We start from the raw sequence: 68,989 nt of genomic DNA on the forward strand, positions 1-68,989 counted from the left end.
CAGAGGCAGGCCATCTCTGTGACTTCGAGGCCATCCTGGTCTACAGAGCAAGTTCCAGGGCAGTATCCAAAGCTACAGGGAAACCTTGTCCTGAAAAACGAAACAAAACAAAAACAAAAGGGTGCAGAACTCACTTCAAGAGGGGTTCCCACAACTCCCTTGGGTCACCAGTTCTACAAGATTCAGGGCTGGAATGACATCCTCGGAGTGGGGGTGGGATGTCATAAACCAGTCCCATGTAATTTTGTTTTCCCCTTGAACCTTTTTAGCCCTAGAAAATATCTATCTAGATTGACCACATTGCAAGCAGAAATACATACCGTCTCCCCCCACCCCCTCACAAATGAGGCCCAGACAAACGTAGGCAGGGCCAAGGTTATTTGTCGCCTTTCAAGGAGACCAAAGAACTGTACCTTGATGTCCCTGGAGCCCGCCCTAGTGAGCCGGGAGTCGTGGCCCGGCCCTTGCTGTGCTGCAGGCCGAGTCAGGCTTCAGAAGAAGCCCTCCCACACCATCCGTACCCGCTACCTCTCACGCGCGCAGCCCAGCCATCTTCCCTGGGCCTCCGCTCCCGCCAAAGCGCTCTTCGCCCTCTGATTGGCTCTCCCGGGAGCCGCCGTCCAATGGGGATGACGTCTTCGCGCACGTCGGGAGCGCCGGGCGGAGGAAGGAAGTCGTCGGAGCCCTCGACGCCTGGCCGCCCGGAGCGCGAGGATGGCAGCGCGAGGTGTGTAGCCCGGGCCGCGTGGCCTCAGGCCCTCGTCCGTCATCACTGCCCGGTGCATGTGGCTGCTGGTGACCCGGGGAGACTGCAGGACCCGTGTGGGCCGAGCCAGCGGTGGCCGTGGGGGGCAGCCCCGACCTCGGGCCTGCACTGGCTCCATGCTCCATTCCCAGAAACCCTCGCGCCCGAGATCCCTCTTCCGCGGAGTTGGGCCCCGGGGCCCAGGCGTGCGAGGCCATCTGCTTTGCAGGACCTTCTGTGACGCGGTTGCCTCCGCTTAACCCTCACTCCCTGGTTTCGGGATTGCGAGCCAGCGCCATCACTGAGACAGTGAGCCCACCTGCGCTGCTTTGCGCAACCTCCCTGCTAGAAACAACTGGAGCAGAGGAAACACAGGACAGCAGGACCGAATTTACTGCAGAACCGTTCCAGGTTGGGTCTGAGGACAAGGCTAGGTATTGGTACTTTGGAAAGCTTCCTTGTTCATCCACATTTCCTCTGGCTGGAGTGAGAATTAGTCTCACGCCCCCCTCCCCCGTTCCTCCAATCCCTTCTTGGTATAAGGCCTCACCTTTTATGTTTTGAGAACTGAGTTCACTAAATTGCCCATACTAGTCTGAAGCATATAATACTCCTGCTTGGCCTCCTGAATAATAGCTAGGATTACAGACGTGGGAACACCAAGCCCAGTTGATGCTTCTCTTTTCTTAATTTTCCTACTCGCTGTTTTCTTTCCTAATAGCTTTGACGTGAACTATTCAGACTCCTCAGTGCTACCTGAGAGAAAACTCCATAATCATACCAGAAAAAGAACACAGCCGTGCAGTAAGTGGGGCTGGGGTAATGGGCCTGGTGGGCGGGGACACAAACACACACACAAACACATATCTAGAAATTTAAGTCAGAATATCCATTTTGTTTGGGTGGGAAAGGAGGGTCAAATGCATACCTCTGTTTGCTCTGTTGTTAATCAGGCAGTTAACCAAGCTCACGAAGTCCATACATTTGCAAACTGACAAGATCATTCTGGTTCACTTTGATCAATCAATAGTGATTTTTTTTAATTTTTATTTATTATTATTTATTTATTTATTTTGGTTTTTTTCGAGACAGGGTTTCTCTGTAGCTTTGGTGCCTGTCCTGGAACTAGTTCTTGTAGGCCAGGCTGGCCTCAAAATCACAGAGATCCTCCTGCCTCTGCCTCCCGATTGCTGGGATTAAAGGCGTGGGCCACCACCTCCAGGCTTCAACAGGCCTTCCAAATCCTCTTTTCTTGATTGTGCACCCTCTGCTGGTTAGTGTGATAAGTGAGCTTAAAGAAAGGTGCACATGGCTTCCCAGAGTCAGTTTTATAGTCAGTATAGTCTTTCCAAGTGTGAAATCGAAAGTGTGCTGAGATGTGGTGCCCAGAGGGTTCACACTATAGGAGCAAATGAGAAAGGCTGAAGTATTGAATTTTCTTTTGAGTCCGAGTCTTTCTGTGCAGTCCAGGCTGGCCTCAAACTCAGTCCTCCCACCTTTTCTGCTCAGTTGTTTGAGTTACAAACACATACCACCATTGTCCACATTTGTTGTGTTCTGTTTTGTTGTGTTTGAGACAGGGTCTCACTAGCCTAGGCTGGCCTTGAACTCGTTATATTGGGAGGATGGGTGTCCTTGAATTCCTGATCTTACACTCTGCCTCCCAAGGACTGGACTACAGACACGCTCCACCATGTCTGGCTTGTTTAAAGGTTTTTAAAAGCCCTACATGATAAGTAGTGTTATTTCTGTTTCATGCATAGGAAAAGGGAGTCTCTGAGAAGTTAGGTCACCTGCGTGATGTTGTGCAGCTAGGCTAGTTAGGAGCAGAGCCAAGTGTCAAATGTAGACTTATCTCACAGCTTCTGCCTGAAACCACTGTTACAATAGTCTTTCTTGAGATTATCCTCAGCATACCTTCTCAGCTGATGTTTCTTCAACTTGTCGCTCAAATTTCTCCACCATTTCAAAGACAAAAAATAAATTAGGTTTAATTATACCTCTGAAATATATTATCTCACCCACAGGAATCTGAGCCGTGAAAACTTAGAAGATTTATTGACCAGATACAACATGTGCTCTCCTGCCAGTTCCAAAATCCTCTACAGGAATCCCCGGTTCCTCCGGGTAGCTTTTCTGCAGCTTCGTCACCAGCAGCAGAGCGGTGTGTTTTGCGATGCCCTTCTGCAGGCAGAGGGTAAGAAAATAAAGGAGGTTCAGCTGAAAATCACTGTTGAACAAGGTAAAATAGGTCCAAGGCCAGAGGTAAATAATAAACCCAGGAGAATGTTCTTGCCTATAAATATTGTAACTCTTTGGTGGAAATTGTTTTGTTTCCAGGATGATCAGTGTTGGGAGGAGATGGGGTGTTGGTGGTGTTGTTTTGTTAAGGTGGGGTCTCACTGTGCCGCTCTGTAGAACTCACTGTATAGACCAGGCTGGCCTCTGCCTCCCCAGGGCAGGGATTAAAGGCTTTCTTTCACCACCACACCTGGTTTAGGGTAAGTCTTGTTTTTGTTTTTGAGACAGGGACTCATTCAGCCTAGGCTTTCCTCAAACTCCATGTAGCTGAAAAGGGCCTGGGACTTCTAATTTTCCTGCCTCCTGAATGTACCACCATCCTAACATGATAAAGAGCTGAGGATCAGTCCTGGGTTTTTTTGTTGTTGTTTTTTTTTTTTTTTAAATATTTATTTATTTATTTATTTATTTATTATGTATACAATATTCTGTCTGTGTGTATGCCTGCAGGCCAGAAGAGGGCACTAGACCCCATTACAGATGGTTGTGAGCCACCATGTGGTTGCCGGGAATTGAACTCAGGACCTTTGGAAGAGCAGGCAATGCTCTTAACCTCTGAGCCATCTCTCCAGCCCTGTTGTTTTTGTTTTTTGCATGCTAGGCAGTCATTCTACCAAATGAGCTCTCCCCAGCCCCTCTAAAACTCTTCTTAGAAGGAAAATTGTGGGGACCGGAAAGCTAGCGATGGCTATGAGCACTGCTGCTCTTCCAGAGGACCCTAGTTCAGTTCCCAGCACCCACATTTCAGTTTATCACTGTCTGTCACTCACACATGTTGATGCACAGATATATACATGCATGTAAAGCACGTAAAATAATTAGGAAAATTTTAAACAGTTAAACTGTTACTATGCTTTTTCCTCCTACAATTAAACTAGAATGGGGAGAGAAAGAGAACTCATTAGCTAAGAACATCTGCTGATTTTTGTACCAGCTTACAACCAGTCATAACTCAGGGGATCCAATGCCCTGTCAGCAACAGAAATATGAATTTAAAACATAAAATTAGGGCCGGGCGGTGGTGGCGCATGCCTTTAATCCCAGCACTTGGGAGGCAGAGGCAGGTGGATCTCTGTGAGTTCGAGACCAGCCTGGTCTACAGGAGCTAGTTCCAGGACAGGCTCCAAAACCACAGAGAAACCCTGTCTCGAAAAACCAAAAAATAAAAAAATAAAAAAAATAAAAAATAAAAAAAACCATAAAATTAGGAAGTTAAAGGATCACCAATTCAAGGAGAGCCCAGGCTACAGAGTGAGTCATACTCATGCATGCTACTCCTGTATGTACTTAGGCTCGGTCACACACAAATACATGTTTATTTCGTGAGCTGGGAGGTGTTGCTGCAGTCCCTAGGTGAAGGTCAGTTTTCTCCTTTTATCCTCTGAGTTTAAGGGCTGAACTCAAATCTGTAGGCGTGGTCAGCTCCTAGCACTTTCCATGATAAGGCATCTTTTGAGACCCTGTCTCAAAACAAAAAACAAACATAATCTGTCAGTGGTGGCACACACCTGTAATCCCAACACTCCGGAGACAGAGGCTTGAAAATTTCTGAGTTCAAGGCTAGAGATAATTCCAGGACAGCCAGGGCTACTTACAGAGAAAAACAAAACCAAAAAAAAAAAAAAAAAAAAAAAAAAAACCCACAAAAACCCCAAACAAGCCGGGCAGTGGTGACGCACGCCTTTAATCCCAGCACTCGGGAGGCAGAGGCTGGCGTATCTCTGTGAGTTCGAGACCAGCCTGGTCTACAAGGCTAGTTCCAGGACAGGCTCCAAAACCACAGAGAAACCCTGTCTCGAAAAACCAAAAAAAAAAAAAAAAAAAAAAAAACAAAAAAAAAAAACCCAAACAACAAAAATAATACAAAGCTGGGGTGGGAGGTACTGACTGGAGAGATGGCTCATCAGTTAAAAGTACTTGTGTTTTGCAGAGAACCTTGGTTCCGTTCCCAGCATCCACATGGCAGCTTAGTGTTTATCCAGTTCCAAGAAAGCTAGTGCCCTCTTCTGGCCTCAGGCATCACTGAAAGCAAAACATTTATACAAATAAAATAAAAATATATAAAATTTTAAAAAGTTGGGGCTGGAAAGATGGCTCAGAAGTAAAGAGCGCTGGCTGCTTGCTCTTCCAGAGGTCCTGAATTCAATTCCCAGCAACCACACGGTGGCTTACAGCTGTCTGTAATGAGATATGGTGCATATGTATAGGCAGAAAACTATATATAAAATAAATATTTTTAAAAAAAGTCGGGCATATAACTCAGTTGACAGAGCCTTAGTATAGTTTCATGAAGCTCTAGGTTCAGTTCCCCAGAATAGATTACACCAGGCACAGCGGTGCATGCCTGTAGAAGCAGGATCAGAATAGATTACACCAGGCACAGCGGTGCATGCCTGTAGAAGCAGGATCAGAATAGATTACACCAGGCACAGCGGTGCATGCCTGTAGAAGCAGGATCAGAAGTTCAGCTCATACTTTACTTCAGAGGGAATTTTAAGCCAGCCTCGATCACATGATATTTGGCCTAAAAATAGCTAAGTAAGAAGGTAGCGAGATGGCTCATTGGCTAAAAGTACTAGGTGTGCAAGCATGAGGACCTGAGCTCAAATCCCTAAAACCCAAGACAAGTCTGTGCCTTGAATGCCCCATACAAGGAGATGGGAGGCCAAAGACAGAACCCTGGAATCTCAAATACAGCTGGTCTGGTGTAGAGAGCAGATAGAAACAAACAGATCCTGTGTCAAAGTAAGTGAAAAGTGAAGACAGATATCCCAGGGTGTCCCCTGACCTATATGTATATGCTATCACACACACATCCGTGCCCACAGACACACAAATAGGAGCTAGGGAGATGGCTCAGTTGGTAAAGTGCTTGTCTTTCAAGCATGAGAATCTAAGTTTGGCTTGTTGGCACCCATATAAAAAGCTGAGTGCCTTGATATGTTCCTGTAATTCCAATGCTAGGGATTTGGAAACAGAAGGACCCCTGGGGTCCGTTGGCTAACCAGTCTAGCCAAATTGGTGAGGTCCAGGTTCAATCAGAGACCCTGTCTTAAAGGATAAGGTAAACAATTGACTGAGGTCAACTTCTGGCTTCCAAGTACCCTAAATAAATATATATAAAGGAACTATAGGGGTTAGGGAGATTGCTCTATGGGTAATGAATTTAACATGTAAATGTGAAGACCTGAGTTTGAATCCTCAGACCCCAGGTAAAGCCAGTACAGCTCTGTGCACCTCCAGTCTCAGTGCTCCTTTGCCTAGGTGGCAGGCAGAGGCATGAAAATCCTTGAAAGCTTATAGACCAGCTAGCCTGGCCTTTTGAATAGCAAAGAGACCCTATGTCAATAAGGCGAAAGGTGGGGATGACACTTGAGGTTGTCCTTTTACTTCCACAAGCACACAGTCGCTTGAAGACATCACCCCTTCAGAGACACGTATGCACACGCCCAAAGGAGACGAGAGCCTGATGTAGTGGTGTACATCTTTAATCAGTATTGTCAAATGGCTCATGGATTTGAGCTAAGTCTGGGGTATAACCAGGCCTTGTCTGAAAATAAGCAAAGAAAAACAAATTGCAAGTTTTATGGGCATAGAAAATCTATAAAATGCACATAATAGCCTAATGGGATAGTTGCAAAAGTTTAAGATATGTCAAGCACTTAAGAATTTTTTTGTTTAGTTGGGTCTTTTGAAAACAAGATTTCTTGCTGGGCAGTGATAGCTCATGCCTTTAATCCCAGCATATGGGAGCAGAGGCAGACAGATCTGAGTCTGAGGCCAGCCTGGTCTACAGAGCGAGTTCCAGGAGAGTCAGGACTACACAGAGAAACCCTATCTTGAAAAATCAAAACGAGGGCTGGAGAGATGGCTCAGAAGTTAAGAGCACTGACTTCCAGATGTCGTGAGTTCAATTCCCAGCAACCACATGGTGGCTCATAACTATCTGTAATGAGATCTGGTGCCCTCTTCTGGTCTGCAGCATATATGTAGGGAAAATGTTGTAAATATAATTAATAAATAAAAATCTTTTAAAAAAAAGAAAAAAAAACAAAAGGAAAACAAAATTAATTTATCCTATGTAAACAGATTGCACCTTTGTTTTCTGGCCACTCAGACTCAAATAATCACACGTAAACTGTATTAATTACAACACTGTTTGGTCAATAGTTTATGTGTATTCTTACCCATTTCTTTTAATCTGTGTATCACTACGAAGCTATGGCCTACCTGTAAGGTTCCGGCATGTTTCCTTTGGCAGCTAAGTGGCAACTCCCTGACTCTCACCTCCTCCCTCTATATATCCCTGTTTGGATTTCCCACTTGGTTGTACTCTGCTAAGCCATTGGCTAAAACAGCTTTATTCATCAACCAATAAAAGCAACACATACACAGAAGGACCTCCCACTTCACTCCTATAGCTCATATTGGCCTTGAGAATGACTGTGAACTGCTGATGTTTCTACCTTCCAAGTTTTGAGGTTACAGGCATGCACCACTAAACCTCACTTAGATACGGTTTTTTGTTTGTTTGTTTGTTTTCTTGGTTTTTTGAGACAGGATTTCTCTATAGCTTTGGAGCCTGTCCTGGAACTAGCTCTTGTAGACCAGGCTGGTCTCGAATTCACAGAGATCCGCCTGTTTCTGCCTCCTGAGTGCTGGGATTAAAGGCGTGTGCCACCACTGCCTAGCCTAGAATATGGCTTTTTAAAGCCCTAAGCATCTACTATAGTTGGAGGCTGCTCATTCATTTCCTGTCCGCCCAGACCCAAAATAACCACACATAAACTGTATTATTACAACACTGCTTGGCCTATTAGCTCATGCTTTTTATTGGCTAGCTCTTATATCTTAAATTAGCCCATTTCTATTAATCTGTGTATCACCATATGGTTGTGGCCTATGGGTAAGGTCACATCCAGTGTTTGCCTCCTGCAGTGGCTACATGGCAACTCTGACTCCGCCTACTATCTATCTATCTATATATATATATATATATATATATATATATATATATATATATTTAGCCTGGCTATATTAAGCCATTGGCTGAAAGCAGTTTTTTTATTAACCAATGGCAATAAAACATATTCACAATATACAGAGGGGAATCCCACATCACCCTACATTATATGATACTGTTTTTTGTTTTCAAATTAGTGATTTTTGTTATTGGAACTAAAAACAGACCAAAGAAAAAGCATAACAAGTGTGTATTTCCCCCCCAGGTGAGGCTGTCCCAGCCCACTGCTGCATCCTGTCTGCCTGTAGTCCCTTCTTCACAGAACGTCTGGAGCGAGAAAGGCCAGTTCAGGGTCGGAAGGTGGTGCTGGAACTGGGAGGCCTAAAGATCAGGACACTTAGGAAGCTGGTGGATTTCCTGTATACTTCGGAGATGGAAGTATCTCAGGAAGAAGCCCAGGATGTGCTTTCTGCTGCCCGTCAGCTCCGAGTCTCCGAGCTGGAAACCCTTCAGCTGGAGGGTGGTAAGTTAGTAAAGGCTCCCCAGGGCCGAAGACTAAACAGAGAGTGCTTACAACCACCCAGTGCCGCACCAATCTCTGCCAGAGTGGTCACACCCAGCCCCCGCCCTCGAGCTCTACTACCTGCCCCCCAGACTCCTGGTCCTCTTGGAGCAGTGAGGTTGAAGTCCTCAGGGAAAGAAGAGGGGCCTCACAAAAAGAGCAGCTTAACAACTGTGGATAGCTTGCCAGAGACCCTTTTACTCAAGAAGAAGGCCAGGGTTTGCTCGACTCAAGAGAGAAGCTCGTCTCCATCAAGCCAGAGAGAAGGGCCTACGGAGAAGAGGGACCCTGCTCTAGGCCCTACGGCACATTGCCATCCTGCCTTGTACCCTTCTATGGATGAGCAGCTGTTGCCCCGCAAGATCAGGCTGAGTCGCTCAAAGCCATCAGCCCATGTCTGTACACCTGGGCCTTCTAGCGTTCTAAGTGGTCCCAGTTCAGTGCCCACAGCTCCTGGCCGGCGTCTCTGGAGGCAGAGAAATGTAAGTGGAGCAGCACAGGCTGTGGACAAGCAGAAGCCAGGGGACATCAGTCCTCTGGAGAGCACTCCAGACCCATCAGATGTTAGGAAGACAGGTGGCGCCAGGAAGCAGAGCCCCGAATTCCGAGCCCTTGCCTCCAGCTCTGTAGAGGAGGGGCAGGTTGGGAGAGTAAAGCTTAGGAAGATTGTCAATGGTACCTGCTGGGAGGTGGTGCAGGAGCCTCCCCTCAGAAACACCCGAGACAGCCCCCAGGTCCCAGGACCCTCGGGCGTAGAAGAGCCTTCAGGAACTCTGCTGGCCTCAGTCAGTGTGCAGGAAATACCTGCTGGATCCCAGCTGTGTCAGGACTCCCCAGAGAGCCCGGGGCTACAGGACATTTTGCTCTGTGCTAGCCACTCCCCAGACCACCCTGTGGTGAAGTCAGATTTTGGGTCCAGCCCGATGCTGATAGGGAAGGAGCCTGTGCTGAACCTCGACTGCAGCGAGCCCTACACGTTTGACACAGCCCTGCTGGGCCAGCCCTGTGAAGCTGAGCAGTACCGGATCACAAGCGCTGCGGCCACCAGTGAGCTGGAAGAGATTCTGGACTTCATGCTATGTGGCTCAGATGCTGAACCACCAGTAGGATCTCTGGAGAGTCCTGGGGCTGAAGGCTGCAGAACCCCAAGTTATCACCTGTCAGAAACAGGAAAGAATTGGATTGAAGGGGAAGAATGGTGTTTGCCAGACATAGAACTCTGGCCCAGAGACCTTACAGGATTGGAAAAGGAACTGGTTGGTGAAAACAAAGAGCCAGTTGAGCCGCTTAGCCCCTTTGTCATGCCCTCTGAGAACACAGAATCAGCTGAGCCCCTTAGCCCCCTTGTCATGCCCTCTGAGGTGAACAGAGAGGCACTTTCCCTGAGAAGCTCTTGGACTCCAGACCTTGAAGTTACCAGCTCCCAGCCACTGGATGGTCAGGGAGAAAAACTTCTCCACCTTGACTCCCCTGACTCTTCCCAAAGGTCTTACAGGGATCTCTCACTTCCATGCTCAAACTGGGTAGAGACAGGGCTGGATGAGGTATTGTATCCCGCGTCCAAGGCAGTCAGGGAAGTGTCTACTAACCCTGAACTGCGGGACCCATGTCCTGGCAGTTCTGAAGACGAAGAGATTGACGTGGTGAACTGGGCAGAGGAGGATAGGCTAGGGCCTGGTGTTCCCTCTGTCTGGCCTGACCCTTCCTCAGAGTCAGAAACAGAGATTGATATAGTAACATAGTGGACAGGTAGGGCGGGGCAGGACTCCTAGGAGGGTGACAACTGTTGATCAGCAAAAGGCTTTCTTGGGAGAAAAGCAAGCACATGTCCCCTCCTCAGCACTGATCTCCCTTCCCCAGGTTTGTGTGCCAGGCAGAAGTTAAATAAATAGCAATACCATGAATAGAAAATTATGAACCTGAGCTATTTCTTTGTAATCCATTTTTCAGTGACAAAATAATTGTGGTCCCCAACTCTAGTTAAGATATAGGAATAGTTAAGACTAGGCCTTTCACAGTTCAAGAGATCTGACAGTCACTGAAAATTCAGGGACAGTCTGTGTTCTACTTAAAGGATGTCTGCGAAGGAATGAAGCTATCTTACATAGAGCACCAGAATGAGTGGGATCTCAAATGCCCAGGCTGGCACTGAACTGCCTCAGCCCCTGTGGCTGGTGTCACAGTCGGCCATGAAGCCCAGCCACGGGGCTTACTCACTGCCAGAATGACAAGCCTAGCAAAACCCTCAATGGGCCTAGAAGATGTTCTCTCCATAAGCACTTCCAAGAAGTAGATTAAAAGTAGTTGCTTTAAAAACTTTACTTTGGGGGATGCAGAGATGGCTCGGTGGTTAAGAGCACTGTCTGCTCTTCCAGAAGTCCTGAGTTCAATTTCTGGCAACTAACTACATGGTGGCTCACAACCATCTGTAATGAGATCTGGTGCCCTCTTCTGGCCTGCAGGCATATATGCAGACAACACTGTATACATAATAAATAAATAAATTTTTATAGTTTTGTTTTGTTTTACAAAAAACAATCTGGTCTTGTAGGCCAGGTTAGCCATGAATTTTCAGTCTTCCTGTCAGTCTCCCAGGTGCTGAGATTGCAGGCATACAGCACCAAACACAGCAACATCCATGTTTTTTTAAAAGCATCTCACGTTTTAACATAGACCCTACAGTTCCCACACAGAAGTTACTTTACATTATGAAAAATACAAAGACCAACAACAAACAACCCATGAAGCCGGTTGTGCCGTCCTTTTAAGACTAAATTTAAATTTGACCCATGCTCGCAGACACTTTAATTTTAACTTTTATTAAACCAATCCAAATAACTTTTACAAGGGCTGCCTCACAACGGAACCATCATTTCTGGTGAGGAAGAAACTGTGGCTTCAGGTACATAGCTTAAGTTTGGCCATGCACTATCATAAATGCTTCAACATCTCCAGGGAATGAAGGCTGCAAATAGATAAGGGAACATGAGTAGGTTCCAGGAATCACAAGGACCAAGAGAGACATGCACAGTCCCAGCTATGGTTAGCCACACAAAAACCCAAAATCCAGAGTGCACTCAACATGCAAGTGCAGAAAACATGCCAAAGCACAGTATGAAGCACTAGGGACAAAATAAGTCCACGTAGCTAATAAGGGAGTTGGGGGGGGGGGGATGCTATCTTATCACACAGACTATTACAAAAACCAGAAAAGTGCATGTAAAGCTAAGTAACAGCAAAGATTCTGGAGAGACCTTATCTACAGAGACTGACATGTCGGGGCTGGAGAGATGGCTCAGTGGTTAAGAGCGCTCAGTGGTTAAGAGCATTGCCTGCTCTTCCAAATGTCCTGAGTTCAATTCCCAGCAACCACATGGTGGCTCACAACCATCTGTAATGAGGTCTGGTGCCAAAACCTCTTCTGGCCTGCAGACATACACACAGACAGAATATTGTATAAATAAATATTAAAAAAAAAAACCTGACATGTCACACTGTCGAACCAGTAACATTTGCAAGAGTCATGAAATTAAAATAGTCACCTGCCAGGCGGTGGTGGCGCACGCCTTTAATCTCAGCACTCGGGAGGCTGAGGCAGGCGGATCTCTGTGAGTTCGAGGCCAGCCTGGTCTACAAGAGCTAGTTCCAGGACAGGAACCAAAAGCTACGGAGAAACCATATCTCAAAAATCCAAAAAAAAAAAAAAAAAAGTCACCAAAGATGGGTGATTGCTCTGTGAGATAGCTGTAAGTGTTGAGACTTTCACAGTCTGCCCAATGTGCGTTCCTGCGTCGTGATGCAAACCTCAGCATGGGGGCTCCCTGCCCAACGATCTTAGGAAAGGTACTTCTTCAATTCTTTAACCACCTCTTGAGGCTCAGGAAATTTGAGCTTTCGTGGTGGGCCCTTCTTTATACCGGTCCAGAGTTCAGCACCTGAGAAGGATCGGATAAAGCTAAATCATGATGGCACCCACTACCCCATCCCCTCAGTCATAGGTGCTCGGGTTTCGTTTCCCGCCCCTAACCCCATCGCGGCCTCCACTCACGGCTGTTGTCCGCGCGCAGCAGCGTCACCTCGAAGCTGCCCCTCCGCGGCTTGGAGGGGTTCACCTGCACAGGCAGCTCTGGGGCCTCCAGCTGCAGAGCCTGGCTCAGGGCAGCAGCGTGGCGCCCGTAGACGCGTCAGCTCGTGCTGCGGACACAGGGATTGCAGACGGGGCCTGTGGTCCCAGCGGCCCGGGTCTACGCTTCCCGTCCGCCCCCTCCCCACGACTCCCCGGCCCCTCACCAGTGCTCAATGACCACCGCCGGGCCCTCCGCCAGTTTCTCGCGCTTGTCCACAGTCTCTGCCGGCGCGGCCTTCCGCTTTCTTCCGATAGGGGCCATGGTGGGGACCTCCGGCGGCAGATGCAATGTGGGGCTGGGGCGCTGGTAGGATAGGGTGGCGACGCAGACCCGAAGGACAAAGTTACAGCTCCAAATCCCAGCTTTCAAGTACAAGCCTCTCGGGGAAGGAAGCGCGGGTAAAGGCACCCACGTGACCTGAAGGCGGGACCTTCAAGCACGACCACGCTGCCATCAGAAGGGGGTGGGGGCGGTGCCGAGGACCGGATCAAACCACCCTGTGCTGCGTAGGGGACGTGCACGAGGGACTCAGGGAGAAAACAAAAAGCAAAAACAAAAAAAAAAAAAAAAAAAAAAGGCTTGGCGCCGGGTAGGGACTCTCTGTACCTAAACCGTCTACTCCAGAATCGGTGGACCAATTCCACGTGAAGTTTACACCGCATTTCCGTGCCATTTGTACAGACTACAGAAACTCGCTAACTTGAACCGAACTTGGAGATCCAAGTCCTCACGTGGTGAAACCAAAGGGTGTGGCCTTTTATGGAAGTGGACTTTGAACCCCAGCCCATTTACGACCCAGGCGCAGTAGCTGGCGCCTTTAGTCTCAGGTAACTCTCAGGTATTTAGGTGAATCAAGGGGATGGTGGTTCAGAGGTTAATCCCTCCAACAGATCAAGACCCTCACCCACAAACTTAAAAAAAAAAGTTAATTGGGCTCTAGAGCTGTGTTTGGCTTAGAGTACCTGAGTTCAATGTTCAATCTTAGGTTCAAAAAAGAGCAACAACAAAAATTGGAGCAGTCCCTTCGCAGCTGCCCACTTTCTAATAAAGGAGAAACACCAAGGCAATCAAAATAACAATCCCTTTATTAGGGAAAGCTGTGTGGACAGTAGGAGAAAACGGCTGCCCCAGCCCTGGCGCTTTCTTCTGGTCCCAAAACGCAAAAGAAACTCTCAAGCTTGCATTGTCCTTCCTCTCGGTTCCCAATACAGGCGGATCATTCAATTCTATTTCCAACGATGGAAATTCTGGTTGAAGGTTTTTCATCGGGATCAGAGACACTTAAAGATTAAATTACAACACACACCCCTTTTCGGTGTTCGGCCTTCATGGATGATCGTGCACCACATGCATACAGGGCCAGCCAAGGCTAGGAGGTGATGTTGGAGTCCCTGGACTACAGATGCGGACAGTCCAGGCCCCCATGCGACTGCTAGGCATCCTCCGGGAGAGCCAGTGCCCTTAACTACTGGGCCATCTCACCAATCCCTTAAGATTAACTGCTTTATGAATGCTTCAGATCAAACCAGAAAGGCCTAAAGGAAGAACGGCTCTTTGAGGAAGAATTCCTAGTGCTTAATACTCTGACATCTAATATTAGAGTTTAATTTAGTCGATGCTTTGCAGGCTCACTAGGAGGAATAATGAAACCACAGCCTGGTGATATCCAAGCGTTGAAAAGCAGTTTACACACTGATTCAACCTTGGAGGGAAACTTTTTCTACCTCTATGAGATCATCTCTCCCAGAAACACTTGGCCAGGGTAGAACAGTCCTTCATTGCTTCATGGTTCCCAAGAAGCTTCTTTAAAAACCAGAAGCAGGCACCCTGCCCCAACCCAGGCACAGTCAAACAAGAGAAAACAAACGGCCACAGCCTTAGGCAAGGATTGTGGTTACAGCTGGAATTGGGCCTCAAAGGTGCCGGAAGTCCAGAGGCAGCAAGAACAAAGCAGGGTCCTATTTGTCCTTCTTGTTTTCCCCATCTGGCACAGCAGCGGGAGCAGGGACCACAGGCTTCTCTTCCAACACACTGTCTCCACCCTTTGACAGCTTCTTGGCTCGTTGGTAGAGCTCGTTCAGATTGAATTCTCGAATCACATTCTCCTATGCGAAAGTGATGAATATCAGACACTAGGTAGGAAGGTAAAGTTCAGAGCTGGGGAGTAGGAAGTATTTAGCTAAACTAAGTATTTAGTCTAGACAACAGAGGGCAGAAATCTGCCCTAACTTTTCTTTGGCATTTATGTGTCTATTAGCCGTCAATTTTTATGCCAATATTGTATGTACACACATGCAACTGTGAAGCAAGCCCATGAGCCAGCTGTTACTGCCTCCAGTGTACTGATGAGGACCTCATTGCCTACAGATCACAGGCACCTCACAGAGCATGCCTTTATGGTTGTCCTCAGTATTAGCAGCAAGCAAGTAACAAACCTGCAGAGCGACTTACTAGGTGACATCCAGTAACTGATCAACACCCTCAAAACTGGTGGGCAAGGGCAGGATTAAACCCAGACTAACTACAGAGCCCATTCACAGCTGTATCCTTCTCCAAACCACTGCCCATTTTTTTTTTTATGTACCTCAGAAAAGGTCCATGAGACAGCTCGTCCTTTCTTGTCAATCTGTGGCCGCCGCATAACCTCCTTGCCACCTTGGAACAGGATCAGGGTGGGGAGTTGTTTGGTGAGGGGTGACGTGCTCACTTTGTACCTACAAGGCCAGAGAGGACTTTGTATATCACTTACATCACTCTAAGAAAGTCTCAGCTCCGACCCTCTTCCCAGGTATCTACATACCGTGTGCTAACATCGGTATAGCGTCCAACATCTACCTTCCCAAAATTGAGCCCTGGACAGTTGTACCTGCAAAAACATATACTATTTAACATGCTGAAAAATACTGGGATGGATCAAGGGAACTGGAAATGCAGATAACTAGGTAAGAAAGGGGGAAAGAACTGTGGATGTGCTAAATTAGAGGAAAGGAAGGCAGGCACCACGCTTCCATTTTTGACAGGCTTCACCCTGCATACTCACTTGAGGGAAAGGTCAGCATAGATGGGAGCAAATGACTGACAATCATTAGACCAATTGGCAAAGAACTCCACAATCCAAGTGACCCTCTTGTCCCGCTCCAGCTCCTCCTGCCACACAGAAGGAAGAGAGGCTAGGCTCAAACAGCTGGGCATGAGAAGGTTCAGACCTGTGGCTAACGCCTTACACTGGGCTTTCCCTTCCCCACAACAAACCAGTGCCCTGACAACCTTTCCAGGTTTGTTGTACCAAAGACTGAATCCAGTGCCTCACACATGTGAGGCACGTACTCTACCATAAGCGAAATGGCCATTTTTTTTAAATAACCTAAAAATTTTTTAATTACATTTCTTATGTGGGTATAGGCACACAGGCCACTGCCCACTTACAGTTTTCTCTTTCCAGACTGAAGACAGAGGTTTGGCAGCAAGGACCTTCTTTTTATCCACTGAACTTTTTCTTTTAAAAGTTTATCTATCTATCTATCCATCTATCTATCTATCTATCTATCTATCTATCTATCTACCATTGATCTATTGTCTATTATCTATCATTTATCTATCAATCATTCTATCTATCTATCTATCTATCTATCTATCTATCGAGGACAACTCTGGGGAGTGGGTTCCCTCCTCTACCTTTCCATCTATCTATTTACCTGCCTATCTATCTATCTATCTATCTATCTATCTATCTATCTATCGAGGACAACACTGGGGAGTGGGTTCCCTCCTCTACCTTTCCATCTATCTATTTACCTGCCTATCTATCTATCTATCTATCTATCTATCTATCATATATCTATCGAGGACAACTCTGGGGAGTGGGTTCCCTCCTCTACCTTTCCATCTATCTATTTACCTGCCTATCTATCTATCTATCTATCTATCATATATCTATCGAGGACAACTCTGGGGAGTGGGTTCCCTCCTCTACCTTTCCAAGGGTTCCAGGGACCCAGCTCAGGTTGTCAGGCTTATGTGGCAAACACTTTCACCTGATGAGCCAACTCACCTGCCTACCAGCCTTTCCTTTGAGACAGACTCTTACTATGTAGCTGGGGCTGCCCTGGCACTCACTAGAAGCCTGCACTGGCCTGAAACTGTAGCCATCCACTGGATGGGGAGGGGCATACACCTTTAACCCCAGCATCTGGGAGGCAGAACAAGGCGGATCTCTTCATTCGAGGCCAGTCTGCTCTATGGAGGGAGTTCCAGGACAGGCAACGCTATATAGAGAAATCTTGTCTAAAAAACAAAAACGAGGGGGCTGGAGAGATGGCTCAATGGTTAAGAGCATTGCCTGCTCTTCCAAAGGTCTTGAGTTCAATTCTCGGCAACCACATGGTGGCTCACAACCATCTGTAATGAGGTCTAGTGCCCTCTTCTGGCCTGCAGACATACATGCAGACAGAATATTGTATACATAATAAATAAATAAATATTAAAAAAAAAACAAAAACAAAAATGAGGAAACAAACAAGCAGGAAACAGTTCCTGCGGCAGCTCTGCCCCAGCCTCTCGGCTACCAGCGTATCAGACTTGCACCACCAAGCCCAGGTACTCACTGCTGTCCTCAAGCAACATCTTTATGAACAGCGAGCACAACCCACACAGCAGAAGCCAAAGCGACAGAAGCAGGATACTCACGTCAATGGTTTTATCGCTGAAGTACTTGATGTACTCAGGACCCATGTACAGGGGGGGCTTGCAGGTCATCAGGAACACTGAGCACAGAGTTAACATGCATGTCAGAGATAACATATGGGGTCTCTTACAGATTTGTAAACCCACTTAGTATGTCAGACACCAAAGAATACACATGTCTACAGAGATCACCAGCATATATTCTTCTTAAAGTACTGTCCAAGTAAATACTTACCGCATACATATAATTAAAAGCTACAAATATAATTCATTAGGTGTAAGATAAAGATTGGAACCTGGTTCTCAAAAATCAAGCCTTTATCAAAGATCTTTACTATTCCAAATTATTAATTATAGAACCTTAACATAATAAATGCAGTTTCTCACCTATGCAGAGTGTGAGGTACAGTAGACCCATTCGAATATCCAGGCGGAAGAAAAGGATCGCGTTGGCCACTTTACTAAACATGAAGATGTTACCTACATGCTGCTCCACGGTGACTGGGACAGAGAGACCAGAGTCAGGCTGGGCGCAGGGCTCCCACTCTTTGTCCCTCCTCCTGGGGCACTTACAAGTGGGAATGGGGTGAGAGGACACAGAAGTCCACGGTCAAACTAGCCCCAGGCAGGAAATGTGGAACTAGTTCATTAAATAAGGCTCCTCTCCTCTACCACTAGAAGGGAGCTTCTGCAGGGCCAGAGTCCTAACCCCCAGCAGTGCAAAGCAGGTCGGCTTACTGGATCTACGGTTCTTCATCATCACGATGGCACTGAGGAACATCAGAATCTCCACTTCTCTCTGGAAGACAATCAGTCACAGCCACGTGGTGAATGAGGCTGATGGGACAGAGGGCAGAATGCAAAATGCAAAGCAAGAAATCCAGCTTGGGCTGATAATAAAGAGATAACTGGAGCTGGCTGAGGTGTAGTGGGACCAACAAGTCAAAAGAGCCAGGTTCAGAGTCCACCCTTGGCAACTGCATGTGTCTTTGAGCGAATCCCTGACCTTTGGGTTTCCTCTTTTTCCTCCGTCCCCACTTCTGTCCTTGAGACTTGCTCTCACTATCTTGCCCAGGCAATTCTACCTGAGCCTCTAAGGCACCAGGATTGTCGTGGCACATCACCACCAGAGCCACAGCACCCGTGTGGAGGTTAGACAACATGCCAGACTCACTTCTTCCATCTTCTCACTGTGTTGTCCAGGGCAGTTTCAAACTCACTATGCTCCTCCCCCCTCAGCCTCTCAAGGGCTGGATTCTTTTATCATTTGGTTTTGAGAAAGGATCTTGCTATATAGTTTAGGTTATATGTTTTTAATTTTGTTTTGTTTTCGAGAATGTTTTATAGGTCAGGGTGGCGCCCAGCCCCCTATGTTGGTCTACTTCAGACTTGTAATCTCCTTGGCCCCGCCTTCCAGATGCTGACAGTACAGATGTGCACTACCAGTGAATCTCAAACTTTTATTGTTTTGCATCTTCAGGATACACAGAGTGAGCCCACAGGAAGTACTGCACACATGTGAACCCTGCATTCTGGAGGGTAGAGCAGGAGAAAAGCCTAAAACCCAAACCTGTCTTAGTTGACGTCAGTTCCAGGCCAGTAAGGACTACAGGCACAGCTCCACTTTTGCGGGCATAGCCTGGCTCCTTTAATCTTTCAGGAGTCTACTCACGCCAAACTGGGACTCATAGTTCATTAAGAAAGTTTCACAGCTGGCCAGTATCGAGAGTTTGATGTGTGTTTGTTTTTAAAGAATTATCTTCATTTTACGTGAATTAGTGGTTTACTTGAATGTATCTAAGTGCACTGCGTGTCTAGTGCTCACAGACCAGAGGTGAGTGCTAGAACTGGATTACAGAGAGCTGCGACCTGACAAGTCGGTGTGAGGAACCTCTAGAAGAGTAGCCAGTGCTCTAAATCACTCAGCCATCTATCAAGCCCCAAGAGTTAAGGTCTTCTTGTGTTTTGTTTTCCAGACAGGATTTCGCTGTAGCTTTAGAGTCTGTCCTGGAGCTCTGTAAACCAGATTGTCCTTGAACTTATAGAGGTCCACCTGTCTCTGCTCCCTGAGTGCCAGGATTAAAGGCATGTGCCACCAGCACCCAGCCAAGTTGAGGTCTTCTTAAAACTATTTCAAAAGCAGGGTGGTATGTTCGGGTATGTGCAAATGAATGTAGGTGCCTGAAAAAGACTTCTAAACCTGGAGTTACAGGCAGCCATGAGACTCCTGATGTGGGCACTGGGAACCCAATTTGGATTATCAGAAGTGTATGTGAGGTTTGTTGTAGTGACGTTTGTTGTAGTGATATTTCATTTGTATTGTGATAAAGAAAGCTTGCCTAAAGATCAGAAAGTAAAACAGCGGCATTGATCAGCCTTACAGACCAGGCAGTGGTGACACACACCTTTAATTTTAGCCTGAGAGAGGGATATAAGACAGCTCTCAGATGCGGTCTCCTTCTAGATTCCCTGGAGGCAGGATCGCCATTTCCGACTGAGGTAGAGCTAAGAGTGGCTGGCTGTTTTGCTTTTCTGACCTTCAGGTTGAACTCCAGCTTCTGTCTCTGGGTTTTTATTAATTGTGCTACAGTTTGTTTTTGGTTTTTTGAGACAAAGTTTCACTGAGTAGCCCTGGCTGTCCTGGAACTCACTCCGTAGACCAGGCTGGCCTCAAATTCACAGAGATCCACCTGTTTCTGCCTCCCAAGTGCTGGCATTAAAGACTTGCGCCACCACCACCCAGTTTCATAAGGCGATTCTTAAGAGGCACCTGGCAGTGTTACAACTTATAAGGTACAAAGGAAAGTAGGGTTTTGGTGTGGTGTCATTTTGAGACAAGGTCTCACCATGTAGTCTGACCTGGAATGTGTGATACAGACCAGAAGAGCCTACATCAATTTCACAGAGATCCACCTGCCTCTGTCTCCAGAGTGCTAGGACCAACGGGGTACAACACAAATCCTGGCAAAAGTATGGTATCTTTAATGTAAACAAAGTTAATAATCTTGTTTGAGAGTCCCAGAAGTGTCTGAAGAAAGAAACGTGGCTTACCCAAGGTTATAGTAAAACCTTCCGGCCTTGAGTCTGGGTCACTGCCATTGTAACATAAATATTTGTACAGGAAAGGAATATTAGCTCTATGTCCACTACCTTCACAGCAATGTTAATTGTTCTGAAATTATTGCCCCCCTCCCTGCCTCGTGTTTTTGTAGCCTTCCCTGTTTCTCCACCCCCCTGAAGATGATAGGGTGTGCAGTTACAGTGTCTGGGCAGTCCTGCGGTTGCTTTTCCACCTGAGTCATTTTGAGTTAGCGACCTAAGTGGGCCGGCCTATAAGAATTGAACGGGGTAAGGCAGCACTTTCTGAGCACTGTGTGACCTTGGGAAAGTTGTCTAACTACACTGAGATCAATTTGCCAAACAGACAGACAGATGACAGATAGATAGATAAATAGATAGATGGATAGATATAGACAGATAGATGGATGGATAGATGACAGACACATGATAGATACATGATAGATATAGGTAGATGGATGGATAGATAGATGGATAGATAGACAGACAGACAGACAGATAGATAGATGATAGACAGAAAGATAGAAAAACGGTATTTCTACTACTGGTCTGTCTTCCTCGCCGGCGCCCCGGGAAGCCTGGCAACCCTGTAGAACACCGTTCCTGTGTGGAGGAAACCCTGGATTCTGTTTCTCCATCTTAAGCCAGGAGGTTCCCGAAATGTCCTCCCACACTTTCCCGTGCACCCGCCGGCGCGGGGATGGTCAAGGTCGGGAGCTACCGAGGCAGGGGGCGCTCACCCAGTCAAAGTCACACGGGTTGCCATCCTCGCGCTGCGTGGGGAGACCGCTGCAGATCGGCGGCAGTTTCCTCACGAGGAGGAACGCGGCGGACAGCAGCGCGGACAGCAGGCAATAGGGCCGAGCCAGCCATCGAGAAAGCCGCGGCACCGAGTACACCAGGGCGATCAGAGGCGCGAGGACAGCCATCTTCCCAGCCGGGTCCCTCGCCGGCTCCGTCCCGCCCCCGGCTCGTCCCTCCGCCGCCCCTCGACAGCGAGGCTTCTATTGGGCGGGAGAGCAGAGGCAACGCCTCCGGACCCGGATGTAGATGTCTTATTGGGCGCTGCGATTAACCAGAAAGTGAGTTGGGTAGTCTATTGGTCCGTAGGGTTGTCGCTTTTCCACCTGAGTCATTTTATTGGCTATAAGACTGAGACCCACCTCCCGAACCGTCTCTTAAAGCGACGGAAGTGGTAGCCGGAAGTCGGTAGGCGTGGCCTATTGTATCCAATGACGGGAAGCCCTTAGAGGACGAGGATGGGACCCTGCGAGAGCGCTGTCCAATAAACGTCGCTGATGCCGGATCCCGGGTAATCCGGGAGCCGAGGGTGCCATGGAGAACTTCACGGCACTGTTCGGAGCTCAAGCCGACCCCCCACCGCCCCCGAGCGCCCTGGGCTTCGGGCCCGGGAAGCCGCCCCCGCCGCCTCCGCCTCCTCCGGGAGGGGGTCCAGGCGCGGCCCCGCCGCCGCCCGCGAGCTCGGCCCCCGCGGGCGCAGACAAGTCGGCTGCTGGGAGCGGCCCCTTCTACCTGATGCGGGAGTTGCCGGGTGAGGGGCTCGCCTTCGTGGGGTGGGTTTGGGCGCTGTCCGCCGTCCGTGACTCGGTCACAGCCTGAGCCGTTGTTTGGAACTCGGGAGACGTGTGTAGCAATGTGTAGTATTTATTGTAGCCCTTTTAGATAGGTATCGTCTGTATTCTTATTTGTATTGTATTTTGTAATTGACAAACTGCAATTGACTGTGCTTTAGTGACAGGTGTCTTGCAGAAGTTTTATTTTAGTTGTGACTGTTTTGTTTCGTTTTGTTTTGTTGAGACAGAGTCTCACTGTGTGGCTCAGGCTTGCCTGGAATTCACTGTAGTCCTGACTGGTCGGTCTTGAACTCAATGAGATCCACCTCACTCTGTACCACCAGGCCCACCTTCCTCCAGTAGTTTATCTTTTGCATTATCTGTTCTGATTGTACCTGTTTCTGTAAATCAGTTGACAAATACTGAATTTCCATTAGAGACAAATGCTGGGAGGGATGAGTGTGAGAAGTGGAGATTGGTAAACTTAGTCTTTAGGTAGCTTCTTTTTTTGAGATTTAAAATATATGGTTTAAGGATTGTGCTTGTATTCTTGTTAGTGTCAGTCTTATTACTTTGTAGTTACGCTTCACACATCTTAGGTTTTCAAAATGTGCTGTTAGCCAAAATGACATCAAGAATAAGATGTCAGCCAGGCCAGAGGTAGTGCACACCTCTAATCCCAGCATTCGGGAGGCAGAGGTAGACAGATCTCTAAGTTCGAGGCCAGTCTGGTCTACAGAGTTACAGGACAGCCAGGGCTGTTAACACAGACAAACCTTGTCTCAAAAAAACCTTAAAGGCCGGGCGGTGGTGGCGCACGCCTTTAATCCCAGCACTCGGGAGGCAGAGGCAGGCGGATCTCTGTGAGTTCGCGGCCAGCCTGGTCTACAAGAGCTAGTTCCAGGACAGGAACCAAAAGCTACGGAGAAACCCTGTCTCGAAAAATAAAAAAAAAAAAAACCTTAAAAAGGAAAAACGAAGGAAGGAGAGAGAGAGAGATATTAATTTTGCATGGAAGAATAGTGGTTGATGAGGCTCCAAAGCTAAGTTGGAATAAAACTATGAATTGGAAGGCTGGAGATGTACCTCAGCTGGTAGAGTTTATGCTTAGGAGTTCTGGGGACCAGGCATGGTGGTACAAGTCTATAATCTCAGCGCTTTGGGAGGTGTAGGCGGGAAGATCAGGAGTCCAAGGGCATCCTTGGCTCCATCAGAAGTTCAAGGCCAGTCTTAGCTACAGGGGAGTTGGAGAGGGCTCCAAGGTTATGAGGTTCCCAGAACCCTCGCGGGGAGCCTCACAGTTCTCCTTTGCTCCTGCTCCTGGGAATCCAGCACCCTCTGCTGGGCCTCCACAGGTGCTCAAATGGTATGTGGAATACATTCACACAGCACAGACACATATACACACAGATATGGTAAAAATAAATCTTTTAGTCTGAGTTCATATTTTTAATTCCAGCACTTGGGAGGCAGAAGCAGGGTGGATCTCTCCGAGTTTGAGGCCAACTTGGTCTACATAGTGAATTACAAGTCATCCAAAACAAGAGAGGCTCTGTCTCAAAAAAAAAAAAAAAAAATTAATGAATAAATTTTTAAAAAGCTGGAGCTGGCTCAGTGGTTAGGAGCCCATGTTCTTGCATGTGCTCACAGGCTCATCACTTCCATAGGCATCAAGCATGCATGTGGCAAACAGGCATGCATGCAGGAAAATACTCATACATACAATATAAAGTAAATCTTAAATTGGGCAGTGGTGGCTCATGCCTTTAATCCCAGCACTCAGGAGGCAGAGGCGGGGCCAGCCTGGTCTACAAGAGCTAGCTAGTTCCAGGACAGGCTCCAAAGCTACAGAGAAACCCTGTCTCAGAAAAACAAAAAATAAAATAAGAAATAAAGTAAATCTTTAGAAAAATCAATTAAAAAATAGTATTAGGCTCAAGTACCACGATTTGTTTGTTTGTTTTTCAAAGTAGGGTTTTTCTGTGTAGCTATGGCTGTTCTTGAACTTGTTTTGTAAACCAGACTCGCCTGCCTATGCCTCCGAGTACTGAAATTAAAATTAAAAGCATGCACCACCATGTATTATGGGCATTTAAGTAGCAGTTTCCTTCTCGGGCTCCCAGGACTGAGACTCAGCCAAGGCCTTCCACATTGCTACACAAGCACTCTACCACTGTTTTAAATTTTGTTTTAACTAAGAAGTATTGTTTTCATCAGGCAGTGGTGGCGCGCAAGGCTTTAATCCCAGCACTGAGAGGAGGGGGTGGGGGTAGAGGCAGGCGGAGCTCTGTGCGTTCAAGACCAACCTGGTTTGACATTCCAAGACTAGCTCCAACGCTACAGAGAAGCCCTGTCTCAAAATAACAACAAAAAATATTGTTTTCTACACTTACAGAATGTATTACAGAATGTTAGGTCCAATAACTGGAAGAGGCCATAGTGATGTGAGCAGGATTTAGAATTTCAAGGAGAGAAAAAAAATGAATCTGCATAGGATTGACATTTCAGGATTTGTTTTCAGGAGCCATGGCTTCTGAAAGAAGTTTATAAGTCATTTTCAGAGAACTAGCAGTTTAAATAGAAGTTAAACTCATGTATGTATTTTTTTAGTTTATTTTATATGTATGAATGTTTTTCTTCATGTGTGTATGTGACATGTGTGGTCTGGTACCCATGGAAGTCAGAGAAGGCATCAGATTCCCTGGAACTGGAATGACATACAAATGCCTGTCGGCTGTGTGGGTGCGGGGCGTGCAATCTGAGTCATGTGCTGAGCCAGCTAGCCAGCCCCTGATACTTACTTCCTTAATTCCCCCTTTGATGCAGTCTAGTGTCACCCGGGATGGCCTCAAACTAGTGTAGCCAAGGATAAGCATCAGCTCCTGAGCTTCCTACCCCTCTTCCTGGATGCTGGGTTTACTGGTGTGTGCCACATTGATCAGTTTGTTTAGAGATTATGAAAAGCACTAAGTTCCTTCTCATCTGAAAGGAGACACCCTGGCAAGCAGAAGGCAGTGCCAGTTGTGAGAGGCAATTTCCAGCAACCACATGGTGGCTTACAACCATCTATAATGAGATCTGGTTCACTCTTCTGGCCTGCAAGCATACATGCAAACAGAACACTGTATACATAATAAATAAATCTTTAAAAAAGCAGTGAAACACAAAGCTATTATCCCATTACATAGATAAAAGGAAAGAGCAACAAAGAGGACAGCTAGTATTAGAATTCTGGTTGCTCATATTTTCATTGAGTAGCCCTTCCTAAGTAATACTTGGTATCATGAAGAATAAATGTATTGGTCACAAGATAGTCACAGCCACAAAATCTGTTTTCCTATGGTGACTAGTCTTCCTATTAAAGCTGGGTTCCATCTCTATCCTACTTAGCTCCATTTGTTCCATTCCTCTAGCCCACAGTTTAATATTTGTGTTTATTGTATGTTCCCGAGTTGGGGGTGTTTGAGACAGGATCACTACACAGCCCAAGCTGGCCTTGAATGGAGCTGTCTTGCCTCAGCCTCCTGAGTGCTGGCATTCCAGGCTTATGGGTGTGCGCCACTGCATCTGACTATTAAGTTTTTATAGCCTTAGTGTCTATTATCTAAAATGTTTCGAGTTTTTCAGAATATTTGCATAGATTTTACTAGTTACACATCCCAAATCCAGAAATGTGAAGTCTGGAATGCTCCAAAATCTGAAATTCTAAGTGTTGAAATTCTAAAATTGTGTTTTGAATAATAGCCTCCATAGGCTCATATATTTTAATGTTTAGTCACCAAGGAGTGCAACTCCTTGAATAGATTAGAAGGGTTAGGAGATATGGCCTTGTTGAAGTCTGTCACTGGGGGTGACATGCCAGGTCTAGACTCTTTCTGCCTGCCCATCAGTAGGAAGCTCTCAGCTCCTCCAGCACTATGTTGCCGTTGTCCTGCCCACCATGATAATGAATTAAGCCTTGAAACTGTAAGCAAGACCCCAATTAAGTGCTTTCTCAGTTTTAAGAGTTGCCATGATCATGTCTCTTCATAGCAATACAACAGTGACTAAGACAATAGTTTTTGTTTTTTAATAGATTCCTCATTAGTATTAAAATATAGTCCTAAATGGGGCTGGAGAGATGGCTCAACAATTAGGAGTATGGGTTGCCCTTGTAAAAGACCCAGGTTCAGTTCCTAGGGCAGTTCATAACCATCTGTACTTCTAGGAGATCTAACCCCTCTTCTGATCTCTGCAGGCACCACACACACACATGGTACACATGTATACATATAGGCAAAATAAACATATACATAAAGTAAACCTAAAAACTGTTTTTTCCTTCAGTTCCTTTGTTGGACCCTAGAGTCTAATCACCGAGGAGGAGCCCCCCCCCAGAGACCGTCTCTCACACCACAGCTGATGTAAAAGCATGAGGATTTTATTAATTCTGTCATGACAGGGTCTTCCAGCATTTGGGAGGCTAGAAAGACCCCATATGGCTGGTACAGGTTACTGTTAAAGGGAAAAACCACAGAAGGAAGGGGTGTGTGGGGGGGTTGTTCTTTAACTATTACGATTGGCTTATTCAAAAGGGCTATTACCAATAATTGGCTGGAGAGTGGTTGCCAGATCAGATGAGGTAAGAGGGAACATCTGAGGGTCACTTTGCCCCTTTCCCAGGGACTGAGTCAAAACATCAGTGACTTGAGTCAACACCTAAGGGTTATCTTGCCCCCTGTTCAATAACTGAGTTCTATTTGGAGAACATTCACAAGAACTCAGGGAGATGATGGAAAGTTCCCAAAATTTCAGTACATGTGTGGGCAATTGTTAGGTCCTTGGTTCCCAGGGGGAAGGGGGAGCATTACTGCTGAGACTGAGAGGGCTCAGAATTGTCAGAAATGGCTTCAGAATTGTCTTCAAGTTTTATACCTTCTGAGTTAGTGGCAACAAAAAACCAAACAAACCAAACCCTATCATCTGCTTTTGGTATATAAGTTCATTATTGCTGTTTTCTAGGCAGCACAGAGCTGACGGGCAGCACCAATTTAATCACACACTACAACCTGGAACAGGCCTATAATAAGTTCTGTGGGAAGAAGGTGAAGGAGAAGCTAAGTAACTTCCTGCCTGACCTGCCAGGGATGATCGACCTCCCTGGCTCCCATGACAACAGCAGCCTCCGCTCCCTCATCGAGAAACCTCCTATTCTTAGTAGCTCCTTTAATCCAATCACAGGGACCATGCTGTCTGGTTTCCGCCTCCATACTGGCCCGGTGAGTCCCTTCTTGGGGAGGCCTAAAAGGCACAGCGGAAGTTTTCTGCCCAGTTTCCTCTATTCACCTGGATTCTCTCGTCCCCTCAGTTGCCAGAGCAGTGCCGTCTGATGCACATCCAGCCCCCCAAGAAGAAGAACAAGCACAAGCATAAACAGAGCCGCACCCAGGATCCTGTCCCCCCAGGTAAGAAGCACTTAGTTCCTCGGGATGCCCAGATTTCCCCAAGAAGCTCATGTCTTGACATTTCTTGGACAAGCAGTGACTTAGCAGCTGCTCTACCAGCACCTCTATATCCTTTCTGAACTCAGGAAAAAAAGCTGTGCCCCTTGGTACTGGGTTTCCTGCAGCCTTAAGAGTTCCCAGCAATAGATCTTATGCTCAACAGGCTCTTAATGTCTCCTACAGAAACGCCATCTGATTCAGATCACAAAAAGAAGAAAAAGAAAAAAGAAGAGGATCCTGAACGGAAAAGGAAAAAGAAAGAAAAGAAGAAGAAGAAGGTAGAGGGCTAATCTTAGCGCCTGTTGAGTTTTCCATGTAGCCATTTTTGTTTTGTGTTTAATTTACATATACAGGTGTTTCCTTACACAAGTACAGTGCCCCACAGAGACCAGGAGAGGGCAGCCTTGGAGCTGGAGTCATCATCCTGTGGGGGTGCTGGGAACTGAACTTGGGTTTTCCACAAGACAGTACATGCTCATAACTGGAGCCATCTCTCCAGCTTCCTTGTCAGCCTTCTTAAATTGAACCCTTTGCCTCAAGCTGGACCCAAGATTGAAAACCCAGGGCAAACATTTGTTTTTTCCAGTACTGGCCAAGGCTAGTTCTCTTGTTCTTTTTCTCTTTGAGGCAGTGCCCTACACACTGAGCCAGATCTAGTCTTTTAAAATTATTGCAATCCTCCTACCTGTCTCCTAAGCAGTTGCAAGAGGTTACAAGTCTATGCTAAGCAGGCTTATCTTGTATTAAGGTTTTTTTGTTGTTTTTGGTTTTTGTTTTTTCAAGACAGGGTTTCTCTGTAGTTTTGGAACCTGTCCTGGAACTAGCTCTTGTAGACCAGGCTGGCCTTGAACTCACAGAGATCCGCCTGCCTCTGCGTCCACACCTTTAATCTTTAAGGTTTTTTTTGTTGTTTTAAGACAGCCTTGAGATATAGGCTTGGTTAGCTGGCCTGGAACTCATTATATAGAGCAGTCTGGCTTCTCAGAGAGATATGCTTGCCTCTGGCTCTCTCCAAAGCCCTGGGATTAAAGGCATGCAGTATGTCCAGCCAGGTCTGTCTTTGCATTTCTAAATGTTCTTCCCCCTTTCCTGTCTCCTCCAGAACCGACATAGTCCAGATCACCCCGGTATGGGCAGCTCCCAGGCCAGCAGCAGCAGCAGCCTCCGCTAACAGGACCACTGAACTCTGCCAAGGATGGCTTTCATGTTATATTGAATCTGCTGACAAAAACTGTCTTCCAGGCGCTTGGGCACTGCCTTGGGGTATCAACAGCTAGACAGAAGCCAGCTCCTGCTGCGCTTATGACGAATACACTTTTTAAAAGGGCTGTGCTTTTTTAAGGCTCAGTCCAGTTGGCTTTTTTCATGGACATCCTTCTCACAAGAAGCGCTTTTTTTTTCTCCTCCCCTTCTTTTGTGCAATTTAGTTTTAGGACTTCATCTGCTAGGGTTTTTTGGTTTTTTTTCTTTTTTAAAAACGGCGTGTTTACCAGACTAGCTAGTATGGCTACCTTTTAAGAGGCAAGTGCCATTTTGTATGAGTCAGAGTTTAAGAAAAGGCACTGCTAAGATAGAAATCTTGCCATCACATTATTTCCTTAGGCTGGGAAATCAAGATGAGAAAAGAGAACATGGTTGGAAAGCAACACTGATTGCTAGTATTTTGTCCATAATGTTCAGAGCCAACCAAGTGCCTGGTTGATTTTCAGCCCTTCAGGAAAGCTGGCCCAAATAAGGCGTATGCCTGTGCTGATACACAACAGGGAACTACAAAGAAACACCCAGAATCACCAGTATATTTTAGCAGGGAAAAAAATCCTGGTGTTTGTTTCATTATGCTCCCACTCTTTTTCCTGGGTACCGGCTCAAGCCTTGTGTGTGCTAGGTGAACCTCTGGCAAGAAGTATAATGCCTCTCTATTCTTTAGTCTTAAAAAATGGATTTGGTTGTTTGGGAAAAACAAAGTTTTGGGTTGTGGTTTTTGAGACAGTGTCTCGCTTTGTAACCCGGCAGGCTATAAAGACCTCAAACTTAGGAGACCTACCTGCCTTTACTTCCCAAGTTCTGGGATCAAAGGCATACACCGTCATGTCTAGCTTTTTATTTTCTTAAAAAATATAATTTATTAGCCAGGCAGTGGTTGTACATGCCTTTAATCCCAGCACTCGAGAGGCAGGTGAATCTCTGTGAGTTCAAGGCCAGCCAGCCTGGTCTACATGCGCTACTTCCAGGACAGGCTCCAAAGCTACAGAGAAACCCTGTCTCGGGAGAGGAAAAATAATAATAATTTATTTACTTTTACGAGTATTGGTGTTTCGTGTGCATGTATCTCTGTGTGAGAGTATCAGACAATTGTGAGCTGCCAACCTGGGTCCTCTGGAAGAGAGGAGTCAGTGCTTTTATGGCTGAGCCATCTCTCCAACCCATTTGACTCTCTAGAGTAAATGAAGAAATGACACAAGAGTTCTAATATTTCAAAAAAGAGGAAGTTTTTGTTATGAAAAGCTAGGTTAATTTGTTAGCCAGAACAAAAGCAGACCAGAGAATGGGGCTTCTCTTTTGACTTCCCACAAGATCATTCACCTTGCCTTAGCCAGATAAAACACAAGTCAGGGGGAGCTGGTTAGATCAGGATTTATTTTATTCCTTGTTGGTTTAAAATGGCTAATCAGAATAAAAAAATTATAGGGTCTCTGTATAGAGGCTGGGCTCTTCCCTGTTAAAGGTTAGACCCCAGCTACCCCCTCTACCCAGCACCATATTGAGGTGGGCAAAGGAGTAAACCCCAGGGGACAATCGGAGGGGCCTAGGCCTGCCACTCCTTCTCTCTATCCCATTTTTGGCATATGATGAAAAATATTGCTTTTTGGATTCTTCTCTTCTGGCCTTGGGTTTGAAGATCATTTTAACTAAGTTATAGGGAAGCATTGAATGGGCTCACTAAGCCAACCACAATCCCTGTCTCCCAAGAATGGGGGGGGAGGGAGATTGCCTGATGTTTTTGTAAACTAGGCCAAGCTCTTTTCCTGATCTCCCACCACCGTCGTGGAACTGTGACCCCTTTCCTGGGGAAACTAGATGTCAGTGAGCCTAGGAAACTCTGCAAGTTCTTTTTTCTGACCCAAGAACCCCAGACTTAACTGAGGGTTCTTTCCCAATCACTTAGCACCAGCAGAGGGTGCTATTTCCTTAGTTGATAACTGGGACAAAAGAGAGGGAACCATGGGGAAAAAAAAGACTGTACTGTCTCTTTTCCTGCTGGTCTAAGGAAAGGGAAGAATAAAATCCCCCTCCTTATATATATATATATATCTATATATCCCTCCCTTGTTTTCCCATCCCAGGATAGATATATAATTTCTTTGATATTTATAATATATATATATGTACACACACACCTGGTAACGGAGAAGAGGAAAAAAATAGAATCCGTAACAACAATAAAAAAAATTATTTCTGGTTTAAAAATGATCTGGTTCCCTCCAGGGCGAGCAATTGCACAAATGTCCACTGAGTCTGGTCCAGGGATCAAAGGGAAGGAAGGTCTTAAAAGATCAAAAGGGGGAGGGGGTGCCACCCCTGTCTCAGGGCCCCAACTCTCCTCAACCCCATGGCATTTTGTAAAACAAGCCTCATCCTCTTGGAATCGGTGGTTTAAAAATGTCCATGCAAAGTAGGGGAGCCCCTTGAGGGAAGGAAGGTGGCCACCTGAGGCCCTTTGGTGTAGGTGCAGAGGTGTGGGGGAGGGAAGGCGCCAAGATTCACACAGAAATCTCATAAGTGGTACCACCCACCCCTGACACCTTCTTGACTCCTCCCCTTGTGGGACTACTGAGAGTTGGCTGGCCTGGGCCAGGGGAAGCTGAGCCTAAACTCTTGGGCTGCCCATTGGATTTGATGTAGGTGGTCTTGAGCTGTACTTCATCTCTGGGGGAAAAAAGAAGAAACAGACGTCAGGAAAAGATGCACAATGCATATACAATACAATCATACACAAAAAGGGTCTAATATGGAGGGGGAATCTTTTCTATGTATCTCCTTCCCTAAACAATCCAGTCCTTTGACTTTATTGACATGCTTAAAGTAAGATGGATTCTCTTTTTTCCCCATTTATTTCTAACCTCAGTTCTCATATACTTATTCTGGCAATTAACTCTCAGGAAGATAGTATTAAGGGAATATTATCAACCTTCAGTCTCTAAAGAGTTGTCCATAAGGCTATGAAATTATGAAAGAGTTCTCAGGGTCCCCAGGCTCCACCTATACTAGAATCATGTACAACCAGACTGACATCGCATGAGGGAAGAAAAGACATACTTACTTGGGTGTCAGTAATGGCTGCAATGCCACTTCCTCTGTCTCAGAGACACCAGATGGGGCTTTTTGGCTGCTATAAGACATTGATCGGCCTGGGTAGGGGGCAGTTGGGCCTGGTTCAGGGGACCCTACTCCCCGGCCCCTTAGCCCATCTGGTTTGCCAAAACGGGGGACAGCTGGGCGTCCCAGTGGAGTCTTGCTCAAGGGTGACCTCTTTGAATCATCTGAAGAGGAACTAGTACGAGGGGCATGGCCTGAGCCTGGTGTTGACTGAATGCCTGAGTCTCCCAAGCCTGGCTCTTCCTCACGGCCTGCAAGTGGAGGTGACTGTCGTAGCAGCTTCTCTCGTTCCTGGAGGGAGGCCACGATGTGGCGAGACAGATTGTCATATCGGACTGGCGAGGGCTCTCGGTGTGGTGGGCCGGTTGGCACCAAACGTGGGTGCCTCTCGGCTTCCCGCTGCTGGGCCAGCCGGGCTGACAGGAAGGGAGAGGTGTAGCCTAAAGGTGGGTCTGGCTCAGGCCCTGCCTGTACTGACTCAAAATCAGGGCTGTCTGAAGGAGTGAGCAGACTGTCATAGGAAAGACTTCCATTGCGTGTCTGATTGGCCAGGCTCTTATAGGAGGTGGAAGTGGTACCCTCTGAACGAATGGACTGCAGCTGGCCCAGCTCAAAGCCCGTGCCCTGGGCTGACTTGAGGCTGGAGGATCGTGAGCCACTGGACAGCGGATCAAAATGAAAGCTTTTTCCAAAAGTGGGAGACCGGAAGCTCTCTGGCTCCAAGCTGGGCTCTGAGCGGTAGCTGGGATGGCGGCTACTATCTGCAATTGAGGTTGGTTCCTTCAAGCTGTCTCCACGACTCAACTGTAGAAAAAGAGTAAAATAGTCTTAGCGTTCCTTTTGACACCCCCCTGAGCCCAAAGAGACACTGAAGAAGAGAATTACGTGCCAGCGGCACACTTCAAACATGGACGTCATAAGGCTGGGAACAAATGCCTCATTTTAAGATGTTGGAAATGAGGCTTATAGAGACTAAGTAACTTGGTTTCTAAAATCAGATTTGACACTAGAGTTTTTGTTTTTTTATTTTTTAAATACAAGTGCTCTGTCTGCAGGCCAGAAGAGGGCACCAGATCTCATTACTGATGATTGTGGGCTACCATGTGGTTGCTGGGAATTGAACTCAGGACCTCTGGAAGAGCAACCAGTAAGTACCCTTTGCCTCTGGGCCATCTCTCCAGTGCCCACTAATTAGTGTTTTTTATCTAGTATTTGTCATTGCTCCTTTTTTGATGAAGAACACATCAAGGAAATTCAATTCCATTAATGCCAATAATCAGTAAGATGCCCTCGATTTTTATTTCCTCCACGCTTTCCTCAAGAAAGGTTATGGCCCCACTTCTCAGAGTACACAGTCAGTACCTTGGCGCTGGAGGAGTGAGGCATGGCGGCTGAGGTGCTGCTGCTGCTGTAACCCGGTCGGTACTTGTACATGGTAGGTGTAGGGGGGCTGTCCTTGCCCAGGAGACTGCTATCTACACAGGAAACCCAGAGCACAACTGTCATGGAGTTTCTCAAAGTAGAGGAAAAGGGCACAGCAGAATCAAGTATACCCAATAAAAGCAAAGTCTAGGAAACAAGACTGCTGAAATTAAGTCTCAAGACTCAGCTGGACCTGGTCTTTGGATATAGGACTACAAGTGGTGAGCAGACATACACATGCAGGCTAAACACCCACACACACATAAAAAAATAATGGTAAGGCTAGGTGTGGTAGTGCACATCTTTAATCCCAGCACTCGGAAGACAGAGGAAGGCAGACTTCTGTGAGATCAGCAACATTCTGGTCTACAAAGTCCTTCTTTTTCTTTCTTTCTGTTTAGTTTTTCTTTTTTTTTTTTTGTTTGTTTGTTTGTTTTGTTTTTGGAGACAGGGTTTCTCAGTGTAGCCCTGGCTACCCTGGAACTCATTCTGTAGATCAGGCTGGGCTTAAACTCAGAGATCCACCTGTTTCTGCCTCCTGAGAGCTGGTATTAAAGGCGTGCGCCACCACCCGGGGGAAGGGAGAATATTTTTTAAAGACCAAGGATCTTTATAATTTGTGGCGAGCAAATGCACCAAATGTACTAAGAAATTGTGATTCAGGCAAACTCACAGCAAGTAAAACTTGCTACAAAAGCCTGATAACCTGAATGTGAATCCCCAGAATTCATAGTGGAAGGAAGGAACCAGCTACTGGAGCTTATCTTTTGTTCTACCTAACACCCTCCCGCCACACACACCATGCACATACACAATATAAAATTGTAAAAAGTAATTCTCTGGAAAGTCCGTTCAAATCACTGTCTATTACTAATTGGCAGCACTCCTTTTAGCTACTTAAAGAAAGCTCCATTTGCTGGGTGCTGTAAGCCCTAATTTAAGCATTACCTCCCCGCCCTTGCTCATCTTTTTTTTTTTTAAATATTTATTTATTTATTATGTATACAATATTCTGTGTGTATGTCTGCAAGCCAGAAGAGGGCACCAGACCTTATTACAGATGGTTGTGAGCCACCATGTGGTTGCTGGGAATTGAACCACAATTTTTGGAAGAGCAGGCAATGCTCTTAACCACTGAGCCATCTCTCCAGCCCTTGCTCATCTTTTCTACAGCTTACGTGGTACCTTGTCTGTCTCACACACCAAAGCAGCCCTTACCCTCATTAGTAGCCAGGCCAAGGTGCGTTCGCAGCCCGGTGTATCGGCTCAGGTCCGGCTTAGGAGGAGGTGGAGGCTCCGCATCAGCAGACTGACTCTCTGTTATCTCTAGGCTTCCCTTAGACTTTAAAGGAAGGAAGGGAAATCAGACTGAGAAACCACAGTAAGATAACATTAAGTCGGCATAAGAAAAGTACTGGAGAACCAGTTAGAGTCAGTTTGGGGATAAAAAGGACAAAGAAGAGTTGGGCATCTATCATCTAAAGATGTTAGTCTTATGAAGACACACAAAGAAATGGACTCAGTGTCTGTCACTGAACTTGAAATCTAATGGAGAAAAGATCTGTATTTCAGTGACTTTAACACAAAGATGTATACTCAGTTCAAGTTTATCTCGTTGCCATGGTTTACCTAGCTTTACTTCCCTCTTCTCACCTTAGTCCTCCTCAGCTCTCCCTGGATGCCATTATCCATGATCTTCACAGTGATCTGCCCATCTGAGACGTCTGGTCGAAGGAAAGGAGGTCTGATTACAATTGTCTTCTCTTTCTTTGGTCTCCCCAGATACCTGTGGAGCAAGGGTGAGAGAAGGCTTTCATTTACTATTTCATTCAAAATTTCTACTTGCATACTAAGTATGAAGGAAGCTTTCTGAATACACAGTAAGACCCTCAGTTTAATCTTCAGCAGGAGTCTAGTGTAAAGTTAGCAATTGGATTTGGTGCACATCTTCAGCAAGAGGAGGCCTTTATAAGCAAATGTCGAGCACTACAGTTAAATTTTATGCATCCTCAATTCTCAAAGGCAATGAGCCACACCTAAACAGTATCAGCTGAATTCAAAAGTTCATCAAAAGATCAGCATGCCTCATCCTTGTACCACTCACCATTCTAAGAGCAAAGCCCTTTCTAAAAGACATTTTCCATCAGACTTCCCTTACTCAGGACAAGCCAAGGAAGACAAAGGTGTACCTGGGTGCTGGAGAGCTGCAGAGGACACGGCTAACGTTGTTACAGCAGCCATTGGTGAAGGGATTCACACCTCCCCGGAATTTACCTGTAACCTAGGAAATAGAAAGAACCAAGTCAGACTATGCCGAAAGGCAAATGACTGTGCAGCCATTCTTTTTGTTTGCTTGCTTGCGTGTTTTTCAAGACAGGCTTTCTTTATGTAGCTGTGGAGCCTGTTCTAGAACTTGCTCTTGTAGACCAGGCTGCTTCCCGTGCACCACGACCTGGCTGTGCAGCCATTCTTTCAGGTACAAAAGTGACACTTGTAAAGATTAAGAACAAGGATTCACCAGGTAGTGATGGCGCACACCTTTTATCCCAGCCCTCAGGAGGCGAGGCAAGTGGATCTCTGTGAGTTTGAGGCCAGCCTGGTCTACAAAGTGAATTTTAGGACATCCAGGACTGTTATAAAGAGAAACCGTCTCAAAATACAAAAACACAGGAATTATAGAGTCGGAGGTTCTCAGTTAAAATTCTAAGTATAGCCGGGCGGTGGTGGCGCACGCCTTTAATCCCAGCACTCGGGAGGCAGAGGCAGGCGGATCTCTGTGAGTTAGAGACCAGCCTGGTCTACAAGAGCTAGTTCCAGGACAGGCTCCAAAACGACAGAGAAACCTTGTCTCGAAAAACCAAAAAAAAAAAAAAAAAAAAAAAATTCTAAGTATACCTTATGAAAATCAATCTTCAACATCAGATTCCTGTATTAAGATGGGTTTAAGTAATTTTCTGAATATTGACTAATATAATCCAGATTCCTTTACATCAATTGGCACAGTATTTGCATATAGCCTACGTACACGTTATATACACTAATTTATCTTTCCATCATAGTACTAAAGCCTGTGCCAACTACTTTCTATAAAGTCACAGACTAAATATTTGTTAAAAAGAATGATAACAAAGCCATTCCTTTTTTTTTTTTTCCTTTTTTCTTTTCTTTTTTTGGTTTTTTTGAGACAGGGTTTCTTTGTAGCTTTGGAACCTGTCCTGGAACTAGCTCTTGTAGACCAGGCTGGCCTCGAACTCAAGGAGATCCGCCTGCCTCAGCCTCCTAAATAAGATTCCAAAGGTGCAGCACCATCACCACCTTTAATTCTACTTACTGAGGACCTAGGCCCACTTCACCACTCTACATCATAACTATTCACTGAGGTTCTGTTTATCTAAACGCTACGCTCTCAGTCTCCTGCCAGTTCTTCTAGTACCTGTTCATTCGTTGTTCTTCCCCTAGCCACCAGCACCACATGAAATCCTGTGAGGCCAGCTACAGGGATGAAAAACAAGCCAGCCACACACATCACTGCCATTCTGATTCCAAGTAGTCAAGGAAAACAGGGCAATGTTACCTTATTTTCCCCAGTTCTATTACAACCACTTCCCCTTTAAATTTCTTGACTCAAGGACTCAACATGCCCTCCCAGCCCCATCCCACAAGCCAAAGGCCTCCAAGGATACGTGACAGCAGTGCGGACCCCTGAGAGTTCCTCTATGTGATAGAGGACATAAAGGAGGCCAAAGCCAAACACACCCATGATGTGGGCTGTCAGGGAAAGGAGGAAAAGGAAGAAATATCTGTAGTTCCTGCGACCAATACAGTTGTTCACCCAGGGGCAGTGATGATCAAATTCCTAGGAGCAAAAAAGAGACAGAATAAATGGTGTCCTTAAAAACATAGCAATAACCTGGGTTCAATCCCTGAGACTCACATGACAGAACAAGACAATCAATCTCTGCAAGTTGTCCTCTGACATTCACATGTACTCCAGACACACACACACACACACACACACACACACACACACACGACAAGAAAGCATTAGATTCATTCTGCTGAAAACAGGAACAAAATAACAGAACTTAAGCTTTACTTTTTGTATTCATATTCACCACTTAGTCACAAAAATTTAAAGTTTTAAAAGGTTAAATTTAAAGTCAGGTGATCGCAGCACATGCCTTTAATTCCAGCGCTCAGGAGGCAGTGGCAGGCAGATCTTTTTGAGTTTAAGGCCAGCCTTATCTACAGAGCGAGTTCCAGGACAGCCAGGGCTACACAAAAAAACCCTGTCTCAAAAACCCAGACAAATAAAAAAATAAAGCAAGCATTTCCTCTTGCTCTGTTAACTGAAAGAGTCCTTCCAGAGGTTGGCCAGAACCCAAATTGATCAACAAATTGTTTGGCACAGTGCAATAAGTCTACAACTCCAGTACTTGGGACACAGGAAGACTGCCACAAGTTTGTGGCCAGCACAGGTTCCAAAGCTACAGAGGAAACCCTGTCTCAAATAAATATATAAATAAGTAAATCTTTGTAGGCAAAATAATGTGCTCTACGGGGTCCAATGATAGCCCAGTTAAAAGCACTTACTGCTCTTGTAGGACCTGGGTTTGGGTCCTAGCACCCAAATATGGCTCACAATCAACCATCAGTAACGCTAATGTTTTGTGAGATAATTGATTACACTGTGTAAAGATATATAATTGTGATTGGTTTAAAAGAAAAAAAAAACTAAATGGCCAATAGCTAGACAGGAGGTACAGGCAGAACTTCCAGGGACAGAGAGAGCTCTGGGAAGAAGAAAGGGGGAGTTGGAGAGTAGCCAGTTGGACACAGAGAAGCATGACATTCAGGAGAGGTTAAGAGCCATGTGGCAGCGCAGCACACAGATGGATAGAAATGTATTAATTTTAGTTATGAGCTAGTAGAAACAAGCCTAAACTAAGGTCAAGTTTTCATAATAGTAAGTCTCTCTGTTGTTTTTCGTAAGCTGGGAACCCAAAGAAAATCCATTTACTCTAGTTCCTCAGGATCTAATGCCACCTCCTCAGGCACCAGGTACACATATACACAAGAACCAATCTTTTTAAAGAAGAAAGCTGGAGGGATCTTCCAGAGGACCCAGGCTCAATTCCCTACATAAAGGCTCACAGCTTTTCTATAACTCCATTTCCATGGTTCTGACATCCTCTTCTGGCCTCAAATATGCACCGTAGTACATAGACATGCATTCAAGCAAAAATACCCACACCACATAAATAATAGAAATTTTAATTAAAAAAGAAAAAAAAGGGACTGGACAGATGGCTCAGAGGTTAAGAGCACTGGCTGCTCTTCCAGAGGTTCTGAGTTAATTCCCAGGAACCACATGGTAGCTCACAACCATCAGTAATGAGAGCTGGTGCCCTCTCTGGCCTGCAGGCATGCATACAGGCAGAACACTGTACATAATTCTACAGCAGGTGCTCTTACCTCCACACAGTTGTCACAGACACTGCAGTGGGAACATCTAGGAGGGCGGTAGAAACGGCAGGTGGCACACCATTTCATGCGCACCTGGATGCCCTTGATCTCCACCGTTTTGTAAAGAGGAGCTCGGAAATCATCTTCTTTGTCTTCATCCTCTTCAGCTTGAAAAGAGGGAAAAATCAACTTAAAAACAACTGTGCCCAAACTATTAAGTATTAGGAACATAAGGATGTTTAAAACATAACTCCTTAAGACTTATTGTGTGTGTGCATGTGCCAGACGAGGGTGTTATTAGAGCCTCGGTGCTAGAGTCATGGACAATTGTGGGCTGTGGGTGCTGGAATCAGTCAGGGTCTCTGCCAGAGCAGAGACTTAAAACTACTGAGCGACTTCTCTAGCCTAACTTCTTAAGTACCTAGATAGAATGTCATATTTTGTAAGTCCACAGTTCACATACTGCATGGTTAAGAGCAAAAGGTTTTCTATAATATCAGGATTAGCAAGAAAAAACATTCTTCTTTATTAAAAAATTTTGCCATGCATCGTGGCTCATTCCTTTAATCCCAGCACTTGGGAGACAGAGGCAGGTGGATCTCTGAGTTCAAGGCCAGCCTGGTCTACGTAGTGATGTCCAGGACAGCTAAGGCTACCCAGAGAAACCCTGTCTCCAAAAAAAAATAAGAGAGAGAGAGAGAAATTTTCTGCAGGCATGTGGATGGATCCCTGTGACTTCAAGGCCTGTCTGGTCTACTAAACAAGTTCCAGGCCAGCCAAGGCTGCTGTTAACACAAAAAAGCACTGTCTCAAGGGGGGGGGGGGGGGGGGGGGGGATGAAGTTTTTGGCTAGCCATGCTGATGAATAGCTTTAATCCCAAAGCAAGTAGATTTCTTGTGCACCATGCACAAGGTATTGGGCTCAATTCTCAGAATGGAAAGACATTTTGGTAGATACATGCTATATATAAACAACCATACAGATACACACAAACACACACACACACACAGTTTGGAGTTTGTCTCACTACATAGCCCTGGGGCTGAAACTATAGGAATCTGCCTGCCTCTGCCTCCCAAGAGCTGGGATTAAAGGTATACAATCATGCCAAGCTCATATGCAAAATCTTCAAGGATGTAGCTCTGTGACACAGTTGTTGCCTAACGTGCAAGTCCCTGGGTTTGATCCTCAGCAATATAGGAAAACAAAACAAAAAACTTTTAAAATAAAGGGAATATGCCAAAATGTAAGAGTTCTCTCTGAGCTGGGCATTGGTGGCACAAGCCTTTAACCCTAGCAGCTGGAAGGCAGAAGCAGACCTCCTCTACAGAGGAAGTTCAAGTACAGCCAGGGCTATACAAAGAACCTGTCTCAGAAAGAGGGAGGAGAGGATTATCACATATGGTCATCAGAAATTTCTGTATAGCAGGCCACTGAATATCTGAGAAACGAACACTAATGACTCAATAAAAACATCCTTCCTTGGTTTGAAACTCAAAGTGCCTTCTCCCACAAAAATCTAAAAATGATCAGTAACACTGAGGTAAGCTTTCAGAGCACAGCGAGTTCAGGAAAACTGCATCTCACTTGCTAACCCAAGACCACTTGGAAAAATAATTTGCACTTGTGAGGAAAATCAGATGTCATTAGTAACAATTTTTGTCAGCTCATGGTCTTTCTTGCTCATGAACTTGATCATGACTGTTCTTGTTTTAGTCCTCCCTCCACGAGACTTCCGACGTGACCTGGAAAGTATGCTTCCAGCTTTTCCCGCTCTTCTCTGGCTCTATTTCCTCGTGCTACCCACATGGTAGTCTTTTGTCTTATAAAGTTTGCTTTTCTCTTAAAATATGACACCATCTTCAGCTTTCTTTGCTTACTTCTTAAAAGAGGAAATCTAGTATTTGCTGACTCTGCTTCCTCATTTTCCATTCACTGCCTTAAAACAACAGTAATTCAGCTGTACCCTTTTCTTAGACATACATAAACACACTACTTAGCTACTGTTAAGATCAATTTTTCGGCTGGTTATTACAGTGGCTTACACCTATAATTCCAGCACTCATTAGGCCTACCTGGGCTACAGAGTGAGACCCTGTTTAAAAATAGAAGTAATTATTTAAAAAATCAATTCTTAGTAACCAAACGGGAGATTCTGAGTCACTATATACTACCAGGAAGTCAGTTACCTGACAAATTCTCCTTAGCTTTTACTTTTTTCCTCCTCCTTGTTCAGTCCCTCCCTCAATGGCTCCTCTTTCTCCTTTACCCACAATAAAATGGCAGAACTGACCAGGTCTTACTTCATGTCTTTCCTAACCTCACTCTACGTCTCTACATTATCCTACTCCTACCACTTCACATGCCACAGCTGCATACTCCCAAAGCACAGTATTAACTCCTGCCCGCTGGATAACTGTAGTGGGGAGTATTTCAGACTCATTATCTACGTCTAGAGCCTGGGAATGGTCCAGGGCCTGGGCTCAATCCCTAGCATGGAAAAAAACAAAAGCAAATATTCAGCCTATTTAACATTCAGTTTATAAAACTCAGCATTAAATTTATCTCCCAAGGTCTGACCCTTGAAACTGCCACAACAGAAGTATCCGTATAGGTACTACACGGGCCTAGCCACACTTAGCTTCTGAGCTCAGACGGGATCAAGTATGCCCAGGGCAATGGAGCAGCAGGTTTTTTCACTCTTTGCTCTGCCCCATTAAGCTGTCATAAATGGTTCTGTTGAATCTGCTTTCTGTCCAAAGCCAAGAGCTGTCTGTACACTCTCAAAAGAATTATTTTATTGTAAATTAAAGACCCCCTTGGGATCAGAAGCAGCACATTTTCCAAAGGCCTCATGTAGCAAATGAAGTCCTTCACAATTTGGCTCTGGGTTTCTTTTCTGGTCTGACCATATACTGTATCCTCCAACCTGATGATGTCACATTCCATGGGCACAAGCTTCTGTGTATGCTTCCTCTGTCTGAAACTCTCCTCCTCTTCCTCAGGCTTCTGGTTGGTAAAGTCTTCTCACCCATTCTTAGCAGTACTTCACTAACTTCTCTAGACATAACTGCACTGCTGTCAATGTCCTCAAGAGAACCTTACCCATACTTCCACTGTACTTTGTACCACACTGTCAGAACTGTCTAATTCATAGTAATTATTACTGGACTTAACATCATTCAACCTACAAGCTCTGAGTAAATTTCTGAATAACAAAAATCAAAGAAGCAGACCAAAGTCCCACCCTTAATCAAGATGCTATTTACAGGGGCTGGAGAGATGGCTCAGCGGTTAAGAGCACTGACTGTTCTTCCAGAGGTTCTGAGTTCAATTCCTAACAACCACATGGTGGCTCACAACTATCTATAATGAGATCTAGTGCCCTCTTCTGGGGTGCAGGTACATAATAAATAAAAAGACTTATTTTTTTAAAAAAAAAAAGATGCGCCGGGCGATGGTGGCGCACGCCTTTAATCCCAGCACTCGGGAGGCAGAGGCAGGCGGATCTCTGTGAGTTCGAGACCAGCCTGGTCTACAGAGCGAGTTCCAGGACAGGCTCCAAATCCACAGAGAAACCCTGTCTCAAAAAAAAAAAAAAAGATGCTATTTACAATTGATTCCTGCAGGGGTGGGGGAAAGGGAAGGAGCAGAAGAGGAAGGAGGGGAAACTGGAACTGTATGTGAAAAATAACTAAGTAAATAAATAAATTAATAAAAACCAAATGATGCCTGCTGAGAAAGAAAAAAATCAGTTTCTCCAATGTAGTGGCACTGGGCATCAAGTCCAGAAGCAGCAGTAGACCAACACAATACAGATTCTGTTTTATGTGAGTTTTGTTTAGGTTAAATTTTGTTTGTATTGATTTTCCTTTGTTGTTGTTGTTTGTTTCTGAGAGGGAAAGAACATGAAGTTGGGTAGGGAGGGAAATGAGGAACATCTTGGAATTAGGGGAGGAGAAAAAATAATGATCAAACTAAAAAACCTTAAATAAAATTTAAATAAAAATGGTCTGACCCAAAGTAAACCAAATGACTAAATATTGTGTGATACATATTCCTCTTAACAGTATCCCAGAATCCTAAGACCCTCCAACCCAAGTAACTATTTTTAATGATAACAGGGAGTTTACATGAGGACATAGGAAGATCTTACCTCGGGGAAAAATTCCTGGGTCCATAAAGGTGGCCATGCTGAAGTTGGCCAGCACGAAGAGGAACATAATTGCATTGTAGATGGGCACTGCAGGTGACACATTCAGGCTCAGTCCTGGACACCTGCAGACAATAAAGAAAATGATACTCTGATACCAGCAGAAATATGAACTGGACAGACTTTACAATGTACCCTTATCTCCTTACAAACCATACACAAGAACTAGGGATTGACTGTAAGATAAATATCAGCTACACTCTTGTCTCTGGAGCAACCTACGGTTTCTGGATCCATGTCCTACTGACCTGCACAATAGCCCAAAGAATGTGGATTCCACCTGCCTCTCTAGCTCCCCATCCATCTTCAGTTAACTTTGGAACAATCTCAACTACGTTACGTTTCTCCACTGTCAGCTATCTAGAGGCTAATTATAATGGTTGAGAATTGAAAGTATAATATAATGCTGGGTGTGGTGGCACATGCCTTTAGTTCCAGCACTCAGGAGGCTGAGGCAGGTGGGTCTCTAACTTCGAGGCCAGCCTGGTCGACAAAGTGAATTCCAGGATAGTCAGGCTTGTTACAGAGAAACCCTGTCTTGAAAAAACAAAATAATAGTAATAATAATACAGATGAAAATTAAGTCAGGCACACTAGTGCACACCTGAACACATACAACTGCCAGTTCAGGTCAGCGTGGGCTCTACAGACAAAAACTGTGTTCACTTTGGCAGCACATGTGCTAAAATTTAAATAATATTAGATTATGGCCTCTATGCAAGAATGACATACAAATTTGTAAAGCATTCCATAAAAACATAAAGGACAAAGAATTAGACTTCTGACATCTAAGATGGAGCAAAGAACAAGAGAGGAAAAATTAGAGAACTTCAGATCAAAGAAATCCTCTTTCAGGGGGAAAAATTGGGCATACATGTCTAGTATTCGTGGCATTCAAATCAAGAGACATGCTTTAGACACCAAGGAAAAAAGAGGAGTGCTCATGTAAGTCTGAGTTCATCTTCTTTCAGGACCTAACTCTTTTTTTTTTTTTTTTTTTTTTTTTTGGTTTTTCGAGACAGGGTTTCTCTGTGGTCTTGGAGCCTGTCCTGGAACTAGCTCTTGTAGACCAGGCTGGTCTCGAACTCACAGAGATCCGCCTGCCTCTGCCTCCCGAGTGCTGGGATCAGGACCTTGATAGAAGGGCTGCCTTTCTCTGCTGGTGCCCCAGGAGCTCAGACTTCGGCTCTGAACCTTACTTTATCTGTCTTGGTCTTATTTCCATTTCAGCTCAGAGAGAACTTCCTGCGCACCACAAGACAGTGGCTAAATACCCTAATCTGCTTTGTGGCCAAGAATTTAATCTCTAGAATCAGGACAGCATCTGTCCTTGTCCCTTTTACCCTGACAGTCAGAAGATAGGAAGAGTTTGATGAAGAAAAAGACAAGCCTAGGATATTAGACAACATTCAAGTCTGGAATACTAATTCTCAAGAGTCAAGAAAGGTGGTCAGTCCCCATTCAAACTAAAAACACAACTGTAAGTAGTGACCCAAGACTATTTAGAAGCAGTGAGCTTTGTAGTAAGACATAAATAAACCAATGAGACACAATTTTTTTCTCCACTATCTAGTTTTTCAAATTCAGCCATCCATTTAAAAATTTAAAGTACATACTATTTATGTGCCAGGCTTTGCAGATAGTAAACATCAATAAAATCATTACATCTCTTTATTGGGCTACACAGAATTGGAAACCAAAATAACAGAGACAGATATCCAAGTGAAAACATCCCTTCAGCCAGAATCCCACACTATTAACAGGCAAAGTCCTCTATAAAGCTTCTTCCTCTGAACTCCTGATTGAGAAAAGATTTCTCATATCTCGGCATGAGATGGAGCAGAGTTTAAGAAGGAAGAGTCCCTGCAGGACCCTACTGCAAAGCTATTTCCTAGGTTTCTTACGAGGAAAGGAGAGAAACTGAAAACCAGTCGCCCAGGTCAGGGCCCCTCCCTGGTACTTAGCTGTCCCTTCAGTTTCCGCTTGAGGAGGAAGAGAAAGGTGACTCACTTCACTCCTCCAGCCTGGAAGATAATTAAAGGAGAACAAGCTAACTGTAGGGCACTGAGGTCCTTAGAACCGACCACCATAGCCCTCATCTGAGTCCAGTGAGTCTGTCTCTTCTCTCCAGCCCGCCAGTCTGTTTTTGTTTTTTGAGAGAGGGCCTCTTTGTGTGGCCTACTCTAGCCTAGAACTTACTATGCACCTTGACGCTAACTTTACAACTCTTAGCATCCCTGCCTGGCTCAGCCTCCTGAGTGACCGGCTGTGCCTGAGTTGCAGGCTGCGCCACCATACCTACCTCAACTCCCGGTCTTCTAGATCCCTCCTTTTCTTCAGTTTCATTTCCAACTTAAACAAATCACCTAATTCCTCGTATCCTGCCAAAGTTCACCTCTCAATCTCTAACAGCACGTTTCAGTGAATGTATGTATAATCGTGGAACTGAGTGTGTGGACTGCCAAATAAAGGCCGTTCCCACACTGGCAGCATGTCTGACCCCTTCATGAACAGTTCCTTCCACACTGACAGACCTACCGCTGCTAGCCCCAGGACTCAACCGTTCCAGCCACAGCCTATATTCTCCTCGTCTTGAGAAAAAGCTTTTCCACTGCCTTAGCACTACGCCAGATTCCAAGATGACCACCACAATTGTCTGTTTGAATCGACTGCCTTTGCTGGAGAGAGGTGCAGCCAGAGCTAAGGAGAGAAGTCAGGACTTGTCCTGAACTCTGTAAGTAATAATCACAGAGCGCAGAGCTTAGGGAGTGGCTGCGGCCCAGAAGGCTGACTCACTGATGGGATTCCCAGACATAAACCACCCCAGGTAGAACAGGTTCTTCTGCCCACCCATTCATTATGCCTATTTTCAATGCCAAGTAAAAAGGGAAGTGGGGGCTTCAATGTACACACTCCTGAAACCCTGTTTCCCTAGCCTTTCTAGCTCTTTCTACTACACAAAAGAAAAAGCTAAGTTCCTAGAAAGAAAAAGCCAGTCAGGCTGTAGATTTTAATCCTGTCTCAGTTCACAAGAAACTCTTAAGCTTGCTGCTTCAGTTGCATAATACACACATGAAAATGAAGGGGAATGTCTGTAAAGATGCTAAATTCTGCTCTTTGTTTGGGACAGGTTGTTCTCTTTCCCACCCAGAGGCTGAGACAGACACATGGCATGCTCTGCTACGAGTCTTGAACTAGCATATATAGCATTAAGGATTCACCAAACAGAAGACACGGGAAACCATTATCACTGTCATCGGCTGTCACTCCAGCTCCACTAGCAAGCTTACTATCATCCCATCCCCAGCTGAGGCACTAGAGAGTCAAGCAACACTTACAGCCAAGGCCCATGCATTCCACCCAAGCCTAGCTCACTGCTTGACCGTCAGTGTTTCTTGATGAGAAGACTGGAATGAACGTCCCATTTCCTGCTGAGAATTTCATCAAGGAATGCTTTCTTCAAAATTCCATGGGAAAACATTTTGTCCTCAGACAGGTTCACAGGTATCTCTTAAAACCTGTGCTCTTTTGTACTTCTAGACCCTGTGATTTCCAGAAGCTGAGCCATGTGTGCTGCAGGACCTGGGCACTTACTTCTAGATGAGGAAAACCGTGTGGGAAGGAAAGGAGCAACCACTGCTCAATGAGCCTCCGCAGATCACAAGACTGTTCCCACTAAAATCAGGTGCTGACACCTTCACAGGAACGAATGGGAAGAGAAGAAAAAGCCACAGAGGTTGCCTAAATCTGTAGACAGAAAAGTAGGAAGGGACCTGATGCTGGAACTAAAAGGAAGTGAGCTGTGCCATGGATAGGATTCTGGAAAGTGTCTGGATTTCTAACCTGCTTTTTATTTTACCAAAAACAGAAATCCCCTACCTCTTCTCCCCAACTTAAGAAACAGAAAGTTGAGACTGCACCAAAGGACACTTTAGGGAAGATCAATGTAGTGATACCCATAGTGCTGCCAGGAGCTCTGCGGCACCCGGGGACGGTAAAGACAGAAGCACCAGCAGCTGGATTTATTAAATTTGTCTCATCTGAATTACAGCATTCCTACTGTTTGTTTTATGTACTGAAAGTCCATGTTAGATGCCATCCAGGAAAGTTTACAGCTGAAATAAACTGCTCCAGTTCAACTTCTTTATAGACAGAAGGAAAAACTGAGATCCAGAAACATTAACAAAGTATCAAACTCAGTCTCCTGACCTACAAAGCCAGGCATGGTGATACCCACCTTTAATCCCAATACTCAGAAAGCAAAGGCAGGCAGATGTCTATAAATCTGAGGTCAGCCTAATCTACACAATGAGTTCCAAACCAACCAGGGCTACATAGTGAGGATTTGTCTTAGAAAACAAAAAAACAAACAACAACAACAACAACAAAAAAAAAAACCAAAAACAGCTGGCCGGTGGTGGTATATGCCTTTAGTCACAGCACTCAGGAGGCAGAGGAAGGTGGATCTCTGAGTTTGAGGCCAACCTGGTCTACTGAGTGAGTTCCAGGACAGCCAGGGTCACAGAGAAACCCTGTCTCGATAAACAAACAACAAAAAGTATTAAACTACGACAGATGGGACCCAGATGCGTTATCTTAGATGCAAATTCTAGTACCCAACCAGAAAAGGGTGTGTTTACTTAAGCAGATACTCTCCTACCCGAAGAGCGAAGAGCGAAGAGAGAAATGAATTAAGGCAGGATATTTGCCACTCCTGTCTGAACAAATGAAGTCAGAGGATCAGCTCTCCGTAGAACCTCAACTACTCTTTGCAGACTTCTCTGGGGCAGAAAAGCATCATTATTTCTTTGATGACCAGACCTAACTGGTAATTTCTGTTCATAGCTTTCCCTACTTAACAAAGCAGCACGGAGGGTAAATTGTTCCTAATTAGCTGAAGCCTACATGCCTCCACTAATTATGTCTGCCAGCTGAAAGGAACTCTTCCTCCTGCTCCCAGTCCTCCAGGTCCCAGAGTAATTATCACCTGGGACCTGGACTGATGTAAGAGCCACTTGAAACCTAGTGAAAAGAACAGGCAGGTGACCCCACGGAAGTGCGCTCAAAAAGAGCCTTCTTTATTTACCTCTCCATTTGAAGCCATGAACTCTTTTGCACATGGCACATAGTTTTAAAACTATCCAAGGAACTGAATCTCAAAGAGGGAGTGCAAAAAAGCCCATTCTTAAGAATGGTGCCTCAGACAGGCAGGAGTGGCACACACCTTTAATCCCAGCACTCGGAAGGCAGAGGCAGGCAGAGCTCTGTTGAGTTCAAAGTCAGCCTGGTCTACAAGAGCTAGTTCCAGGACAGGTTCCAAAATTAGCGAAACCCTGTCTTGGAAAAAAAAGAAAAAAAAAAAAAACAAAAACAAAGAATGGCTCAAAAGTGAGCTTACAGAGGAGACACCTGAGTCAGATGGAAAAGAGAGAAGACTTTCAGAGGTAGCAAGAGCTAGGTGGTGGGGATGCAGACAACCCAGTGATTAAAGCTATTGGTCTTCCATAACTGTGGATTCCCATCATCCACATGGCACTCATAAACCTATGTAACTCCGGCTCCTAGGTATCCAACACCCTTTCTGGCCTCTGAGGGCACCAAAAACAAACAAATCCTGTTAGGTGATAAAAGTACAATCAACAGAGTGCTTACGATTCGACTCTACAGGGTGAACATGTGAGACTTTGGTGAGAAACAGGAGCCCATTAACTTACTCTGTAGAGATTAATGATGGGGGCTCTCATCTACAATTTAAGGCTTTCTTAAATTTGTTTTAGAAACAGAAATTCCAAATAGAGTTAATAACATCTACTTTTCCCCCAAGCTAAGGATGGAGTTTAGCGTTCAAAACACCCAGCTAACATACACAAGACCCTGGAGCACCACAAACAACTTTTGCTGCAGCTGACAACATGAAATAAAGAGGGACCCAACTCAACAGGCACCAAGGGATGAAAAAGTAGGTTAAATAGCTAAGACAATGCCTGTCAGGACAATTCTTTGTGGACAAACTGGTATAACAAGCCAAGCACTTCAATGGTTCCAGATTAACAAATTAAAAATAAGGATTCTACATGTCTGATCTCAACAACAGTTTAAAAGAGAAAAACCACTTACTCCGCTGAATACTTTAGCTACTCCAAGAGCTTGACTCCCAAAGGGAAATGGGCATTCCCATTAGGTAGGCCTAAAGGTGTGAGCCTGATCCCGTCACGGACCTCCTCTGACCCAGCACAACCGCTACTGTAGCACAAAGGTCGGCTACAGGTTTGAGTCTGCTCAAACAGCAAAAATCAGAGCACGTTCTGATACCAAAGAAGCATCCCTCCTTCTGCTACTCAACATATCAAAGGCAGCAAACAAGTTACACAAAAAAAGAGACCACTCCAAGAGGTGACTCAACAGTATAAAGCTCAGAAGGCTAGTAGAGGCTCATTACAAATTCCTAACAGAAAATAGACTGGCTAGGTGGCCACAGCTACCACACTGGGGACAGGAAAAGGGGAAAATCAGTCTCTTCCAGTAAAACAAGTGTATTTGCTCTAAGTGAGGTAGGTATCTTTGAATGCCAACTACCTTTCCCATCAGAACTAATTAGCACAAAAACTCCAACTCCTTTCAGTGGAAACTAATGCAAACAACTCTCCTAGTTCTTTCTTCCTAAATAAAGCACAGTCTTTCCTGTCTCCAGGCCTTAGCTCTTAGAAGTAAAGAGAAAAGCATCCTGGTCACACTATAAACCAAAACTATCTCATTAGCATAACTTAAATCAATTCTCACAGTGCTCAGAAGGCCAAGGCAGGAAGATCATGTCTCAAAATTCTCAAATCTCAAAACCAATTATGGCATAGCATGGTAAAAACACATCTACAGGCCAGGCGGTGGTGGCACACCACCCAGGTGGAGTTCAAGGCCAGCCTCAATAAATAAATAAATAAATATTAAAAGAAAAGTCTAAAACCCCAGACAGAATTCAGGAGGCAGAGGAAATATCAACACAAATTTGAAGTCAACTGATCTACGTAGGAAACTCCAGGCCAGCAAAAAGAAAAAGAAAAACCTCTCTGAGGTACTCAGGTTCCACAATCTCTAGTATGTGGCTCAGACATCCCAGGTATGACTGACTATTTGAAAAGACTTAAGTCAGCACAGCCTGGTGATCCCCGCACTTGAAAGGCAGAGACAGGAGGTTCTATTTGAGTTCAAGGCCAGTCTGTTCTACGTAGCAAGTTCTAGGATAGCCAGGGCTCTGTAGAGAGACTCTGACTCAAAAAAAAAACAAAGGGAAAAAAGATTTAAGTCTAATCCAATTCTCTTTCTCTCATTTAAACTTCAAGCCTCTCTGAAGGTGTTTTCTGTCTTCCCTCCTACTTTAAATCACCTCTGATGGAACTGGATAGGAAATCATGAAAACATCTATGAGTCCAAAGGACAGGAAGGAGAGGGAAGTAGGAAACACCAATAGAGTACTGGCTTTCTGAATAACTACGAAACTAAGAAACAACAGTCTTCACTTTCCATGGCATGGCCCTCCCACCCCCATGTGCCACTGATGGAGAAAACTCACGTAAAGGCAAAGAAGAGTGTTGTAGCTCCCACTAGGAATATGGCGGCTGCTGAGACCGGTACATACTTGCTGGGTTTGAACCTCTTTCCAGACTCTGCGGGCATGTTGGAGCTCTGATGAAAGATGTGCCCTGCCGCATAGCCCAGGCCCACACAGCGGCAGAACAGACAAGAAAATGGGATGAGGGAAACAGAGAGGAAAGAAACTGGGGAAAACAGAAAAATGCAAAATTATCACCCTTCCCCCTCCCAAACAAAAATAAAGGTCAAAAGATCTCAAATGAAGGAAAGCACATGGGAGGGGGAAAGGTGACTTCAAATGATCAATAACACCTCCCCAGAATAAAGCAGAAAAGGAGACTAAGAAGCACAACTTGTACAACTTAAAACTTGAAGACAAACAGTAGGCTGTATGCAGGCAAACAGCTGCAGGTGGAAAACATGGAGAGCCAAGCAGATCAAGGTGAAGCTCATGGATGGAGGCAGGTCTTCAAAAAGAAGGGGCAGGAAGCTTTAGCTCTTCTGGGGAGATACGAGAGCCCCTCCACAACACCACACTTCCACCTAAGAGGCTTGCACTACGATTCTATTTTAATCCCAGAAGGAACTTGGGGTCCCTTCAGCTTTGAAGAAAGCCGATCTTTCGCAGCAGTCCTTGTCCCTTTCGGCAGTCTCCTCGGCACCACTCTCACACCTGGCTTCACCAGCGCTGTCTGGCAATGGTGACTGTATTTTATTTACTTCTCTCCTGGTGGCCGAAGCTGGACAACAGCTGTTACAGGGTTGACTTGTAAATCCTTTTCTTTGAAGGGGGAGAAAAACAGCGGTATTGTCCGTTTTCAATCTCTTCTTCTTATTCCCAAGCCCTTTAAGGGCTTCTTTTCCCAGAGAGTTCATGAAAAACTAAAAGGAAATTTAAAATCCTTGAAGCCATGTTCTTTCAATAAGCAGAGTAACAGGAAATCGATTTCACCTGGTGATAGTCTGAAAGATTACTGTAGAGAAAGTTCCAAAGATGTCCCTGTTTCCAGGTTAGTCAGTGCCTCTGATCTTTGTCTTCAATCTTGGGCTTCCTTGATGCAGAATTTAACTGGGATATGGTGCTTTACCTGGAGAAAACCAAATATTTTTATCAAAGAAATTCTTTCATGGTATTTCTTAAGAACCCCAAGGCTAAAGCCCCACAAGCAACTACTAAAAAGTGCCTTTTGTAAGAAAGACTTCACTTCTATGTATGTGGATAGGAACTCTAAATGGAAAGAAAATATATTCAGAGTCCTTCACCTTTTTAAGGGCTACTCTGTTTGGAAGGAGAACCTAGTTTTATCTGCCCTAAGGTCATCCAAGGACTCGCTCTTATAAGCCCATCTCTCCTGACTAAAGTGCAGTAACATTGCATACCAAGAATATAAAGTCTAAAAACAAACAAGGGCACAGAAGTGAAGGGCACTACTAAAACAGATATTTCTCTTCGGACAAAGAGAGTATTTATTCCCACAATGAAGAAAGGAAGCTTAAAAATAGGACAGCAACTATCATTTCCTTTTTGCGTCTCTCTATGCTTATGCCTTTTAGTGACAACACCACATAAGCAGAAGTTCAATTTTTGGCCTTTTGTAATCATCTATGGGTCCTGGGTAAGAAACGATCTCGCACCAAGAGACGAAATATTCTCTATGAGAAACTCAACGCAACAAAGGGATTGGTCATTTTCTTCCAAATTCACTAGTTTTTAACTCCTAACACAGGCCTATTAGGAGGCAAACTAAGCTGCTCATAATCCAGTATGATTAGAGTAGCAATTATTTCTGTTGGTCACAGTAACAACACAACACCGGCACCTTAATTCTACAGGATGCTTTCATCTGTGATCTCAAAACACTTTACCCACATTATCTGGTGACAGAGTCCCTTATCCTATTCTGTAAAATTGAAGGCTAGAGAAGGCCTGAAGCCATTTCCACTGAATCACCTGGGTAGCCAGGTTCAGAACCCAAGACATAAGGGTTATGCTGACATAAACCCTTTCTACCACACCATATGCCTAATGATAACTTAGGATCGACAGACCAAGATTTTTGCTTAAGTCAGAATTTTAGCCAGACGTTGGTGGCTCAGGCCTTTAACCACAGCACTCAGGAGGCAGAGGCAGGCGGATCTCTGAGTTCGAGGACAGCATGGTCTACAAGAGCTAGTTCCAGGACAGGCTTGATAACTACAAAGAAACCCTGTCTCGAAAAACAAAACAAAATAAAACAAAAAAACTTTAAGTGAAAGAAGCAGCGCTATTGCTCAAGTATTATACTACTTGATACCAACAGCAGCTATTAAAAATATCAAATATGTCCTGAGATTTATAACTTCTTTTCTTATCTAGAACTCAGAAGGCAAAGGAATGGTGGTGAACACCATTAATCTCAGTACTCAGAAGGCAGAGGCAGGTGGATCGCTCTGAGAATCCAAACCACTCTGGTATGTATACCTTACAAGCCAGCCAGGGCTACATAGTAAGGCTTAGTTTAAAACAAAAAAAAAGGGGGGGGGGAGCAGGCAAGCAACATTAGAATGAAAACCCAAAGATTATAATAAGTTCTCATGGTCCTAAAAACCAGATCCTAGGGGGCTGGAGAGATGGCTCAGAGGTTAAGAGCATTGCCTGCTCTTCCAAAGGTCCTGAGTTCAATTCCCAGCAACGACATGGTGGCTCACAACCATCTGTAATGGGGTCTGGTGCCCTCTTCTGACCTGCAGACATACACACAGACATAATATTGTATACATAATAAATAAATAAATAAACCAATCCTATTTAGTCCTGATTTTATGATTATTTCTGTTTGCTGAATTTAGGCCAAAGTATCATTATTAACTGGAACAAGAAAAATTCTTGATCTGTAAAGTACTATTAAAATGTTCTCCTCGGGGGCTGGAGAGATGGCTCAGCGGTTAAGAGCATTGCGTGCTCTTCCAAGGGACCTGAGTTCGATTCCCAGCAACCACATGGTGGCTCACAACCATCTGTAATGATACCTGGTGCCCTCTTCTGGCCTGCAGGTGTACATGCAGGCAGAACGCTGTATACATAATTAATAAATAAATCTTAAAAAAATGTTTTCCTCAAAACTCCAAAGGAAAATTACATTACTTAAATTTTATGTAAAGTGGGCTGGAGAGATGGCTCAGTGGTTAAGAGCATTGCCTGCTCTTCCAAAGGTCCTGAGTTCAATTCCCGGCAACCACATGGTGGCTCACAACCATCTGTAATGACGTCTGGATGCCCTCTTCTGGCCTGCAGACATACACACAGACAGAATATTGTATACATAATAATAAATAAATATTTAAAAAAATATATATATATAAATTTATGTAAAGTTAGTTCATCAGTTTGAACCCTGTACTGCTGCAGATCCCACTACACAATAAAAGCCACACAGACTAATACTGCCATGGTACAGCAGTCATGGAAGGCCATGCAGTTTTGGAACCACATACTGAGATATGAATGAGACCGTCATCTGAAATGTTAAGATATTAGAAGGGACAAGATAAAATAATGGATTAGGTATAAATAAGAGCACACCAAGTTCCAGCAAAGGGATGTGGTGCAGAAAGAGAAGGCATGAAACCGGAAGGGTGAGTGTGGTTCATCAGTCACGCTCTGTGGATCCACAGAGGGCTCAGTCACGGGCACAAGAATGTGTATGACACACTCTGACTGGGTGGGGGGGATCGCGGAGCGAAAATATGTAGTATAAAACAAACACGGAGCCGGGTGTGGTAGCCCACACCTTCAATCCCAGCACTAGGAGGCAAAAGCGGGCAGCCCTCTGTGAGTTCGAGGCCAGCTTGGTCTACAAAGTGAGTTTCAGGGCCAGCTTGGTCTACAAAGTGAGTTCCAGGCCAGCCAAGGCTATGTAGAGAGGTCCTGTCCCAAAACAACAACAAAAATATTATAAAACAAACAACTTAGGATATGCAGTTTGAAGGCTTTGGTTAAGGTTCAATATAAGCAGTTCCTGAGGAGCAGTGCCCCTGACAGCACACGTATTATCTGTTCTAATAACTAAGCATTATAGCACAGTTCAACAGACTTGAATCTACTGCAATGGAGAGGCCATACAGAAGAAGGCACATAAATTATGAGGCAAATACCACAGCCAAAGTTTAAGAGTATTGCCATCACGGGCTGAGGCAGGTACCCAAGCACCTGTCGACAGATTCTTACACACATTAGGCGAATTTATAAGCTGTCAAGAGACAGAAGAGATGTCTGATATAGAGCAGACACGTACTGGGATCGAAGGATGGAGATGCAAACCTCAGATTATCCTGGACAAGATGGCATTAACCAGGAAGCAAACCCAAGAGGCCAAAACTGGCCTGCAATGGATCATGTTTGTGATTTTACGACTGCTTCTAATAACTTTAGTCACTTCCTAGCTTCTCATTTCAGTGGTTCCATTTGGCCAAGTGGTTGAGGAACTTTAGACCTGTCTATGAATAAGACTCCTACAGATAAAATACTGTCAAACACATTTAAGATCCCACTTGTAAAAAGTACAAAGTACTTGAGACACGGAGCACCTGGCCGGTTGGGGGGGGGGGGGGGGTAGGGAGAAGCAGCGGGTGGACGGGAGAAAGAACAGGTAACCACTGGACGAAGCTCTGACCAAAATAAGTATCAGCAGAGTGTGGGGCCAGGGGCCTGAGCTACAGAGCGGCGAAAGGGGACCGGGATACGGTCCCCACTCGGCAGCCGAGCTGACAAACCCCTGGGCCAGAAAACCAGGCAGGGCCCGCCGGCCCGGAGAGAATCGCGGGCCGGGGACGGAAGGGGCGGCGGCTCCGCAACCGGGCAGCCCGGCACCACGGCACCAACCGGTTCCGAGCCCCGGTGGCCGCGGCTCTCCGGACTCCGCGGCCGTCCGTTTCAGGGGCCCACGGAGCCCTAGGAGGGCGAGGGCCTTAACCTCCTCCCCTCCGCGGTCCCCCCTTCCCTAGAGGTCACTCTCCCCTCCCACCTCACTAGCCCGGCACTTCCGGTTCCGCAGGGGCCAGCGTCCCCGGGACTCACCCCCGGCGCTGTGCCCGTCACCGGCCGCCGTCGTGGTCGCCGCCGCCACCGCCGTCGCCGTCGTCGCTGCCGCCTCCCAGCACTGCCGTCTGGCCTCTGAGAGGCAGCGCGCGGCCCCCGCACGCTCCACGCCCGCCCCGCCGACGCGCGCTCCCGACGGCCGCCGCTCGCCTCCGAGCCGGCGCGCGACCGTGGCCCTCAGCTTCGGGGCGCCGGGCCTTGCGGCATTCCCATTGGCTCCCCGGCGCGGGCGCGGGCGACGTCTCTCGCGGGGCACGTTCTTCTCATTCATGCGGCTCGCGCCGCCGCGCCCGCCCCCGTCCACTCGCCCATTCACCACTCCCCCCGCCCGCTCCCCCCGCCCCCGACGCCGCCCGGCGGCGTGCGCGCGACCGCGGGCGACCGCGGCGACCTCGCCTTCTGATTGGCTGCCGGGGCACGGCGCCGCCAGCACGTAGGGACGCGGGAGCGCGCCCGGGAGGCCGTCGTGGCTGGCCGATGAGGACCTGGGAGCCGGGCGGGCGAGCGCTCTCTCTTCTGTTGTCTGCCTTTTCTATTCTAGTGTATCCAAGGAGACCTCCTAAGAAAAGACTTCTTCGTACATCCCGAAAATACTCAAAAGAACAAGCCGCTGCCCTTTCTTAGTTCATCAGCCTCCTCCGAGCTAGCATGGTACAGTCCTGACAAGCGTCTACGCCAGCCAGTCAGCGGTAGGCCTTTCCCGGCTTCCTGACTTGCCTCTTCGTTCATTGGTCAATCGTGTGAGGCCTCGGTAGGACACCACCACCGCCACCACTACCACCTTTTTTTTTTTTTGAGAAAAACTTTATTTAAAACAATCAGTGGGCGAAAAGTCTTCAGCGTGGCCAGTTCCCACACCCCGGCAGAATGTCTGAGTGTTGGCCTGGCGTGGGCTAAGACTCGCACGTGGAGAGAGGAGGCGGCAGGATTAGTAGAGCAATGTAAGGCGTGGGTCCTGCCAGCTTGGCTGGGGTAGATGAAGGAGCGCGGCTGGCGGCCCTGGAGCCATAGTGCCTAGCGATGGAGTGAAGCCCTAGGAGAGGAGAGCGCGCTGTGCGAGCCATAGACACCGCCACAGCTACACAAGGGATGGGCGCCTACCTTGACCTCACCCACTTTGAGAAAGCAGGCTGAAAAGGCAAGGCTTTCTAGAACAGCTCTCGTCCCTGGCGAGCTGCTGGCTGACTCTCAAGGCACTACATTTTGCCCTAATTAGCCCGAGACAGCTGCGGACCCTGTAGCTTTGCCATAGGGCTCTCCTCTTACAGCTCCAGGCCGTCGTTCTGTTACATAACAGCCCTTGGAAAAGGAGTCCCACCCGCCACTTCCCTGAAGCCAAGGTCTCTCGTGTGTCCAGTGTGGTTTCCAAGTTCTGTCATTGTCTCCCTGGGTTGACTTTAAATGTTGCAGATTTAACTTTGACACTTTAGCCTTAGGCCGCAAGTTAATGCACAAATCTACCTTTGTTCTTTAGAGTCAGTCTGTCTCCTTCTCTGACGTGGTATATATTATCATTTGTACTCCGTTTTTACTACTGTTCTCAATTCAGCATTTATTACAACCGATTCCAGTTCATGTTGACTACTTTTCAGATCCTCAGCTATATGAAAGAGGCGGGTGGGGTGAGACACCTTTCAGGTGTTGGTTCTCTTGGCTTCCAGATGTGCCGCTCAAGTAGTCAGGCTTGCCTGGCAGGCACTGTCACCCACTGGCCCATCTGCCAGCTCAGTGTTTCTACTCAGAACCTGGGCGAACAATCATGTCTGTTGTCCAGGCCACACCAAATGGAAAAAGCATCCCACCATCCAGCCAGAGGTACTGAATGTCTTAGCATCTCTGGAGACGTTAGACTGCTGGGTTGTTAAGCTCAGTTTCAGCTGATGAGCACTAGCAAAGCGTAATCTCTGTCCCAAGGATTAACAGAGATTCCATTCTCCTTAAGATCACAAAATGTGTACCCCACATTTCATAGGGTGTAACACAAAAACTGTGTGTTCAAGGTCAGCCTGGTCTATAGGCAAATTCCAGGACAGACTAGGCTATACAGAGAAACCCTGTCTCAAAAGAAGGAGAAGGAGGAGAAGAAGACCAGAACAATATATTATCCAGATCATCACATTTGAAATTAATTACTTTTTGACAAGTATGTCAAGAAATACCTGGTGCTTTCTCTCGTGCCACGTATCTATGCTTTTTCAAAATGCCCTTCACCTGAATTTCCGTATGTCTGTATATGGCAAGCCAGTGCCAGGGTTAACTTAGCAAAAAGAATGCCTTCCTTCACCTTGTGTGGTAATGGTACATGCCTTAATCCCAGCACTCTGGAGGCAGGCAGATCTCTGAGTTCGAGGCCAGCCTGGTCTACAAGAGCTAGTTCCAGGACAGGCTCCAAAGAATGCCTTCCTTCAGCAGTGTAAAAATGATTGCATTTTTTAACTTCTTCATGTTAAAATCCTATCTTCGCTCCTTGTCCTCTTGAAATAATCTTTTTGGAGCTGGGGGTGAAGCTCACTGACAGAATTTGGGCTTAGCATTTGCAAGGCCCTGGGTTGGATGCTTGGCATACTTGCCAAACGTAAGCTTTCAAACGATGATGTAGGATTTCCCTCTGTATGCTGTGATTACCATTGATATATAAAGTAACTGCCTTGGGCCTATAGCAGAGCTGTACAGGAACACAGCTAGGCAGGGAAAACTACGCTGAATGAGAGAGAAGGTGGAGTCAGAGAAGCAATGGAGCCCCATTGGAGACATGCCCAAACTTTACCTGATAAGCCACAGCCACGTGGCAATACACAAATTAATAAAAATGGCTTAAATTAATATGTAAGAGTTAGCCAATCAGAAGTTAGAGCTAATGGGCCAAGCAGTGATTTAGTTAATACAGTTTCTGTGTGATTATTTCAGTTCTGGGCGGCTGGGGAGAACAAGTGGAGAGCAGCTGGGAACCAGCAAGCAGCCTCCCTCCAACAAAAAGACAGTCCTCTTTGTTCTCCGGATCCTTTTCCCTTCACTGCATACTTTCTTCCTTATTTTCGTGAGGTAGAAGAGGCACACACGTGACACAGAACAGGTATCGAGGTCATAGGACAACTTGTGGGAGTCAGTTCTCTCCAGGCTGTCAGGTTTAGCAACCGTGCCTTTATCTGCTAAACCGTCTTGCCAACTCTTGAAAGATAAGTCTGTACCTAACATCCTCCGTGTGCAGTACCTTGAAAGTTTATCCCCCACCATGCCAAGGCTGCTTTCCAAGGCCAGTTTTGATCCACATCAGTGCTTCCGGGAGGTTTCTTTGGTTGGTTCCCAGTATGCTTCACGTTCTGCCCCACCCACACATCACCAGCCTGTTTCTTTTTCCAGTGCTGAGAGTGGAATCCAAAGCCTTATGCGGCTGAGCAGAAGCTGTGCCCCTAGAACTGCATCCCAGCCCTTTTTGGCCTCTTACCCCCATCTCTTGTTCCTCATTTCCATCTTCACAGCACGTAAATTACTAAATTACAGTGCTTAAAATACTTTCTGTATGTTGGGAGATATTCGAACACACTGTGAACCCCAAGTTTGCATTTGTGCTAATAAAATTAACCTTGAGTCAGGAGGCTGAGTTAGCTAGCAAGCAGATCTCAGTAAATTGGAGGCCTGCCTGGTCTACAAAGAGTTCCAGGACAGCCTGGACTGTTACACAGAGAAACCCTGTCTCAAAATTAATTAATTAATTAATTAAAAAATAGTTAAAAATTTAAAATTTTTTATGGAGCTGGAGAGATGGCTCAGCAGTTAAGAGCACTGACTGCTTTTCCAGAAAGTCTGAGTTCAATTTCTAGTCACCACATGGTAGCTCACAACCATCTATAATAGGATCTGATGCTCTCTTCTGGGATGCAGGTATACTTGCAAGGCATTCATACATAAGACATAAATTGTTTAAAAACTTATCTAAGCCAGATATGGTGGCACATGTAGTAACTCCAGCACATGTACTGTGGAGGAATTCTGCAGGCTGCACACGGAGTCTGAGAGTGATCCTTGTCTCAGCAGTGCACACACGCATTCAGCAGTCAAGAGCACTAAATGGTCAGGTTTGGTGGCATATGTTTAATCCCAGCACTTAGAAGGCAGAGGCAGGTTGATCTCTGAGTTCAAGGCCAGCCTGGTCTACAGAGTGAGTTCCAGGACTGGCAGAGCTGTTAAAGAGTGATGTGGGAGTGTCATATATCAATCTGTTGATTTCATTGGTTAAGCAATAAAGAAACTGCTTGGCCCTGTGGGTGGAGTAAATAGAACAAAATGCTGGGAGGAAGAGGAAGTGAGGTCAGACTCGACAGCTCTCCTCTCGGGAGCAGACGCCTCAGAGAGACGCCATGCTCCTGGCTCCTGGGCAGACGCACGCTATGAAGCTCCGGCCCAGGATGGACATAGGCTAGAATCTTCCCGGTAAGCGCACCTTGGGGTGCTACACACAGATGTTTAGAAATGGGCTAAATTAATATGTGAGAATTAGCCTAGAAGAGAATGGGCCAAGCAGTGTTTAAATGAATACAGTTTGTGTGTTGTTATTTCGGGCATAAGCTAGCCGAGCAGGCAGCCGGGGTGCTGGGAACGCAGCCCCGCTGCACTTAATACTACAACAGAGATTCCCAGCATCCAGAAAGCACTCACAGGCTAAACTTCAGGTGAGGATCTGACACCCTGTTCTGACCTCCCCAGTCACCTCACAAGCAAAATGTTCATACACATAAAATGAAACACACACACACACACACACACACACCCTACCACGAGTCATCATCCTCGATCCCATTTTCTAATCCTCACTCTCACCAGCAAGTCCTAGCCATTGGACGTTCAAATATCCCCAAGCACAGAGGGTCACACTCCCCTCATCTGCAGCCATCATTCTGCCCCCCACCGAGTCACACCTCGATACCGACAGGAAAACACCCCATTGGTCCCTGGCTTCTCCAGAGACCTGCCCCCTGTAGTCAATTCTCCACAGGGCAATCTTCAAAATGAAGACTGAATTAAAAAATGTGTTGGGGGGTGATCCTGGAGCAGACAGGGACAGAGGACAGGGAAGTAAGCAGTAGGAAAATCAACCAAAACCAAATATGACGATGCCGGAAGGAAGTCTGTCGAGTGTGAAGTACCCTGCGTCGTTGCTTGGCTGAATGGCCCTAGTCCTGTGTCTCCTGCTGCTCTGGATGGGTAGTCTGCTTGACTCGGATTCATGAGCACTTTCTCTGTCTCTCCAGCTCCCTCCAGCCTCACCTTTACTTTGTTTGGTTCATTACACCCAACAACACTGCTTTATCCTTCACTAAGCTCAGTTTTCTTTTTTAGGATTTTGTAGTTTCCTCTCTGAGGAAACTTTTGCATAAGTGCCGTTTAACTTTTCCAGGTCTTCTGGGGATGTACTCTCAGAAAGGGCCCTTCCTGACTGTCCCATATGCCCAAATTTAAGCTTCTGTATCTGACTTGCCTTTTTTATTCTTTTGCTGCAAGTTTCATAAAACTTTATTTTGTTCTCCACTTGGAAGTTTCTAATGCGTACGTATGTGCACAGTAAAGAATTGGGGGATAGGGCTGGAGAGAAGCTCAGAGATCAAGAGCTCTGGCTGCTCTTCTGGAGATCCTGAGTTCAATTAACAACAACCCCATGGTGGCTCACAACTATCAGTAGTGAGATCTGGTGCCCTCTTCTGGCCTGCAAGCATACATGCAGGCAGAACATTGTATGCATTGCCCAGCTTTATACCCCAAATCTTCAGTACATTTGAACATAGGAACTTGATTCTAGACAAACAGACAACAGGAAGGATAGCTTTAACAAAAAGGTAATGACCGGGAGATGGAGAGATGGCTCAGCAGTTAAGAGCTCTGCTTTTCCAGAGGTCCTGCGTTCAATTTCCAGTACCTACATTGTAGCTCACAACCAACTAAAATGGGGTCTGATGCCCTCTTCTGGCAGGTAGGAGTGCAGACAGCTCAGCATACATAAATAATAAATTTTTAAAAATTGGATGCCTTGATGCTCTCGTCTAGCATGTAGGCATGAAGACAGAGCACTCATGCGTAATTTTTTTTAAAGGCATTGGGCTATCTATAGGAAATAGAGCTGAAACCATCCCAAGATTATTGCCAGTCTCTCATCTCAGAGTACACCAGCACTGGAGACAGGTTTACCATCTAAGTGTGAAGCATGAGGGACACATCATAAGAACATGCTTGGCAGGTAGGCGTGGGGGCACACACCGTTACCCCAGCACTCAGGAAGTAGAGGCAGGCTCTATCATAAGAACATGCTTGGCAGGTAGGCGTGGGGGCACACACCTTTACCCCAGCACTCAGGAAGTAGAGGCAGGCTCTATCATAAGAACATGCTTGGCAGGTAGGCGTGGTGGCACACACCGTTACCCCAGCACTCAGGAAGTAGAGGCAGGCTCCATCTCTATGAGTCTGAGGCCAGCCTGGTCTAGAGTGAGTTTCAGGACAAGCAAGGGTACACAAGAAAACTGTGTCTCAAAAAAATAAATAAATAAACAAACAAACATGCTCAGCTCACAAGTAGGTTCTTGGGTTTCTCCTCCTCACAACGCTTTAGCAATCAATCCTTCCTATAGTTTCTATAATGCTTCGGTAGAAAAATGAAATTAAAAAAGAATCACAACAACTTACAATATGGCAATGATATTTATTAAAATAATTATTTTCAAGTTTGAACTTTATCTCACTTTCATCTGGTTATAACCAGAACTATATATGGACCAGAAAGCAGTAACAAAAATCCCCTCATGGTAGGTAGCACAGTGGAAGACATGGAATTATCCAGGGTCTTGGAATATTTAAAGTGGCACCTTAGGTGATCTTTAAAAAAATAGTTATTTTCTTTTCGTAGTCTCTCCTTTTGATTCAGAGTGCAGGAGTCTGGCTCCTACCGTTGTCTTCAGAGGCAGAGCCTGTGCTTCCTACGAGTTGTTCCTCGTCGGCTCCTTAAAGTCCCCAAATCTCATTCCCTCTGCCTTGGGTGATGGCTAGATTTCCATGGTCCAGAAAGTGAGGCTCTTGCTAACACTACTTGAGATCCATGAACCGGATGTCCATGATGAGAAGAAAGTTCTTAGGCAGCGGGCGGGGGGCTGGAGACAGCACAGTAAACACCTGGTGTTCCAGATCCACACTGGTCACCACAATGAACCCAGCCACGCTTGTCTCAGAAAGGTTCTCCTCTGTCCCCTCAGCCGTACTGACACTCAGGAGATGGTGCACCATATCTCTGCCAGGGGTGACAGGTACTAACTTGAGCTGATTGTCTTCCTGAGACATGCCCAGAGGTAAACAGGAGTCTGGGATGGTAGGTGCCCCAACTTTGTAGATTTTCACATCAGAAAATTTGACATTGAAGGCATGGGGATAGAAACAGCCCCGGAATCCGTAGAAATACTCACGGATGCGCTCATCCCTACATTCCCGCCGGAAGTCCTTGGAGCGTTCTACCACACCCCCTGATTTTGGAAGCAACACAGTTCGAACAAAATGAGGCAGGTCCCTTTTCAGTTCGTTGTACAGTCGTTCTTGATCCAGAACCACCACCACGTCCACCTCGAAGGCTGAAGCTGCGTGCACTAGGGCCTGGTACCCGGAGCCCTTGACCCAGCCGCAGGTGTTGATGACGCAGCCGCTCACGGAAGCCCTTCTGTTCACCTCACACCGCTGGTTGAACACGTCGGCTAAACGAGACGTAATCTGGAAAAGATCAAAATGAAAACACAGACAAATTTGTGTGCACTGGTTTGGTATTTTGTCTGCATGAATGTCTGTCTGAGGGTGTCAGATTCCCTGGAACTGGAGTTACACAGTTACAGGCCGTCATGTGGGTGCTTGGACCCTGGAATTGAACCCAGGTCCTGTGGAAGGGCAGCCAAGGCTTGTCTTCACCGAGCCATCTCTCCAGTTCCCAAATCCATCTATTTCAGTTCCTTTTTAGAGAAATTAGTACCTGTGTACAGGACTGGGAACCCAACCACAAGTCTTGAAATGTGCGTGGCGAGGAAACTACATCCTAAGCCCCCCCCCCTCCCCACTTTTCTTCTTTCTTCTTTCTTCTTTCTTTCTTTCTTTCTTTCTCTTATGAGACAGGGTCTCAGTACAAGACTCTAGCCTAAAACCAAATAAAATAAAGCCGGGAGATGGTGACAAACGCCTTTAATCCCAGCACTCTGGAGGCAGAGGCAACTCACTCTCGGAGTTCAAGGCCAGACTGGTCCACTGAGCAAGTTCCAGGACAGATAAGGCTACTTAGAGGAAACCCTGCCTCGAAAAACACAAATAAATAAACTAATTAAATATAAAAAAAAATGCTTGGTTTTCTAAGGGGAAAAAAAAAGTTGAAGCTGACTTAGGTTTAGATTTCTTCTAAATCCAAGTTTGAGGGCGAAAATTTATTGTTTCTCTGTAGCTCTGGAGCCTGTCCTGGAACTAGCTCTTGTAGACCAGGCTGGCCTTAAACTCAGAGACCTGCCTGCCTCTGCCTCCGAGTGCTGGGATTAAAGGTGAGCGCCACAACCACACGGCTAATTTCTTCTATTTTAAGTAACAAAATGCCCTACTTCCTACCCCGATTTAAGTTTTCCCTTCACCCTACCTTAGCTTCAGCACTGACCTTATTATAAAGCTTAATGTTGGTGCCAGGAGTGGTCGAGCCAAAATGGTACACAAGAGGGGCCTGGATGGAGAACCCCTCCTCCACGTCTGCGGGCCGCTCGATGTAGAGGGCCCCCATGGTTCCAGGGATGGACACGGAGCCCTGGCCCACATCCAGCTCCACATACGTAGGACGGCGGCCCAAGCGTACTGCGTAGTTGAGGAGCAGCCGGCACACCGTGGACTTGCCCACATCAGTAGGGCCCACAACCATCACGCGGGGGCCTCGCTCTTCTTCCTTTTCCGCCTGCCTCCGCATCTGCTCCAAGGCGGTGTGCGTGTTGAGGTAAAGCAACATGGGCGTGTCCTTAGAGACATAAGCCACCTCGGTCCGGCCACTCAACTGCAGAGAACAGCCATGCCAAGTGAAAACAGCCACCTTGGCACCAGCATCAAAGGTGAATTTCTTGTTTCTGGTCAGCTCTGTGCCAAAGATCTCTGCCATGCCAGCCAGCAACTCCAGCTGAACTGACTGAGATGCCTCCACCTCAAATCGAAGCTCTGTTTCTCGTTCCAGTTCAAATTTAGTCGTTGGCTTCTTGTCATCATTGGATTCTTCACTCATCTTTCCTGTGTAGCTGCTATGCCTAGAACCCAAATTAAACATCAGATCCAATCACTACATCGGGCCACTGCTGTGGTACAATCTTTCTACACTGTAAATATGTACTGCTATAATTGGTTGGGTTTTTTTTTTGTTTTTGGTTTTTCGAGACAGGGTTTCTCTGTGGCTTTAGAGTCTGTCCTTGAACTAGCGCTGTAGACCAGGCTGGTCTCGAACTCACAGAGATCCGCCTGCCTCTGCCTCCTGAGTGCTGGGATTAAAGGCATGCGCCACCATTGCCCGGCTACTGCTATAATTGTTAATAAAAAGCTGGCCGATAGCTGGGCAGAAAGAGATTGGGAAAGACAGCCTGACAGAGGGAGAGTGCTGGGAAGAGGAAGGACAGAGTCAGAGCAGTCCCTAGCCAGATGCAGAATGAGTTGGACACAAAAATGGAATAGAGATGTTACTAGCCCCGGGACAGCACATGGATTAATAGAAATAGGTTAAGTTGTAAGAGCTAATTAGTAACAGCCTGAGCTATCGGCCAAGCATGCATAATTAATATTATCTTCCAATAGTTTCATCCCTTTATCTTTTCTGCACAGTTCTTATTGCCTTACGACTCACTGGGTGAGGCAACGACTAATGAATAAAAACTCAGAGAGAATCCAGGTTCAACCTGAAGATCCGAAAAGCAAAACAGCCAGCCACTGGCTCTTACCTGAGATGACGATCCTGATCCTGCCTCCAAGAATCTCAGAATGAGACTGTGTCTGTGAGCTGCCTCCTCCTGTTTATTCCCTTCCAGGGCTGGGATTAAGGCGTGCACCGCCTGATTTCTATGGCAACTAATGTGGCTACTGGTATTAAAGGTGCCTGTCACCACTGCCTGGTCTGTAAGGCTAACCAGTGGAGTTGTTTTACTCTCTGATCTTCAGGCAAGCTTTATCTATTAAAATACAAATGAAAGCCGGGCAGTGGTGGCGCACGCCTTTAATCCCAGCACTCGGGAGGCAGAGGCAGGCGGATCTCTGTGAGTTCGAGACCAGCCTGGTCTACAAGAGCTAGTTCCAGGACAGAGGACAGGCTCCAAAGCCACAGAGAAACCCTGTCTCGAAAAACCAAAAAAAAAAAATAATACAAATGAAATGCCACTACGACTGGGTATTTGTTTTCATTCAGTCTCCCCACAGCTAGAAGGAAGAGGTATTTTTGTTTGCTACCCTATCTCTAGTAGGTAGAATAGTAGGGCATCTAGACAGAAAACACTGAGTGAATGAATGACTAGGTTATACAGAGAATACTCCCTACAAAGTTTGTTAAATTTTGTTAACAGGAGACTTGATCGCACTGGTTTCTCTCCATCATTCCTTCTTTTTTTTTTTTTTTTTTTCGAGTCAGGGTTCCTCTGTGTAGCTCTGGAGCCTGTTCTGGAACTGGCTGGGAAGACCAGGCTGGCCTTGAACTCCGCCTCTCAAGTGCTGGGATTAAAGGCGCCTCCCAAGTGCTGGGATTAAAGGCACCTCCCAAGTGCTGGGATTAAAAGCGTGCGCCACCATCACCGACTCCATCATTCTATTGGAAAAGAAATAACAGATGCCCGCTCTCCAACTCTCTTAGCCGAGAAGAAGCTAGACTCTGAATAGTGTGCAAAGAACAGGACACAGGGTTCAGACTAAGAAAACATTTGCATGTCCGGCTCTGGGACTCCTAGTAGCTACTATAGTCCAATCTACACCTGAACCAACTCTTCAGCTATCATATGGTGGGAACTTACACGTCCTCGCGTAACAGCTATCACAGTAGGAAAAACAAAACAAAAAACACCGTAAATTACAATCTACCAAAGAAACGTAAGTTACTAGTTCTAATTCTGAACCGCACTTCCAGGTTCAGCATTTGTGGCAGTTATCTCCAGCAATGAAATCTACCCAGACCTCGCAGAAGTGAGCTGAAGTCCTTAATTAAGCCTTACCTGCACAACCACAGGCGCTAAATAAACGTGACAGAAGCGTCCGTACAGGACCACAGCACAACCACACACAACGCTCACTTAGAGACCAGCCGGAAAGCGAACGCGGTTCCGTTCTTGCGCGGTGGGAGAAGGCGTTGGATGGAGGGGCGAGCTCGCCCCGCCGCACGGCCCTCTGGGAGTCGTAGTTCAAGGATTGTGCCGTGACGCGCGAGGTGGGCGGGGCATCGCCGTCACTTGGTGCGGGAAGACCGCAGGAGGCGGGGAGGAGGCGTTGCCGGTGCGCCCACGCGCCGGAGGCGGGTACGTGGTCTGTCCCCATCTGCTGTCCAGGAAAGCGAAGGACGACCCGAAAGGGAGACGCCTCACGGGCTGGATCCTCGGCTAGCCTAGACCACGAGTCAGAAAGTTAGCAAAACCCAGCTTCAGCAGAAGACCCAGGCGGAGGGACATTGGCAGCAATCACACCCCTTTGAGGCTGCGCAGAGCTGACAGCCTCCGCCTGTTGGTTCCTGTCGTGTAGAAGGAACCAAGTGTAAATTGTTTTCCCTAGTTCTTTCTTTTCTGGTCTAACTGTAGCCCAGGATAGCCAACCGTGGACTCGCGGTGATTTCTCCTGCCTCCGGCCTTCAGAATACTGGAATTTAGAGACTTGAGCCACGAAGCCAGGATCGTTGTTTTTGTTTGTTTGCGCTTGTTTACTTTGATAAACGTAGAATAAAAGCCCAGTGATTTCCTCCATTAACCTTATTAACCAGTCATTATCCATCAACCTCTGCCAGAGTCTGGACTGTTCTGTAGGTAAATCCGACAGTTATACAAGGTCAGTCATTTACACCACTGCTAACCGATTCCCCCACGTCTACAATCCACTTTTCACAAGCACGGGCCTTTGGAATCTTGTTGGCTCACTGCTTGCCTGGATAAATCACAGGCTTCCTTTCCCTGAGATGTCTCTTGTCTGTAAAACGGGAATAATAACAGTATTCGACCTCTTAAAGTTGTTTTGAAGATTGGATGAGATATACGTAAAGCACTAAACACATTGCCTATCTAGCAAGTATCTGAGTTAGCCTTTTAATTAGGTTTCTCTGTGTAACAGTCCTTGCTGTCCTGGAACAAGCTCTTGTAGACCAGGCTGGCCTTGAACTCATGGAAGTCCACCTGCCTTGGCCTCCCGAGATTAAAGGTGTGTGCCACCACCGCCTGGCAACTTTTAGGTTTTTTTTTTAATTTCTTTATATATATATATATATATATATATATATATATATATATATTATGTATACAATATCCTGTCCGTATGTCTGCAGGCCAGAAGAGGGCACCAGACCTCATTACAGATGGTTGTGAGCCACCATGTGGTTGCTGGGAATTGAACTCAGGACCTTCGGAAGAGCAGGCAATGCTCTTAACCACTGAGCCATCTCTCCAGCCCAACTTTTAGGTTTTTATTGTAGGCTGGAGAGACTATAAAAATTACATTTATTCATACAGTGTTTCCCAAGTTTTTTCAAGTGTCTTATGTCACAACACCCTCAAACCCAGGTAGGTATATTATGTCCAGTTTCCTTTGGGGAGGAAACTAAGATAATCGAACGCATTTGCCCAAACATTCAGTTATTAGTAAATGTAGGGGTTTTGTTTTGTTGCTTTTGTTTTGTTTTTCCGGACAGTGTCTCGCTGTCCTGACTATCCTGGAACTCACTACATAGACCAGGCTAGCCTCAACAGAGATCCACCTGCCTTTGCCTCCAGAGTGCTGGGTTTAAAGTGTGCACCACTATGAGGCTTAGAGGTTGGCTTCTTGGTGGTTAACTTTGCTTTCCTGCTTGATTGGATTAGTAAACCCTGTGAGCAACACCAGTGAGGCGCTCTTTTGGGTGTGTCTGTGAAAAGATTTCAGAAGAGCGTGAGACCAAAGAGGGAAGATTCACTCTGAAGGTGGGCAGTACCGTTCCGGGGCTGGGGTCCTGGGCTGAATCGGAAGAGGAAAAAGCACTGTCTGCTTCCTCATCTGGCCAGATGTGAGCAAGGTTCCAACACCACAGCTAGTAGTGGTTCCCATTGCTGCGGCCTCCCTGTGACAATGGACTCTGCCTCCCAAAGTGTGT

The 68,989-nt window shown here is 46.0% G+C and overlaps 6 protein-coding genes across 7 annotated transcripts; 2 read left to right on the plus strand and 4 right to left on the minus strand.

Annotated features, from left to right (window-relative positions):
* Positions 1–2,818: 2,818 nt before the first annotated feature.
* Positions 2,819–10,313, plus strand: Btbd18 (BTB domain containing 18). Its single transcript, XM_041639705.1, has 2 exons — positions 2,819–2,942; positions 8,275–10,313. Exons 1-2 carry the CDS (start codon positions 2,819–2,821, stop codon positions 10,311–10,313), a joined length of 2,163 nt encoding a protein of 720 aa, XP_041495639.1.
* A 1,056-nt stretch (positions 10,314–11,369) lies between these two features.
* Positions 11,370–13,119, minus strand: Selenoh (selenoprotein H). The gene is made up of 4 exons (XM_041639847.1): positions 12,862–13,119; positions 12,620–12,765; positions 12,376–12,506; positions 11,370–11,536 (listed from the first exon to the last, which is right to left on the minus strand). The coding sequence occupies exons 1-3, from the start codon at positions 12,957–12,959 to the stop codon at positions 12,406–12,408; spliced, it is 345 nt and encodes a 114-aa protein (XP_041495781.1). The 5' UTR covers positions 12,960–13,119; the 3' UTR covers positions 11,370–11,536; positions 12,376–12,405.
* Positions 13,120–13,765: 646 nt separating this feature from the next.
* Tmx2 (thioredoxin related transmembrane protein 2) lies at positions 13,766–21,438 on the minus strand. Of its 2 annotated transcripts, XM_041639844.1 has the most exons (8): positions 21,200–21,438; positions 18,120–18,180; positions 17,769–17,882; positions 17,385–17,461; positions 15,739–15,845; positions 15,499–15,564; positions 15,283–15,412; positions 13,766–14,803 (listed from the first exon to the last, which is right to left on the minus strand). In XM_041639844.1, exons 1-8 carry the CDS (start codon positions 21,386–21,388, stop codon positions 14,657–14,659), a joined length of 891 nt encoding a protein of 296 aa, XP_041495778.1. In that variant the 5' UTR covers positions 21,389–21,438; the 3' UTR covers positions 13,766–14,656. The 2 variants fall into 2 exon arrangements, with proteins under 2 accessions (XP_041495778.1, XP_041495779.1); XM_041639845.1 differs by lacking the exon at positions 13,766–14,803 and having other exon boundaries at positions 15,320–15,412; positions 15,510–15,564.
* Positions 21,439–21,712: 274 nt separating this feature from the next.
* Med19 (mediator complex subunit 19) lies at positions 21,713–29,684 on the plus strand. Its single transcript, XM_041639773.1, has 5 exons — positions 21,713–22,011; positions 27,035–27,291; positions 27,381–27,477; positions 27,700–27,794; positions 28,619–29,684. Exons 1-5 carry the CDS (start codon positions 21,795–21,797, stop codon positions 28,685–28,687), a joined length of 735 nt encoding a protein of 244 aa, XP_041495707.1. The 5' UTR covers positions 21,713–21,794; the 3' UTR covers positions 28,688–29,684.
* Positions 29,685–30,134: 450 nt separating this feature from the next.
* Positions 30,135–55,937, minus strand: Zdhhc5 (zinc finger DHHC-type palmitoyltransferase 5). The gene is made up of 12 exons (XM_041639733.1): positions 55,639–55,937; positions 50,563–51,670; positions 42,939–43,060; positions 38,791–38,948; positions 36,999–37,171; positions 36,749–36,851; positions 35,505–35,596; positions 34,969–35,101; positions 34,534–34,657; positions 33,256–33,368; positions 31,838–32,697; positions 30,135–31,443 (listed from the first exon to the last, which is right to left on the minus strand). The coding sequence occupies exons 2-12, from the start codon at positions 50,664–50,666 to the stop codon at positions 31,278–31,280; spliced, it is 2,148 nt and encodes a 715-aa protein (XP_041495667.1). The 5' UTR covers positions 50,667–51,670; positions 55,639–55,937; the 3' UTR covers positions 30,135–31,277.
* Positions 55,938–62,333: 6,396 nt separating this feature from the next.
* On the minus strand, positions 62,334–66,989 carry Clp1 (cleavage factor polyribonucleotide kinase subunit 1). Its single transcript, XM_041639788.1, has 3 exons — positions 66,879–66,989; positions 64,316–64,943; positions 62,334–63,399 (listed from the first exon to the last, which is right to left on the minus strand). The coding sequence occupies exons 2-3, from the start codon at positions 64,919–64,921 to the stop codon at positions 62,728–62,730; spliced, it is 1,278 nt and encodes a 425-aa protein (XP_041495722.1). The 5' UTR covers positions 64,922–64,943; positions 66,879–66,989; the 3' UTR covers positions 62,334–62,727.
* Between the last annotated feature and the right edge of the window lie 2,000 nt (positions 66,990–68,989).

The sequence above is a fragment of the Microtus oregoni genome, unplaced genomic scaffold (assembly GCF_018167655.1).
Source record: "Microtus oregoni isolate MIOR12 unplaced genomic scaffold, Mior012 000060F_ref0000265, whole genome shotgun sequence".
Lineage (NCBI taxonomy): Eukaryota > Metazoa > Chordata > Mammalia > Rodentia > Cricetidae > Microtus > Microtus oregoni.

What these genes read in the sequence shown, in the direction of transcription:
- Med19 (XM_041639773.1), top strand. Translation starts at nt 21,795, where the DNA reads ATGGAGAACTTCACGGCACTGTTCGGAGCTCAAGCCGACCCCCCACCG. An exon ending in CCTGATGCGGGAGTTGCCGG is followed by an intron (nt 22,012 to 27,034) that starts GTGAGGGGCTCG and finishes GCTGTTTTCTAG; the next exon opens with GCAGCACAGAGCTGACGGGC. An exon ending in AAGAAAAGAAGAAGAAGAAG is followed by an intron (nt 27,795 to 28,618) that starts GTAGAGGGCTAA and finishes TGTCTCCTCCAG; the next exon opens with AACCGACATAGTCCAGATCA.
- Btbd18 (XM_041639705.1), top strand. Translation starts at nt 2,819, where the DNA reads ATGTGCTCTCCTGCCAGTTCCAAAATCCTCTACAGGAATCCCCGGTTC. An exon ending in TGCCCTTCTGCAGGCAGAGG is followed by an intron (nt 2,943 to 8,274) that starts GTAAGAAAATAA and finishes TTTCCCCCCCAG; the next exon opens with GTGAGGCTGTCCCAGCCCAC.
- Tmx2 (XM_041639844.1), bottom strand. Translation starts at nt 21,388, where the DNA reads ATGGCTGTCCTCGCGCCTCTGATCGCCCTGGTGTACTCGGTGCCGCGG. An exon ending in TATACCGATGTTAGCACACG is followed by an intron (nt 15,413 to 15,498) that starts GTATGTAGATAC and finishes CTGGCCTTGTAG; the next exon opens with GTACAAAGTGAGCACGTCAC. An exon ending in TCTCATGGACCTTTTCTGAG is followed by an intron (nt 14,804 to 15,282) that starts GTACATAAAAAA and finishes ACTTTCGCATAG; the next exon opens with GAGAATGTGATTCGAGAATT.
- Clp1 (XM_041639788.1), bottom strand. Translation starts at nt 64,921, where the DNA reads ATGAGTGAAGAATCCAATGATGACAAGAAGCCAACGACTAAATTTGAA. An exon ending in ACATTAAGCTTTATAATAAG is followed by an intron (nt 63,400 to 64,315) that starts GTCAGTGCTGAA and finishes GATCTTTTCCAG; the next exon opens with ATTACGTCTCGTTTAGCCGA.
- Zdhhc5 (XM_041639733.1), bottom strand. Translation starts at nt 50,666, where the DNA reads ATGCCCGCAGAGTCTGGAAAGAGGTTCAAACCCAGCAAGTATGTACCG. An exon ending in TGCAGCTCTCCAGCACCCAG is followed by an intron (nt 35,102 to 35,504) that starts GTACACCTTTGT and finishes CTTGCTCCACAG; the next exon opens with GTATCTGGGGAGACCAAAGA. An exon ending in GAGAGCTGAGGAGGACTAAG is followed by an intron (nt 34,658 to 34,968) that starts GTGAGAAGAGGG and finishes CTTCCTTTAAAG; the next exon opens with TCTAAGGGAAGCCTAGAGAT.